At 46.4% G+C, this 70097-nt stretch overlaps 4 protein-coding genes across 13 annotated transcripts in view; 1 reads left to right on the top strand and 3 right to left on the bottom strand.

Annotated features, from left to right (window-relative positions):
- LOC149310210 (uncharacterized) overlaps window positions 1–2144 on the bottom strand; it is a 5047-nt gene extending 2903 nt beyond the window's left edge. The window contains exons 1-2 of the mRNA XM_089533930.1: window positions 1944–2144; window positions 1–343 (exon numbers count right to left, since the gene is read on the bottom strand). The exon at window positions 1–343 is cut by the window's left edge and continues 2903 nt beyond it. Coding sequence (XP_089390056.1) covers window positions 1–343; window positions 1944–1977 — 377 coding nt within the window. The 5' untranslated portion in view covers window positions 1978–2144. The remainder of the gene's footprint in view (window positions 344–1943) is intronic.
- Window positions 2145–12014: 9870 nt separating this feature from the next.
- Window positions 12015–23860, bottom strand: LOC149310209 (uncharacterized). Of its 5 annotated transcripts, none has more exons than XM_089533923.1 (4): window positions 23271–23860; window positions 16922–17034; window positions 14802–14928; window positions 12015–14143 (listed from the first exon to the last, which is right to left on the bottom strand). In XM_089533923.1, the coding sequence occupies exons 2-4, from the start codon at window positions 16997–16999 to the stop codon at window positions 12822–12824; spliced, it is 1527 nt and encodes a 508-aa protein (XP_089390049.1). In that variant the 5' UTR covers window positions 17000–17034; window positions 23271–23860; the 3' UTR covers window positions 12015–12821. The 5 variants fall into 5 exon arrangements, with proteins under 5 accessions (XP_089390049.1, XP_089390048.1, XP_089390047.1 ...); XM_089533922.1 differs by lacking the exon at window positions 23271–23860 and adding an exon at window positions 21624–21719; XM_089533921.1 differs by lacking the exon at window positions 23271–23860 and adding an exon at window positions 19330–19862.
- Window positions 23861–26363: 2503 nt separating this feature from the next.
- On the top strand, window positions 26364–62170 carry LOC149310207 (uncharacterized). 5 transcript variants are annotated; one of them, XM_089533896.1, is made up of 5 exons: window positions 26364–27060; window positions 40234–40596; window positions 41386–41533; window positions 44788–44924; window positions 56940–62170. In XM_089533896.1, exons 4-5 carry the CDS (start codon window positions 44828–44830, stop codon window positions 60653–60655), a joined length of 3813 nt encoding a protein of 1270 aa, XP_089390022.1. In that variant the 5' UTR covers window positions 26364–27060; window positions 40234–40596; window positions 41386–41533; window positions 44788–44827; the 3' UTR covers window positions 60656–62170. The 5 variants fall into 5 exon arrangements, with proteins under 5 accessions (XP_089390022.1, XP_089390023.1, XP_089390024.1 ...); XM_089533897.1 differs by lacking the exon at window positions 26364–27060 and adding an exon at window positions 29510–29714 and having other exon boundaries at window positions 40502–40596; XM_089533898.1 differs by lacking the exon at window positions 26364–27060 and having other exon boundaries at window positions 40356–40596; window positions 44791–44924.
- On the bottom strand, window positions 27076–40275 carry LOC149310208 (uncharacterized). 2 transcript variants are annotated; one of them, XM_089533916.1, is made up of 2 exons: window positions 39972–40275; window positions 27076–29795 (listed from the first exon to the last, which is right to left on the bottom strand). In XM_089533916.1, the coding sequence occupies exon 2, from the start codon at window positions 29763–29765 to the stop codon at window positions 28080–28082; it is 1686 nt and encodes a 561-aa protein (XP_089390042.1). In that variant the 5' UTR covers window positions 29766–29795; window positions 39972–40275; the 3' UTR covers window positions 27076–28079. The 2 variants fall into 2 exon arrangements, with proteins under 2 accessions (XP_089390042.1, XP_089390043.1); XM_089533917.1 differs by lacking the exon at window positions 27076–29795 and adding an exon at window positions 33466–36495 and having other exon boundaries at window positions 39972–40246.
- Window positions 62171–70097: the final 7927 nt, after the last annotated feature.

The following is a 70097-nucleotide window of genomic DNA, read 5'->3' as shown; positions in this document are numbered from 1 at the left end:
TCACTGCAGGTGAAAGGCCGCTCCCCCTTGTGGATCCGCTGATGCGCCAGAAGAGTGGCTTTGCTCTTGAAGCACTTCCCACAGTCCACACATGCAAGGGGGCAGGATTCTGCCTCAGGCCCTGGGCCAAATGCTACCTGTGGCTGTGCCATCTTTGCCCAACCCTCTTCTTGCCCTGCCAGGGCTCCGTCGGGCCTTCTTGGCAGCGGACGAAAGCTCTCTTCATCAGCCTTCCAGCCCTGGAAGAGGACCCTCTCCAGGAATAAGCCTCCGGGGCCTTCCTCACCACCATGGCTACCAGTGTCTTCCTCCTCTTCCTCTTTTACACTGATATCACAGCAGGCTAAAGGAAAGAAAACGGAAATGAGAGGGAAGACAAGCCTGCGCGTGTTAAACCAGGGGCAGGGAACTAAAACCTGGGGTAGAGATAGGGACTGATTTGTACCCCTCCACCAATATTTGACATCCTGACAGTGACACAGTGTCACTTCCTGTCTCAGTTTTGACCTGTTTCAATTTTTGGTGAGAAAAGTCAGGTTTGGAAGTATGGTAGTAAGCAATTTAAGCCAAATTACTATTTTTAGGTGTGGCTTTGCACTACGTTTGGTGGTTTTTCAGGTGCAAAATTTCCACAAATTATTTTGAAATAAATATTTGGATCTTGAACATAACAACAAGACACAACATGTATTGTTATGGAATGCTCTGTGGCAAAAGTTTTAGCACAACAACACTGACCACTTGCATGTTTCTGGAAAGCCCATAAGGAGAGCATGGAGGGCCAGTAGCTTTCCTGTCTCTGCTGAACAAAGCCAAATTTGGCCAGCAAAGCCGACGACAGACCTGTCCTCAAAAAATATCTCCAGCCCTTTGCCCAAGCTGTTGGCCATCTTCAACGTACGTATATGAGTAATGTTTCCTCATGCACTCAGTGTCAACAGCTTCAACAGTTTGTTTCTGAAACAAAATCTCAGAGCTGGGATATGTTATTGTTTTGTGGATCACAACTCCCAGAATCCCCCAGCAAGCATGGCTGAGAGTCTTGGCCAGCCTTGGCCAATTTGGTGCCTTCCAGATCGACTGGAGTACAGTGGACCCTTAGTATCTGCTGGGGTTTGATTCCAGGACCACAACCCCCCTGCCATGGATACCAAAATCTGTGGATGCTCAAGTCCTATTAAATGCAATGGCTACAGACTTTATCACAGGGGAGAAAATCGGGGGATTCAAAAGGCATTATGCATGGAAAGTCACACGATCGTGGCAAAGAAAGGACTTATCCTGGGAATAACCAGGGAATAACCAGCAAGAAATCATACATGGGATTTCCCAGTGAATGATTTGTTGCTGGTTATTCCTGGAATAAATCCTCTCTAATCACAACATTGTGTGGTAATCTTAGTTTCGATCGCACAACTTTCCCTGGATAATGCCTTTTGAACCCCTTGATTTCCCCCGTGTGATAAAGTCCGTAGTGAAAGGGTGTCCTTTAAAAATAAATGGCAAAAACAAGGTTTGCTATTTGGAATTTATACTTTTTAAAAATATATATATTTTCAAGCCAGATAATGAATCCCTGCATATGGAGGACCAACTCAAGTCGGCCGTGATGGCAGGTGAGGCTGGGAGTTGGAGTCCAGATGGCCAAATTGTGCTCTGGCCTTATCCAGCTGGAGAAGGTGCCCACGGATGGAGCCCATCAGAATCCAAGGAGCCCTTGGCCAGTAGAGTGAACAGAATACTCTTCATGTTAGCTCTGGGGCATCCTGGAAGGAAAGACTGGGTGCCCTGAGCCCCTCTGGGGTGCACCAACATAGCAGCCATTCCCAGCATGTCATGTGAGAATCTGCGGGTTCAACCTTTGCGGAGGATCAGGTGCCACACCAGTTTGTTCCCATGCTACTGGAAACAGAGGGGCATCAGGCGCAAAGCGTCTCCTGTACCTAAAGAGGCGACCAGCCGGAAGTTCTCCTGCATGACGTCCCGGTGGAGCTCCCGCTGCCATTCCTCCAGTTCCTCCCATTCCTCTGGGGAGAAGTAGACCGTGATGTCCTCCAGTGTCACCAGCAAGGCCTGGAGGGACAAAAAATGTTAGAGGCATTTTGTTTCAATCTGCACTGTTGGCTGCTTTGGATCTCAGATGTGGAGGAAGGCAAGATATAAATTAAACAGAGAATGTCGTTGGTGCTGCTGGGTGCCTCCAAGTCGTTTCTGGCTAATGCTGACCCTAAAGTGAAGCTATCAAGGGGTTTTCCTGGGAATATTTGTGCAGAGGAGGCTTGCATTGCCTTTTCCTGAGGTTGAGAGAGTGTGACTACAGAATCATAAGGGTTGCAAGAGACCCCAAGGGTCATGAAGTCCAACCCCTTCTTCCATGCAGGAACTCACAATCAAAGCATCCCCAACAGACGGACATCCAGCCTCTGATTATAGATCTCCAAAGAAGGAGACTCCACCAAAACATCCAAGGGAGTTTCTTCCACTGTCAAACAGCCCTTACTCTCAGGAAGCGCCTGCTAATGTTAAGGCGAAATCTTTTCTTGTAGCTTGCATCCATTGTTCTGGGTCCTGTTCTCTGGAGCAGCAGAAAAAAAGCTCCCTCTTCAATATGACAACGCTTCAAATATTTAAAGAGGCCTATCATATCACTTGGGAAGCAGCTCCCTCAGTCTCTCCTCATAGGGCATCATGGTCTCCAGACCCTTCACCATTTTGGTCACCCTCCTTTGGACACAGTTCCAGTTTCTCATTGTCTCTTTTGAATTGTGTTGCTGAGAACAGGAGACAAGATTATTCCAGTTGGGGCCTGACCAAAGCAGAATAGAGTGACATTATTACTTCTCTTCATCTAGACACTATATGTCTATTGATGCAGCCTAGAATTGCATTGGCCTTTTTAGCTGCCGCATCATACTGTTGACCCTTGTTCAACTTGTGGTCTACTAGGACTCCTAGATCCCTTTCACATGTAGCTTCATTCAGTCCCCCATAATCCTATATCTATGCATTTCATTGTGCAGTAACTTACATTTCTCCATGTTGAAGTTCATTTTGTTAGTTTTGGCCCAGTTTTCTAATCTATTAAGATCACTTTGAATTTGGCTCCTCTCCTCTGGGAATTAGCAATCCCTCCCTGTTTGGTATCATCTGCACATTTAATCAGGAGGATGCCCTCTATTCCTTGATAGAGAGCAAGCTGAAAATAGAGATCCTGCTGATTCAATGGGCAGATGATCCCAATCTGGGAGGGATTGCTAATTCCCAGAGGAGAGGATTAAGATTGCAAATAAGCTTGGCAGATTAGAGAAAGCAAATGGAAGGTCCTCCATATAGGCCTGAATCCCACTCCTTCCGCAAGTCACACTCTCTCTGGACAGACCTTGTCAAGGAGACCCTTGAAGGGCATTTTGGACTCCAGCTCCCAGAATCCCACTCCATTGGCTAACAGGGCTGAGGCTTCTGGGAGATGAAGTCCAAAAATCAACTCCAAAAAAGGGCAGAGCTTATTATTGCCTGCAGGGAAACCATAGTTGCAGCTAGGGCTTTGGTCCCCAGACTGAGCCCTTTTTGGACTTCATCTCCCAGAATCCTCAGCCCTGTTGGCCAACAGCCTGGGATTCTGGGAGCTGGAGTCCAAAATGTCCTTCAAGGGCGCAGCCTGGGGCCTAGTGCTCCAAATGGAGGACGTTTCGGGGGGTGCTTCCTGCTGGGCTGAAGGCGGGACGGAGGACGTGTCCGGGAAAAGGAGGACGCGTCTATTCCCCCCCAAGAAGCCCCCGTTCCCTGCTGCAAAGGGTCCTCTGCACATGCCCAGAGGCGCCCTGGCCCTCGCACCTACCGGCCCCAGCATCGCCTCTCTCTGCTCTTAGGGTCCCGCCCGGGGAAGAGGCTCCGTCCCTCGGCGTCCAAACGGACAGATGGACCGAAGGGTGGACGGATGGACGGAGGGCCCGGGGCCGGAGGAGGGAAGATGGAGGGAGAGGGGCGGCTCTGCCAGCCCAGGCCTTGACCATCCGCCTCTCAGTCCCAAAGTATTCACCGCCCTCAGAAACGCCTCACACTGGGCCCCTTTAAGACTTTTGGACTACATCTCCCAGAAGCCTCAGCCCTGTTGGCCAATAGCCTGGGATGCTGAGAGCTGAAGTCCAAAGCACAATTTATTGCCCCTAGGCCAGGGAAACCACACTTGCCCCTAAGGCAGTGGGACCCAAGCTGTGCCCTTGAAGGGCATTTTGGACTTCATCTCCCAGAATCCCAAGCTGTTGGCTAATAGGGTGGAGGCTTCTGGGAGATGGAGTCCAAAAAAGGGGGACACAGTTTGGGGACCAAAGCCCTAGGGGCAAGTATGGTTTCCCTGTGGGCAATAAACTCTGCCCTTTTTTGGAACTGGTTTTTTGACTTCATCTCCCAGAAGCCTCAGCCCTGTTAGTCAATAGACTGGGATTCTGGGAGCTGGAGTCCAAAATGCCCTTAAAGAGCACAGTTTATTGCCCATAGGGAAACCATACTTGCCCCTAAGGCAGTGGTCCCCAAACCCAGCTCTTTGAGGGGTTTTGGACTTCAGCTCCCAGAATCCCAGGCTATTGCATAACGTGGCTGAGGCTTCTGGGAGCTGAAGTCCAAAACCTCTTAAAGGGCACAGTTTGGGGACTACTGTCAGGGAGTCATGACTGGAGAATACTTTTGCCTATAGGGAAATACTGAGAGATTACTTGCCCATAGGGAGACATTGGGGAAACGCTTGCTTATAGGTATTCTCCAGTGGTTCTCTTTCTGGGCAAGTATGGCTTCCCTGTGGGCAAGGACTGCCCTTTGTTTTAGTATGTCCTGTTCTTGTCGTTGTTGTTCCTGCCCTGGGCCTTCAAGTCCTTCCCGACTTATGACCACCCTAAGGCAGTTGGGGCTTCTTGGCCAGGTTTCTTCAGGGGAGGTTTGCCATGGCTGTCCTCTGAGGCTGAGAGAGTGTGGCTTCTGGCCCAAGGCCCTGCAAGGCCTAGTTCTGGTTCTCAGAGCCCTTAAAGACCCTCAGTCCCACAGTAATCCTGGTTTATGCTCTGACAGAAATGCCTCAGGATCCACACAGTGCCCTTTAAGGGCCTTTTGGACTTCAACTCCCAGAATCCTCAGCCATGTTGGCCAATAGCCTGGGATTCTGGGAGCTGAAGTCCAAAAGGCCCTTAAAGAGCACAGTTTGGGGACCACGGACAAATGACAGTACTTGCCCATAGGGAAATACTGGGAATGACCTGCCCATAGAGGATACACTGGGGAAACACATACATATCTAATACAAATGACTTCCTCTTCCCCTCCACCTGGTTTACTACTACTCCCCAAATGGCCTTTCTTTGCCATTTGGCAATGTTTACTCTGTTCCCTTCCATTACCTTCAACTATACCAATAAGCTCTTATTTAACCCATCCATTCCTTTTATTTTTCCAGGTTGTCCAATTCCCTAAAAATAACTGTATCCTGTTTTAAACAAATTATCTATTTTAATTTTGCAATGGTTTAATACCCATTTAATCGTCACTTTTGCAGGTTTTTAATGGCACTGTGTTTTTTAGACTGTAAACCGCTTTGAGTCTCAATATAATAATAAGAATAATGACAATGATGATGTTTTTATTTGTGAGCCGCCCTTGGGTCCTTTTCTGGGAGAAAGGCAGCATCCAAAGAAAATGAAATGTGTCAGATTGGCAAAAGTCAAGCTAAAAAGAGCCCCAAATCTTGCAAGGGAGGCTGCCATTCTGCCGCCCAAAGATTAAGAAACAACGGCTTCCCTTCTTTATTTTAAAGATTGCCCATTTAAACAAACAAACAACAATTCCACCTTTCTCCCAATATAGGTGATGGACAGCTAAATTTAAAACAGTAGTTTAAAAACAGTACATGAAAATGTGTGTGTGTGTATAAAGATACATTTTCATGTAGTGTTTTTAAAGTGTCTGTCCTTCGCCTTGAGTCCCTAAATTGGGACAAATGTGGGATGGAGGCATTGTTATTTTTAATTTATTTATTTAAATGGGCATTCTTTAAAATAAACATTGTTTCTTCATCTTTGGGAGTGAGAATGCCTTAAAACCATTTTAAAAGGTAAAACAGTTATGAATTAAAACCTAAGGCGTTAAAAATACAAACCTTAAAATTGAAATCATAGAGGATTTACATCCCAGCCGTTTAGAGATGACAAGGAACGCATCCTGGATGCTGAAAACTGCTGGGGTTTTAAGTGGTTCTCTCCAAAACTGTTCCAATGGGGAACAAAGCTAAAAATGACATTTAACCTAATAGTCAACCTGGAAGAAAAAGTCCTTCATATTGGTTAGGGCTCTGTAGCAAATTAGGGAAAATCCTGAGGGTCGAGGGGTGCAGCTTAAGCGCTTTTTGGGGTTGGGGAAATTGGGGCTGGCACCAAAGCTTCTGGGGGACACAGAAATATTCTTGGTGCCCGGTTATTGCTCAAGGGTACCGTTTTCCCACCTTTGGCTTTGGGGAAAGATCCAATGGCTGTTGGCAATTAAAATATCTTTTCAAATAGAAGAAAAACAAGCAAATTCTACGGCAGAAATCGTTGATACGTTTCATAATAAATGCTGCATTAGAATAAAAGTACTCATATCAAAATGCCTTTGGAGGAATCTGTTTGACCATATTTGGAAGCGTAAGTAAAATTCTGATTTGAGAGGAGAATACAGCCAGCCCTCCATATTTGCAGATTTGATTAATAAACTCTCTCTAGGAATCTCCAAGTCCTCCAACACAACTCTGCTGGAAATCGACCATAGAGTTTTGCCGGAGGATTTAAGAGATTTTTAAAAACCTTCCCACTTTTCTAGCCATTTTAGGTCTTCCAGCGTGATTCTGTGGTCAGGTTCTGGTGGATGCTGACCACAGAGTTGCACCGGAGGACCTAGAGATTCCTAGAGAGGTGTTCTCTCAGGTTAAAAAAAGATATTAGAATCATAGACTCCTAAAGCTGGAAGAGACCGCAAGGGCCCTGATCCAGTCCAACCCCCTTCTTCTGCCATGCAGGAATCAAAGCATCCAGCCTCTGTTTGAAGGCCTCTGTTTCCCACTTTCCCGGGGGTCCTTCACCCCTAACTCCAGCGAATATGGAGGGCCTATTCTATTATGGTGCTACGTTTTGAATAAAAGATGAGTCAAAGGGAAACACTGCTTGCAGATCTTGGGAAAGTTCCTTTTTGGGACCACAGTTCCCAGAGTCTCTCAGCCAGCAACGGTTGGAAGATAATCAGACAAATGGCAGGAACAATCAGACAAATTCACACAGCAAAGTGTAGAGATTTTATTGATGTTTCTGGACACAGAGACTTACTTACACTTTGTTTCCCCCACCAGCTCCAAACCTATATGCTAGCTTTCCAGCCCACCAAAAACTCACAAAGGCCATTTACACTGAGAAGACAACGAAGATACTAAGCCGTCCAGTTACCGGCTCCCATCCACAGCCCCACCACCCAAAACACAGGCACCCCAAAAACAACCAAAGTATAAATACAACTCTTTCTTTAAAAAAAAAAATGGCAGAACACTGTCGTTTAATTATGTTACATAATTAAAACCATGGCCAAGACAAGAGAGGAGCAAAACAATGCCATTGGTATTTGAGAAGGAAATAAACCTCCCATGGGCTCTGGACCCGTCCTGAATGAGGATTTCTTTTCTCCCATTCCCTTCCATCCCTTGTACAAACTCAGCCCACTCCAGCCTTGGGCACTCCTTGATCAGAGGACATGTCTGGGCCAAAGCACACCTGAGGATCCACCAGATCCCATCTTTGCCTGTGGATTCTCTGAAGCTTCCCTTATAACCCTTCCGAAAGTCAATGCAGGGCATGATAATTCTGGTTATCATAAAGGGTAGATCTGAGAGCATGCTTGTGCTGGAAGGACAGATTGAGAACACACCAGAGAACCCACAGGATCCCACCTTTCCATATGGATTCTCTCAAGGAGGCTGAGAATACATCAGAGAACCCAGCGGATCCCACCTTTCTAAACAGATTCTCTCATGGAGGCTGGGAACACACCAGAGAACCCACCGGATCCCACCTTTCCATATGGATTCTCTCAAGGAGGCTGGGAACACACCAGAGAACCCACCGGATCCCACCTTTCTAAACAGCTTCTCTCATGGAAGCTGGGAACACACCAGAGAACCCACCGGATCCCACCTTTCTAAACAGCTTCTCTCATGGAGGCTGGGAACACATCAGAGAACCCACCAGATCCCACCTTTCCATATGGATTCTCTCAAGGAGTCTGAGAATACATCAGAGAACCCAGCAGATCCCACTTTTCTAAACAGCTTCTCTCATGGAGGCTGGGAACACACCAGAGAACCCACCGGATCCCACCTTTCTAAACAGATTCTCTCATGGAGGCTGGGAACACTCCAGAGAACCCACCAGATCCCACCTTTCTAAACAGATTCTCTCATGGAGGCTGGGCACACACCAGAGAACCCACCGGATCCCACCTTTCTAAACAGATTCTCTCATGGAGGCTGGGAACACACCAGAGAACCCACCAGATCCCACCTTTCTAAACAGCTTCTCTCATGGAGGCTGGGAACACACCAGAGAACCCACCGGATCCCACCTTTCTAAACAGATTCTCTCATGGAGGCTGGGAACACTCCAGAGAACCCACCGGATCCCACCTTTCTAAACAGATTCTCTCATGGAGGCTGGGAACACTCCAGAGAACCCACCGGATCCCACCTTTCTAAACAGATTCTCTCATGGAGGCTGGGCACACACCAGAGAACCCACCGGATCCCAACTTTCTAAACAGCTTCTCTCATGGAGGCTGGGAACACACCAGAGAACCCACCAGATCCCACCTTTCTAAACAGCTTCTCTCATGGAGGCTGGGAACACACCAGAGAACCCACCGGATCCCACCTTTCTAAACAGATTCTCTCATGGAGGCTGGGAACACTCCAGAGAACCCACCGGATCCCACCTTTCTAAACAGATTCTCTCATGGAGGCTGGGAACACTCCAGAGAACCCACCGGATCCCACCTTTCTAAACAGATTCTCTCATGGAGGCTGGGAACACACCAGAGAACCCACCAGATCCCACCTTTCTAAACAGCTTCTCTCATGGAGGCTGGGCACACACCAGAGAACCCACCGGATCCCACCTTTCTAAACAGCTTCTCTCATGGAAGCTGGGAACACACCAGAGAACCCACCGGATCCCACCTTTCTAAACAGCTTCTCTCATGGAGGCTGGGAACACATCAGAGAACCCACCAGATCCCACCTTTCCATATGGATTCTCTCAAGGAGTCTGAGAATACATCAGAGAACCCAGCAGATCCCACTTTTCTAAACAGCTTCTCTCATGGAGGCTGGGAACACACCAGAGAACCCACCGGATCCCACCTTTCTAAACAGATTCTCTCATGGAGGCTGGGAACACTCCAGAGAACCCACCAGATCCCACCTTTCTAAACAGATTCTCTCATGGAGGCTGGGCACACACCAGAGAACCCACCGGATCCCACCTTTCTAAACAGATTCTCATGGAGGCTGGGAACACACCAGAGAACCCACCAGATCCCACCTTTCTAAACAGCTTCTCTCATGGAGGCTGGGAACACACCAGAGAACCCACCAGATCCCACCTTTCTAAACAGATTCTCTCATGGAGGCTGGGAACACTCCAGAGAACCCACCGGATCCCACCTTTCTAAACAGATTCTCTCATGGAGGCTGGGAACACTCCAGAGAACCCACCGGATCCCACCTTTCTAAACAGATTCTCTCATGGAGGCTGGGCACACACCAGAGAACCCACCGGATCCCAACTTTCTAAACAGCTTCTCTCATGGAAGCTGGGAACACACCAGAGAACCCACCAGATCCCACCTTTCTAAACAGCTTCTCTCATGGAGGCTGGGAACACACCAGAGAACCCACCGGATCCCACCTTTCTAAACAGATTCTCTCATGGAGGCTGGGAACACTCCAGAGAACCCACCGGATCCCACCTTTCTAAACAGATTCTCTCATGGAGGCTGGGAACACTCCAGAGAACCCACCGGATCCCACCTTTCTAAACAGCTTCTCTCATGGAGGCTGGGAACACATCAGAGAACCCACCGGATCCCACCTTTCTAAACAGATTCTCTCATGGAGGCTGGGCACACACCAGAGAACCCACCGGATCCCACCTTTCTAAACAGCTTCTCTCATGGAGGCTGGGAACACACCAGAGAACCCACCGGATCCCACCTTTCTAAACAGCTTCTCTCATGGAGGCTGGGAACACACCAGAGAACCCACCGGATCCCACCTTTCCATATGGATTCTCTCAAAGAGTCTGAGAATACATCAGAGAACCCACCGGATCCCACCTTTCTAAACATATTCTCTCATGGAGGCTGTGAACCCTCCAGAGAACCCACCGGATCCCACCTTTCTAAACAGCTTCTCTCATGGAGGCTGGGAACACTCCAGAGAACCCACCGGATCCCACCTTTCTAAACAGCTTCTCTCATGGAGGCTGGGAACACACCAGAGAACCCACCGGATCCCACCTTTCTAAACAGCTTCTCTCATGGAGGCTGGGAACACTCCAGAGAACCCACCGGATCCCACCTTTCTAAACAGATTCTCTCATGGAGGCTGGGAACACACCAGAGAACCCACCGGATCCCACCTTTCTAAACAGCTTCTCTCATGGAGGCTGGGAACACTCCAGAGAACCCACCGGATCCCACCTTTCTAAACAGATTCTCTCATGGAGGCTGGGAACACACCAGAGAACCCACCAGATCCCACCTTTCTAAACAGATTCTCTCATGGAGGCTGGGAACACTCCAGAGAACCCACCGGATCCCACCTTTCTAAACAGATTCTCTCATGGAGGCTGGGAACACTCCAGAGAACCCACCGGATCCCACCTTTCTAAACAGATTCTCTCATGGAGGCTGGGCACACACCAGAGAACCCACCGGATCCCAACTTTCTAAACAGCTTCTCTCATGGAGGCTGGGAACACACCAGAGAACCCACCAGATCCCACCTTTCTAAACAGCTTCTCTCATGGAGGCTGGGAACACACCAGAGAACCCACCGGATCCCACCTTTCTAAACAGATTCTCTCATGGAGGCTGGGAACACTCCAGAGAACCCACCGGATCCCACCTTTCTAAACAGATTCTCTCATGGAGGCTGGGAACACTCCAGAGAACCCACCGGATCCCACCTTTCTAAACAGCTTCTCTCATGGAGGCTGGGAACACATCAGAGAACCCACCGGATCCCACCTTTCTAAACAGATTCTCTCATGGAGGCTGGGCACACACCAGAGAACCCACCGGATCCCACCTTTCTAAACAGCTTCTCTCATGGAGGCTGGGAACACACCAGAGAACCCACCGGATCCCACCTTTCTAAACAGCTTCTCTCATGGAGGCTGGGAACACACCAGAGAACCCACCGGATCCCACCTTTCCATATGGATTCTCTCAAAGAGTCTGAGAATACATCAGAGAACCCACCGGATCCCACCTTTCTAAACATATTCTCTCATGGAGGCTGTGAACCCTCCAGAGAACCCACCGGATCCCACCTTTCTAAACAGCTTCTCTCATGGAGGCTGGGAACACTCCAGAGAACCCACCGGATCCCACCTTTCTAAACAGCTTCTCTCATGGAGGCTGGGAACACACCAGAGAACCCACCGGATCCCACCTTTCTAAACAGCTTCTCTCATGGAGGCTGGGAACACTCCAGAGAACCCACCGGATCCCACCTTTCTAAACAGATTCTCTCATGGAGGCTGGGAACACACCAGAGAACCCACCGGATCCCACCTTTCTAAACAGCTTCTCTCATGGAGGCTGGGAACACTCCAGAGAACCCACCGGATCCCACCTTTCTAAACAGATTCTCTCATGGAGGCTGGGAACACACCAGAGAACCCACCGGATCCCACCTTTCTAAACAGATTCTCTCATGGAGGCTGGGAACACTCCAGAGAACCCACCGGATCCCACCTTTCTAAACAGATTCTCTCATGGAGGCTGGGCACACACCAGAGAAGCCATCTGATGACAACTGTCAGTACACCTGACGTAGCAGCCAGCAGGATAAGACTGAATGAAATATTTGATGACTGGATTTTAAGCAACTAATAGGAATGCATAATTCAGTATTAGTATTTTAGCGATGGTTCTTCTGGAATTGTACTGTGTTATTTTAATGATGTAATCCCGCTTTGATCCTTGGGAGAAGTGGGAAATATAAATAAAAATCATCATCATCATCATTATTATTATTATTATTATTATTATTTCCATATGGGTTCTCTGAAGCTCCCTAAACGCCTCCACAGTCATTGCAGTGGCAGAGTGCAAATTCTTTACATACAGAGCCTAGATCTGAGGACACTTCTTGTGCTGGAGCAGCAGACTGAACACACTCCACAGGACCACATTTTTGTGGGTGGATTTTCTGAAGCCGTATAACCCTTCCTGCAGTCATTCATTGCAATGGGGTGCAAATTCTGTTCATTCCACCATAGAGCCTTGATCTGAGGAAACTTCTACTGGAGGGGCAAGCCGAAAACAAATCGGAGAACCCACCTGACCACATACTTGTTAGTAGATTCTGCGAAGCTGTTCCTATAATCGGGGTGCAAATTCTGTTTGCCCCAACATACAACCTAGATCTGAGGAAACCTTTGTGCAGGTTGAAAACAAACCAGAGAATCCATCTGACCACATCTTTGCACATGGACCCTCCCCCCACAAAACTATTCTCACAGCGCTCCCCATAGTCACTGCAGGGGGAAAGGCACATGGAATTTCTGGTGCCGCATCAAATGGTTCTTGTGGACAAAGCTCTTCTCGCAGTCGCCACATGGATAGGGCTTCTCCTCCAGGTGGGTCTTCTGATGCTCTCTGAGGTAGACCTTCTCCCGGAAGCTCCTCCCGCACACCCAGCACATGAAGGGCTTTTCTCCAGTGTGGATCCTCTGGTGAACGGTCAGGCTGCTCTTCCCTCGGAAGGTCTTCCCGCAGTCCAGGCAGGCAAAGGGTTTCTCTCCTGTGTGGATCCTCTCGTGGTACTTCAGCGTCCTCTTGGCCCGGAAGGTCTTCCCGCACTCTTGGCAAGGGAAGGGCTTCTCCCCGGTGTGGATCCTCTGATGGTCTTTCAGGTACATTTTCTCCCGGAAGCTTCTCCCACACTCCCAGCATATGAAGGGCTTCTCTCCGGTGTGGATGTTCTGATGGACGGTCAGGCTGCTCTTGTCCCGAAACGTTTTCCCGCAGTTCTGGCACGGGTAGGGCTTCTCACCCAGGTGGATCCTCCGGTGGTACCGCAGTGTTTTCCTGTCCCTGAACGTTTTCCCACATTCCTCGCAAGGGAAGGGTTTTTCTCCCGTGTGGATCCTCTGGTGACTCATGAGATTGCTTTTCTGCACAAAGGTTTTCCCACAGTCGTTGCAAACGTAGGGCTTCACTCCCGTGTGGATCCTCTGGTGGAGAGTAAAGTGGCTCCTTGTCCGGAAAGTCCTGCCACACTCCTCGCAATGATAGGGCCGCTCTCCCGCATGGATTCTCTGGTGGTCCCTGAGGTAATGCTTGTCCCTGAAACTTTTCCCGCACTCCTGGCATATGCAGCGTTTCTCCCCGGTGTGGATTCTCTGGTGGACGATGAGCTTGCTCTTCTCCCGGAAAGACTTCCCGCACACATCGCAGGCAAAGGGTTTCTCCCCTGTGTGGATTCTCTCGTGGACCCGGAGGTCACTCTTGTCCCGGAATGCCTTCCCACATTCTGCGCAGGCGTGGGGTTTGTCCCCCAAATGGATGCTCCTCTGGTGTCGGTCCAGTTCCTTCTTCCCCCGGAAAAACTGCTCGCAAAGGGGACAGGGATAGGGACCCCCAGCAGGGATGGCCACTTCTAGGATGGGGAGCTGCTGCTGCTTCTCCTGCTGCCGCTGGGGCACAAACTCATCCTCGGGGTCTGTTTGCTGTTCAAGGATTAGATGGGATGAAGTACCATCCGCTGGACTTGCCTGTTGTTCCACAGGGGTACTTTCATCATCCATAGTGTTCCAGAACATTCCGTTAGAGGAAAGGAGGTAGAGATCATTCCCTGGGATGCAAGGAAGCCAGGGTAAGTCAAGTTTTATAGCAATAGCATTTGCATTTCTATATGGTTTCATACTGAACTAAGCAATAGCAATAGCAAATACATTTCTATACTACTTATCAGTGAACTAAGCATTCTCTAAGTGGTTTACAATGTGTATGCTAATTGCCCTCCTCCTCTAATTGCCGACTTCTGAAAGGACGGAGCCAACCCTGGAGCCCTGCCTGGGATCGAACTCAGAACATTGTGGCTGCAGGACCAGCATTTAACCACTACGCCACCAGAGCTCCCTACTTAAGTAGATTCTAAGTGGTTTACGGCAGGTAAGCTAATTGCCCCCAACAAACTGGGAACTCATTTTAGCGACCAACAGAAGGATGCAAGGCTGAGTGAACCCTGTAGCCCTTCGATTGAACTCACAACCTTGTGGCTGCAGTACCGGCTGCAGAACTGGCATTTACCCACTGCACCATCAGGGCTCCTTTAAGTTTTAATCATGTGTTGCCCATCTCCTCCTTCCTCAGTGTGTGATGGGAGACAGCCAGCTCGTTGCCATACAATAGGTGACTTGAAGGCACATATGTATGTGCACACACACACACACACACACACACACACACACACAACTTTCAGCCGAGAAAAGTAAATGGGTCCTACTCACCCAGCGAGATCAGCATCTTGTAATTCTCCATCATCACCTCCCAATGGAGCTCCCGCTGCCAGTCTTTCAGCATCTCCCACTCCTCCGGGGAGAAGGAGACGGCCACGTCCTCAAAGGTCAGCATCTCCTGCAATGGACACAAGCGGCAGAGGCTCAGAACCAGGCACAGCGGAACAAGCTTTCTGGACTTTAAGCTTTAAGATAAAACATTCACTCTAATAGCAATAATGTGTGTCAATCCCAATGCTGAACCCGACCTGCGCTACCTGCTGCCTATGTTCACCTCTGGCCTTGGTTCCTTTCCAATCCAGCTAACAGACAGTCACCTCTTTTCCTCTGAGTCCCACATGGCTGGTGCTGTTCCACAGAGAGATTCAGACTGGAAACATCTCCAAGTGTTTGCTTTGTTCTGCAGCTCTTTCAGAAGGCAACATCCCAATAAGAAGCTGAGGCTCTAAGCCAGGACAGAGCAGCTCAGGCTCAAGAAATAGGAAACGGAGCCTAGACTTCTCAAGATGGAAGATATAGAAAGGCTTTCAACCACCACTTGATGGCCACAGCCCATACTGAGAAGAGCAGACCAAGTCAAAGCAAGAGTCCCACAGGAAACTGGCAATCCAGGCAGACTCCAGCCAGTTACCTGCCAAACAGGTAGCCCTGGATTGCCCAGGTGAGTCAAAGGGGTACACACCCTCCTTGAAGGAGCTGGTTCGCTCAGACGCAGAGCACTTTTGAGGAGCAGCAAACAGCCTCTCTCCTTTTACTTATGACAAACACGATTACACATCCCCAAGGAAAACGATGGCTATTGACTATATTTCCTGGACAGAACAAATAACGTAAAAGGTTTTATTAGATTTCTCCTTGCTGAAGAAGCAGGGTTGGAATTGCTCCATAACAGAACGTTCCAGACTTGCTTAATGCAATCGACTGAACAGAATTTGGACAACTGAGTTTGGAATAGGACATTGGGAGACCAGGGTTTGAATCCCCACTTGGCCATGGAGCCCTCTGGGTGACACTCTCTCAGCCTCAGAGGGTGGCAATGGCAAACCTCCTCAGGATAGGTTCACCTTAGAGTCGCCATAAGTCGGGAACAAAGCACAATGACAACAAAATACGAGACAGGAGAAAGACAGAAAGATAATGTATCATAGAAATGCAGAAATCCTTCTTCCTTTTGGGATGGAAGTGCTATGACTAATTGATGACGTTGATTGTTGTTTGAAATATTTGTTGAATTATTGTCTGTCTTTTTAAATTAATAAACATTTTTTTTTAAAATTCCAGAAATCCTGTATATCATTTTCCAAAACACCAGCTGAAGTTCTGGAAAGAGGTACCACTGCCTTGAATCTCAGCCTGGGAGAAAGGTAGGATATAAATAAAGAGAGGGAAGGATGGATCGGCAGATTGAACACCCAGAAAGAAACAAAGGAAGCAGCAAAAATAATATGTACTTGATATTTCTATCGTGTCGTATGAATGGCAATGATTCCTGATGCTTTCCCCCACTTCATTATTGAAACAGACTTACTACTGTATAAACTCATGTATACGTCTAGACATTTTAGTAAACAAATTGGCCCCAAAAACCAAAATCGATTTATCCACAGGTCAGTTTAAGTACTGTATTTTAATTCTAATTATAAAAAGGGAACCAGTCTCTAGTGAAAGGCCTGAATATAACGTCTCCCTTCGACTCTCTCATCCAGACAGCCTTTCGTGTGAACACAAATAGTTATGCCTCCTGGAATTTTGTAAGTTCTTGGGCATCGTTTTCTTTTGCTTCATCCTTTAGAAATTTTGTTACATGCCCTTAGCTTTTACCCTTGACTCATCCACGGGTTATAGCAAAATCCATAATTTTGGCCCCAAAACCTGCCCTTGACTTATATATGAGGTCGACTTATACTTGATTATATATGGTATTCTAACCCTGTTATGTCTTTGTTGTTGCTGTTGTTTTCATTTGTGGGTTCTTTTATTTTTGTGAGTGTAAATGGAATGAAATTAAAAAATGTAAAAGCTCAGATCCACTTTGCATTTCCTTTTCCCAAGCCTTCCAAAACGGCAGGATTCTCTGCCAACCTCTCCAGGGAAGAACCTCAGTGTCTCACCTGAGTTGGAAGGTCTTCTGCCATTGTGCCAAGCCAGGGCAAAAGGTGAATCTGGGCCAGAGGCTCAACAAGAAGCATTCAGGCTGTTGACTGTTTTGGGGGTCTTAAGGTATCTAGAGGGAATTAGGAAAGAAAACAATCCTTAGCAATTTAAACCATTTGAAAAATGCTTCCCAACTGCCCAGAATGGGCTTCCTGTCTCATCATATCCAAAGTTCTTCTGAGAGGAGAAGACCCACGCTTAGGTACCAATGCTGGAGAGCAGATGGACACAATTAGGAGTATATAGAGATCTCTTGTCGCACCTTTGAGACTAACTGAAAGAAAGATTCTACAGACCAACACGGCTATATCTTTGAATTCTACCACAATTGGGAGTGTCACACAATGGAAAGGAGCCCTATGCTGAATCCACACAGCACAGTTATTGCACTTTGATTCCATTTTGTGTGTAAATTCCAATACTTTTTTAATCCAAGGGAACACCTGAGTGCAACTCTATGGTCAAAATCTGCCAGATGTTGACCACAGAATAAAGCTGGAGGACCCACAAACGCCTAGAGCAGTGTTTTCGCTAGTAATCGCTAGCTCCTCCAGCAAAACTCTATGGTCAACTTCCAGCAAAATTTCCATGGAAGACCTAAAGATTCCTAGAGAGAACATATTCCTGAAATCTACAAACAATCAAATCCTCAAAAGTCAACGCCACAAATGTGGAGGGCCAACTGTACCCCACCAAATTACAAATTGTTAAGATTCCATAGGACAGATACAGGTAAAAGTACTAATTCTATTATTAAAACTGTGTAATAATAATAATAATAATAATAATAATAATAAATACAAAATACTATTATTGTGACATGTGGCTATACACTCGTCCCTCCACATCAGCTGGAGTTAGGAGTGCAAGACCCTTGTGAATGTAGAAAAACCACAAATAACTAAAATACTATGTTTTCACCTGAGAGAACCCCTCTCTAGGAATCTCTAGGTCCTCCAGCGCAACTCTGTGGTCAACATCTGCCAAACATTGGCCATAGAATTGCGCTGGAGGAGCTACAGATGCCTGGTGGAGTGTTCTCTCTGGGAATCTCTAGGTCCTCCAGTGCAAGTCTATGGTCAACCTCTGCCAGGCATTGACCATAGAGTTGCGCTGGAGTTGCGCTACAACTGTCAAGTGGAGTGTTCTCTCTAGGAATCTCTAGGTTCTTTAGGGCGACCTTTGGTTAAAGTTAACCACAGAGCTGCACCGGAGGATCTAGATATTCATAGAGAGAACATATTAATAAAATCCATGAATAATCAAAGCCACAAATGTGGAGGGATGAGTGTAAGCCTAGTCAGATAACCTCTGGGATTTTTAAACACATCAGTTGTCACAGATCCATTCCATCTGTCCACATTTGCTTGTGAGCAAAACAATGGCCCCCAGCTTTGCATTGCCCCCCCCCCCCTGCACCCCACTGCCCTGACAGCCATGCCGCCCCTTTGCCAAACCCCACAATGGGGATGATGGGCATCATGGCGGGAGGAAATGCACGGGGAGACACACCGCCTGAGGCTTCCTGAACATCATGCTGACCCCCTGAGCAAGCCCCCAAATTGGAGGGAAACCTCCACAATTGGGGGGGGGTGTCATTTGCACATATGCATTTCCTATCTTTGGCTGAGGATTTAAAAAATTAATTCTATTTTTAATCTTTTCCACTGTTTCTAATTGTATTTTTAATAACTGTATTTTTTTAAAATGTAAGCTGCTTTGAGTTCCAACTTTGGAAAAGGAAGCAGGAGATCAAGGTTACAGCATTATATTTACATCCTGCTTTTTCCCTAGCTTTCAAGGGGAATGGCTTTTTAATCCACCACAGATGGAGAAACTATTATTATTATTATTATTATTATTATTATTATTTATTAATTTCCTTCTCTATCTGTCCTGCATTAAAAGCCCCTCCCCCCTTGTAAACCACTTTGTTTCAGTTTTGGGGAAAAAACAAGATATGAATATAATAATAATAAAATTATTATTATATTTATATTGATATCCTGCTTTTTTCCAAAATTGAAACAAAGTGGTTTACAAAAGGGGTGGCCTTTGAATCCAAGAGAGATGGAGAAGGAAAACAACAACAACAACAACAACAACAATAATAATGTCCTTCTCCATTTCCCCTGGTGACCCCCCTCTAATTATTGGGGTGTGTGTGTCTCTTTTGCACCCCTGGATTTTTTGGGTAGTCTCTCCTCCCATCTTCTGTCTTTCTCTTCCTCCCCACCAATTGCATGCATTGCCCCCTCCTTTTTCATGCCCCCCATTGCAAAGCACCCCATGACTCCCCCATTCATCCCCCCCCAAAAGGCCCCCATTGCCCCCCCCCCCAGATTCCCCTGCAGCCCCTCCTTGCCTCCAGGGAAGGGGGAGAGGGAGGTGTGTTCCTTCTGATCCAATCTCCCTTTGTCCAGGGACTCTATGGTTGCTCCTCCAGCCGCCCCTCCAGGCACACACTCTCTATGGTTCCTCCCTTACGTCATTTCCTTTGGTCTCTAAGAATGGAGATCCCTGGTTTGGATAACCCTTAGGCTGCAAAAGGATGCCATTTGGGGCTCCAGGACGCCATCTGGCGGCCACTCTATAAACTGCACTTCTCTATTTTCCAAGCAAACATTTGCTTTAAATAAATGTAATTATTAAGTGCTTAATAAATTTCACAGGTGCTTAATAAATAAGTAGCATTTAGTAACTCTTTAGCAAACGCTTTGTAAGTATTTGCAGCTTTTACAAAGTTATCCTGCAGTGGTGTCCCTAGGGTTGGGGTCACCCGGTGCGGTCACTCTTGGGGTCATCCCCAAGCCATTGACCGCTTCCTCACACCATAGAGAATCCTCAGTCATGCTTTTTTGCACTTAGGGAGCTATACAAACCAATCCTTTTAGGGTCAGATCATGGCTGCAGCAACCGCATGCCACAGCTCCAGTCTTGCCTTTTTGCAGCGCAAAAAGGAGCCACAAAACACAGGTCCTTTCTGTGCCATGGAAAGGGCACCATAGCTGCTGGCACAGTGGCTTTTCCACTGCATCATGTAGGCACAGCACCAGAGGAGCGCCGTAATGCCACCCAGCATGTCGTGCGGCCACAGCATCACACCAGGCTGGGGGTGGAGTCAGGGCATGCGCCCCGATTCCGCCCCCAGGCTGGCCTTAATGGCCGGTCTGCACAGACTCTAAATCGTAATTCCCGTATATACCACTGCAGTCCTCAGTCATGCAATGAAGCATGACTGAAGATTCTATAATTCCCGTGTCTACCACTGCAGGTAATGCTAATAGTTCTGACTTAAACAACTAGCAAAATTAAATTGAGACTGTCAAACTACAGTAGCATATCTACAACCTGAACGTATTTACATATATACTGTATAGTGAAGATTTGGTTAAAATGTGATGTTTCTGAAGAAAATTTTATATATATATATATATATATATATATATATATCACTTAATTTTAAATTTTTAAAAGATTGAAATTTGATTTTTGATTTAAATTTCAAAGTTAAAAAAAATGATATTTTAATTTAAAAAAAATTGCTGGGGCGTTTTCTTTCTCCTCCCAGTGAGCTTCATCCCACTCCCACCATCTCTTAAAACACTGGTCCCCAAACTGTGCCCTTTAAGAGATCTTGGACTTCAGCTCCCAGAATCCTCAGCCATGTTGGCCAATAGCTTGGGATTCTGGGAGCTGAAGTCCAAAATCCCTTAAAGGGCACAGTTTGGGGACCACTGCTCTAGAATCATAGAATCATAGAATCATAGAGTTGGAAGAGAGTGGATGGGCCCTGATCCAGTCCAACCCCCTTCTTCTGCCATGCAGGAACTCTCAATCAAAGCATCCCCAACAGATGGCCATCCAGCTTCTGCTTAAAGACCTCCAGGGAAGGAGACTCCACTACACTCCGAGGAAGGAGTGTGTTCTACAGTCAAACAGCCCTTACTGTCAGGAAGTTCCTCCTAATGTTGAGCTGGAATCTCCTTTCCTGGAGCTTGCATCCATTGTTCCAGGTCCTGTTCTCTGGAGCAGCAGAAAACAAGCTTGCTCCCTCCTCAATATGACATCCCTTCAAATATATAAACAGGGCTATCATATCACCTCAGGGGTAGGCAACCTTTTTGAGCTGGGGGCCGGGTTGGTGTCCCCCAGACAACGGGGGGGTGGGGGGAGCCCAAAAAATAAATAATTAAATAATTAAATAATATAGGGCAACATTTTCAAATGTAGGACACACTTTTTTAAAATGGAGGGCATGCGAAAAAAATTGATGATTTTTTAAAAATGTTAATCTAAATGCATGTTTCTTAGGCATGATCAAAATGGAGGACATTTGGGCATTATTCCTAGACAGATGGCAGAAATGGACTTCCCTTTCTGGCCAACCCCCCCTCCCCCCATTCCAAACAGCACATTTGGGCATTGAACATGGCTTTACTTAAGATGGCAATCTCTTGCATATTTCAGAGACTTATCGCATAACCAAACTCTTTGGGTTTCACACTGAACATGGCTTCACATGGCTGTGCATATTGAACATGTCAAGGTGGTTTCACAGTTCTTGCACCAAGTGTACTTCTCAGAAGTGTGTACTTGGCCAAGGGACTTTGGTTTTTTTCCACTGCACATGAGTTTGTAAAAATCAGAGCAACTTACATTGGTTGTGCCTCAGAAGCTGGCTCATTTCATCATCATCATCATCATCATCATTGCTATCCTCTTCCTCTTCCTCCTCTTCTTCCTCCTTCCTTCCTCCCTCCTCCTCCATCCTTCCTCCCTCCCTCCCTCCTTCCTCCAGTGTTGCCAAGAAGCCTCGAAGATAATTCCCCAAACGTTTGGCCAAAACTCACCAAATTCCCCCCCATCTCTCACCAAATACTTATTTCAACTCTCAAAATTACCATTAAAACCAATCACCAAAATCACACCAAAGGCTCAGAAAAGTACCCATTTTGGTGTGAAAGTCACCAGATTGAGTCCTCCCTCCTCCTCCTCTACCTCCCGGGCCCATGCGGAGGAGGAGGTGGGTGGCTGCCTTGGCGCGCTCCCCCCTGCCCGCGCGCCAAGGCAGCAGGCAGGCAGCCACCCACCTCCGCCTCAGCCTCCTCCTCTGCCTCCGCCTCCCGAGCCCAAGGAAGTGCCTAGCGCGGTCGCACGGAGGCGCGCAAGGCAGAGGAGGCGGTGGGTGGCTGCCTGCCTGCTGCCTTGGCGCGCGGGCGGGAGGAAGCGTGCCAAGCCAGGCAGGCACCTCCGCCTCCTCTTCTGCCTCCGCCTCGCGTGATTTTGCGCTACTGCGCTGGGTGCTTGGCTTGGCCCCGGCAGGCGGAGGCAGAGGAGGAGGTGGAGGTGCCTGCCTGGCTTGGCATGCTCCCCCCATCCGCGCACCAAGGCAGCAGGCAGGCAGCCATCCACCTCCTCCTCCGTGTGACCGCGCTAGGCACTTGCCTTGGGCCCGGGAGGCGGAGGCGGAGCCAGAGGAGGAGGAGGAGGAGGAGGCGGTGGCTGAGGGCCTGCCGGCTGCATGAGCACCCGCGCACGGCTAGAAGGAGGAGGCGGAGGAGGAGGAGGTGGGTGGCCGTGGGCGGGGCAGTCCCGCCTTTGGCGCAAAACCGGACCGGGGCCAGGACACCAAAAGTGGGTTTGTCCCACCTACTGGCGGGATATGGCATCCCTAGACCTAGAGATTCCTAGAGAGGATACTCTACTAGGCCTTTGTAGCTCCTCCATTGCAGTCCTATGGCCAGTGTCTATTGGGCATTGACCACAGAGTTGCCCTGGAGGACCCAGAGATTCCTAGAGAGAACACTCTACTAGGCCTTTGTAGGTCCTCCAGCTCAGTTCTATGATCAGTGTTTGTCGGAGGTTGACCACAGAGTTGCCTTGGAGGACCTAGAGATTCCTAGAGAGAATACTCTACTAGTCCTTTGTAGCTCCTCCAGCACAGTTCTATGGCCAGTGTCTGTCGGACGTTGGCCACAGAGTTGCCTTGGAGGACCTAGAGATTCCTAGAGAGAATACTAGTCCTTTGTAGCTCCTCCAGCGCAGTTCTATGGCCAGTGTCTGTCGGACGTTGGCCACAGAGTTGCCCTGGAGGACCTAGAGATTCCTAGAGAGGTGTCCTCTCGAGTAAAAACATGTTGTTTTTGTTATTTGAGATTTTTCCATATTCACAGGGGCCCTGTGCCCCTAAGCCTAGTAAATATGGACAGACAAGTGTAGTTGTAACCCCCTTTGAGTTCCAAACCAGAAAAAGGTGGAGTAGAAATATTAATAACAACAATAACAATACACTCATTCAGTTACCATTTCTGTTGTTGTTGTTGTTGTGTGCCCTCAAGTCGTGTCTCAAGGTTTGCCTTATGGTGACCCTAGGGCAAACCTATTACAAGGTTTTCTTGGCAAGTTTCTCCAGAGGCAGTTTGCCATTGCCCTTCTCTGAGGCTGAGAGTGTGTGACTTGCCCAAGGTGGTCACCTGGTAGGTTTCCATGGTTGAGCCAGGTTTCGAACCCTGATCTCCAGAGTCCTAATCCAACACTCCCATTGGCTCTCAGTTATAATATTATTATTAGGATCTATTATTTATTATATAATGTTTTTTTAAATAGCTCTTATCAGTCTAACTAGCTCATTGCTTTATGCTCTTAAAACAGGGCTCAATGCAGTCCCTGCCTCCTGCTGCATTTTGGGATTTGTAGTTTAGGAAGGGGCATTTAGAATATTAAGCCAGAGAGCTTTTAAGCCTCACTAAACTACAAGTCCAAAGGAGGAAGCAGGGACCTTATTTAAAATGACCTAGCCCCGTTTTAAGAGTGTAAAGTGATAAGCTCCTTAAAGTGTTGCCCCCAAATGTTCTCTCAGGGGCATTTATTACAACCAGAAGACTCCCCTCCCCCCCCCCCCTTTTCAGGGGAAAATATCACGCATCGAGTGGCCTCTGTGGAAACCTGAGAAAAAATGGCAGGAAAATGTCCTTCCCAACATGGAGGGAATCATCCTGGTCCTTGTGCCCACAAAACCCCTTTTTCCTGGTCTTCCTTTCAGGGGGAAGGCTGCCAAAAACCCTCTTCATGGGAAAAAGGCTATTCTCTGTGCTTAGCCGCTTATATTTCCTTCCAGTTCCTCCTGAACCTCAAATGGTTTGAGGGGAAAGAGGCCTCAGAAAGAGGCGGCCATCTTGGTCTCTTCAGGAAGAGGCGGCCATCTTGGTCTCTTCAGGAAGAGGTGGCCATCTTGGTCCCCTCAGGAAGAGGTGACCATCTTGGTCCCCTCAGGAAGAGGTGACCATCTTGGTCCCCTCAGGAAGAGGTGACCATCTTGGTCCCCTCAGGAAGAGGTGGCCATCTTGGTCTCTTCAGGAAGAGGTGGCCATCTTGGTCCCCTCAGGAAGAGGTGACCATCTTGGTCCCCTCAGGAAGAGGTGGCCATCTTGGTCCCCTCAGGAAGAGGTGACCATCTTGGTCCCCTCAGGAAGAGGCGGCCATCTTGGTCTCTTCAGGAAGAGGTGGCCATCTTGGTCCCCTCAGGAAGAGGTGACCATCTTGGTCCCCTCAGGAAGAGGTGGCCATCTTGGTCCCCTCAGGAAGAGGTGGCCATCTTGGTCCCCTCAGGAAGAGGTGGCCATCTTGGTCCCCTCAGGAAGAGGTGGCCATCTTGGTCCCCTCAGGAAGAGGTGGCCATCTTGGTCCCCTCAGGAAGAGGTGGCCATCTTGGTCCCCTCAGGAAGAGGTGGCCATCTTGGTCCCCTCAGGAAGAGGTGGCCATCTTGGTCCCCTCAGGAAGAGGTGGCCATCTTGGTACCCTCAGGAAGAGGCGGCCATCTTGGTCTCTTCAGGAAGAGGCGGTCATCTTGGTCCCCTCAGGAAGAGGCGGCCATCTTGGTCCCCTCAGGAAGAGGTGGCCATCTTGGTCCCCTCAGGAAGAGGTGGCCATCTTGGTCCCCTCAGGAAGAGGTGGCCATCTTGGTCCCCTCAGGAAGAGGTGGCCATCTTGGTACCCTCAGGAAGAGGTGGCCATCTTGGTCTCTTCAGGAAGAGGCGGTCATCTTGGTCTCTTCAGGAAGAGGTGGCCATCTTGGTCCCCTCAGGAAGAGGTGGCCATCTTGGTCCCCTCAGGAAGAGGTGACCATCTTGGTCCCCTCAGGAAGAGGTGGCCATCTTGATCCCCTCAGGAAGAGGTGACCATCTTGGTCCCCTCAGGAAGAGGTGACCATCTTGGTGTCCTCATGAGGTGCAGCCCTCTCATGCTGGACCCAAAATGTTGGACAGTGTGGGAAAGAGAGTGGGCTCCTGTAGGGTCAGGATGAGGAAAAGATGAGGAGAAGATGGCGGAAAAGGGAGAATGAGGCCTGTCCCAAAATGGGAGTTGTCAAACCACACTCTCAAAGGGAAGACACCTTGAAGGCAGAGGGAATTAACTCCAGACCATGAGTGTTTCTTGAAAAGGAGTCACAGTTTATTTGCAGATAAGCAAAATGTAATATGTGGGTCTTAGAGTTTATCACACTGAGGCTGATTTCAGCATTAAAGAGAGATTAAAGTGCATTTAAAGCATCCTGCAAATGAAGTAGAAATGGCGAGTAATTGCACAAATGATTCAAGCAACAGCACAAATAAAGTGATATCGCAAACGCAGTGTTGAAACCCCAAGAGTAAAAATATGTGTGTTAATGCTTCTTTGTGACCACTTTAATGGGGGGTTGAACAATTTTGTGTGAAATCGTTATGCGCAATTACTTGATTTTTCTGGGATATTCATGGGATAAACTCCCGATCTCCTTCGTGTGATAAACTCAAGAAAGAGGGACCCTTTGTTCTTGTGAGGCCGGAATTTTTATACAGTTAGTCTGTGGTTACAATAATGAATGCCTCGTTCAGACTCCATGATGGGTTTACAAGCTAGAATTTCAACTCCTCATATCTTCCTACTTTGAAGCTAGCAAGACCGACAAATTATCTCGTTTTCATATTATGGCAACTATCTAGTTCCAAAAATTCAAGGTTGCCGTGTTAGTAGTTTTGAACCAAGCTGCCTGAGAAAGAGCCCCACAGATCCATCCTGTACTTGGCCATACAAAATGGCTTCTTTGGGCTCCATTTTAAGTATCCCCTTCTCATAGAGTCAGGCAGCCATTTTGTGTAAGCAAGCAAGTCTTGTACGCGTACTAAGATGTCTCACTGGAAAACCCTTATTTGGGTTAAAGTGGCAAATTAAGTGCTGCCACCTGTGTGTGTGTGTGTGTGTGTGTGTGTGTGTATGAATAACATGTTCAACTGGAGCACAAAGGATGGAAGGGAAATGTCTAATTAACAAATTATAAGCTGCTCTGATAGCCTCGGATGAAGAGTGGTGTATAAATAAATAAATTTATTATTATTATTATTATTAAAGGCCTTGTGGTATAAAAAGGCCATGATTTAGTGGGAGGAGGGCAGCCATGGAGTGACCACCATAGTTGGATTCTCATGACCTTTAAGTCATCAAATAGTACACTCATCCCTCCACGTTTGCCAGGGTTAGGGGCGCAGGAGCCCCAGGAATGTGGAAAAACCGCAAATAATAAAAACACTGAGAGGACACCTCTCTAGGAATCGCTAGGTCCTCCAACACAACACTGTGGTCAACCTCTGCCGGGCATTGACCATTGATTTGCACTGGAGGAGCTCCAAATGCCTAGTGGAGTGTTCTCTCTAGGAATCTCTAGGTCCTTCTGCGTGACTTTTGGTGAAAGTTGACCACTGAGTTGCCTTGGAGGACCTAGATATTCCTAGAGAGAACATATTAATAAAATCCATGAATAATCAAACCTGCAAAAGTCATAGCCACAAATGTGGAGGGAGGAGTGTAACAGTAAATAAATAGTAAAGTAATTAAGTAAATAGCTGGCATGTGTAGGAGGAACGTCAGAAAAGCTAAAGCACAGAATGAACTAGGTATTCTCTCTCACCCCAGAATCCTGGGATTGATCCTAAATCCCACTTCTCTGTTTTTCAGCACAGGAGATGGCAGAAACAGCCCAGGTTCTTCGGCACGTTTTCACTTCTCGGACATCCAATGCATAAATTAACCACCAACCAGACAATTTTGAAATTTAAGGTAAGTTTACTGCATGGAAATTGTTGTAATATCAAATATGCTTAATGCACTAGAGCATTGGCTATGTAAATAATAGTTACAAACATAAATGTTGAGTATAGCAAAGAAATATCTTCTTAATGACATTCTAAAATGCAGTTCAAGAAAAATATAATGGAGCTGACACTGAAAAGTAAGCTTAAAACATCTTGGGCAGGCGGCTATAAACACATATTGCATTTCATTAGACAATGGACATAAAATGTCAGAGATGAGATTAGCAGTTATCACTTAGGAGGCTAAAATAGAAGAGAGGTCTCCCATTTGAATATGATAAAATGAAGACCCCTTGTCTCCCTCCACCCACCAAAACCCTAGTATTACTCACATAATAGGAATTAATTTTTATGTCAAAAGCAGACAAAAGCTTTGTAAAAAAAATCATGAAAGCAAACAAGGATCATTTTATAAAGTTGAAGGCTTTCATGGCCAGCATCCATAGTTTTTTGTGGGATTTTCGGGCTCTGTGGCCATGTTCTAGAAGAGTGTATTCCTGACGTTTTGCCATCATCTGTGGCTGGCATCTTCAGAGAAAGGCATCCTCTGAAGATGCCAGGCACAGATGCTGGTGAAACGTCAGGAATACACTCTTCTAGAACATGGCCACAGAGCCCGAAAATCCCACAAAAAACTAAGGGTCGTTTTGCCTGTGGCTAGTTAAACAAATAGGAAATAACATTCCTTCCTTTTCCCTTTTCTGCCTAAAAGCTTGGAAAGTTACTTTTAAAAAGCAATTAGTTGCAATTATAATTCTAAATTATGGTTACACTGCGAAAGTAATGCTTCCCATCTTCTCCAAAGAGCTAGTTACTAAAATGTTTTCCATTAAGGAGCACAAGGCAGCACCTTCCCCACCATTTGATACTTTCCTTCTCCACCCGTGACTCACCTTGTAACTACAAAAATAACTAAACATTTACAGTTACACCAGCAAAGAGCAGCGCTAGCCATCAGGCCCTTTGGATTGTAATTTAATGCCATTAAACCTCACTTATTGTAGGTTGGGATGGATCCCAAGGTTCACTGTGATCAGTCATTCCTGGCCTCTGGATCTGCTCAGATGGATCCTGGCTTCCAGAGGCTCCTTGCAGGTCTTCTCCTGTTTTGTCTCGGCCTCTTAGCTGCTTCAGCAATGAGGCTCCTCCTTGGTACTCAGGGTTCACCTCTTGCTCTGCTGCTTGGAAGATCCGGTCAATGTACTCATCGGAGGTGAGAGGCATGGGATTCATTGCGATCTCCTGCAGGCGCTGGAAGCTGTGAGATGCTTTCTCAATAAGGCCCATTAAGGCTTCCTTCTCCGCATCATATTCCTCTCTGGCGCACTGAAGCACCTGCTCTATGGTCATCGCCTCACCTAAGCCATGCGTGGACTTTTGCTTCAGTTCTTCAAGGGTCCTCTTCTTTTCTACCACTTTGTCAACAAATCTATATCTCTGAAGAGAGTGATCATACCATGAACAGTTGCCAGGACAAACATGGCATCTTCCTGTGAAAAGATTTATAGCTGAACAGAGGGGTGTGATGTAACCCACAAAATACCAGCAAGGAAAGTGACAGGTGAAGTTACATTGGTTGCAGTTAGAGGCATAAGTCTCAGTCTCCTCCTTCACCCTGACGACTTCGGATACTTCACACACAAAGTCCTTACCGGCCGCCATCTCCTCTTTGTGCTGATCCAAGGCTTGCTGCCTCTTCTTCACTTCTTCCATCTTCAGCAGGGCAGCTTTGATTTGGGATTCCAGCCCTGCAAGGACAGTCTCCAGCTTTTTGCGTTCCCGCAAGACTTCATTGGTCAATATCAAACTCTTTGTTTCCAGCTGATTTAATGAATCAAAGAAAGTCTTCAAGTTCACTGAACCCATTTTCCAGAACATTTCATCAAAATTAAAGCTGGTTGAACACTCTCTGGCGTTGTCGGTAAAGAGAGCAGAATTGTTGAATTTGTAGTAAACAGGAGTACCGTTGGCCTCTTTAGCACATGGCAGACTGGCTGCTTGAATGGCCTCCAGAATATTGGGGTTCTTTCCATCTGCAAAGGTCAGCAACATTTGGATGTTGTCTTCGATATCTTTCCCAAAAATGGAGAGCACTGAACGAATGACATATTTCTGGGTAGGTGTCAAACGGGTGGAGGAGGCCTGGATCACAAAGCAGACGGAGTCGATGTGGTCGATGCCTCCCGGGGAGGAGAAGAGCGCCTGGATCTGCTCTGTTATCAGTTTGTCATGCTCCATTCCTCTTGTGTCTCCAAATCCAGGAGTGTCGACGATTGTGAGGGAATACGGAATTTGGAAACCTTGCTGGTGATTCAGCACATAAACCGTGACTTTGGAGGTCTGGCTCTCCGCTTGTCTCTTCTTGATCATTTCATGGACAAGCTTGAACCGGAAAGGGTCTTCCCATTGGACGCCCAGGATGTAGTTGGCCATTGCATTGATGAGGGTGGTCTTCCCTGCCCCTGTTTCTCCCATCATGATGATGACTTTGTTGGGGACCCACAAGTTCTCTTCTCCTAGGAGGTACTTGGAATAAGATCCAGATGTTGCTGATTCCTTTTCCAGCGGGAGAGCAAACACAGGAGGCTGAGCCTCTTCTACCAGGGTGCTTCCTTTCAGGTATTTCTGGGCAAGATGGTTTTCATTTTCCAGTGATTTTGAAGCCTCCATCTCTTCTCCAAGAAAACGTGTTGACACAGTCTTAGAGAGAAAAACAATCATTAGGGGAAAATAGGTTGAATAGAACCTGGGACTTATTTAGGGCTCTAATTTACAATGGCATAGGTAGGAAATCAACCAATAAAGCAGAACTCAATAAATAAAGCTAAATAATAATAAAGCTTTTATTTATATACCGCACCTTCCATAGATCAGGGCGGTTTACATAAAATTACAATACACATACAATGGTTAAAAACAGCACCATACAATATACAAGAAAAAAATTAAAATGAAACCAGCTAAAACCCCAGTAGCCCATCCTCATAGCCACGGAAGAGGAGGGAGGTCCACAGGATTTCTATGCGGGGAATGCTAGCTGGAAGAAAAAGGTTTTCAACTCCCTTTTAAATTGGGCCAGGGAGGTAATCGAGCGGAGCTCGACGGGCAGCGTGTTCCAAAGGGCCGGGGCGGCGATGGAAAATGTCCGCCTAGCGACGGAAGTAAGCCTAGCCCCAGGCACCTTCAGTAATAGCTGCCCGGATGTTCTGAGGGTGCGGGACGGAATATATGGGGAGAGGCGGTCCTTCAAGTATCCTGGACCCAAGCCATTTAGGGCTTTATAGGTAATCACCAACGCCTTATATTGGGCCCGGAAACGAATAGGCAGCCAGTGAAGATCTTTCAGCACCGGTGTTATATGGCTGGTCCTGGAAATACCAGTGACCAGCCTGGCTGCCATATTTTGCACCATCTGTAGTTTCCGGGTTTGGTATAAGGGTTGCCCCATGTAGAGTACATTGCAGAAGTCCAATCTCGAGGTTACCAGAGCATGTACAACAGTTTCTAGGTCCCTCTGGGCCAGGTATGGGCGCAGCTGGCGAATAAGCCGCAGCTGATAACAGGTGTTCTTGACCGTCGCATTCACCTGAGCAGTCAGGTGAAGCGACGAATCAAGAAGCACCCCCAGACTGCGCACGGAGTCCTTCACAGGGAGCGTGACCCCGTTCAGGACAGGTGGAACCACCGCCATTCCTGGACCAGGAGAACCTATCACTAGTACCTCCGTTTTCTCTGGATTCAGCTTGAGTCGGTTTTCCCTCATCCAGCCCATTACTGACTCCAGACAGGCCACGAGAGGAGAGACACCATCCCCAGTCACTGCATCAGTCGGAGACATAGAGAAAATGATTTGGGTGTCATCAGCGTACTGATAACCCCGCGCCCCATGTCTCCGGATGATCTCTCCCAGCGGTTTCATGTAAATGTTAAATAGCATGGGAGACAGAATGGCTCCTTGAGGGACCCCGGTTTTAAGGGTCCGCTCATTGGAGCGCACGTCTCCCAGCTGCACCATCTGGGACCTCCCAGAGAGGTAGGACCGGAACCACTGGAGCGCAGTGCCCCCGATTCCCACCTCTGCCAGGCGCCCCAGAAGGATACCATGGTCTATGGTATCGAAAGCCACTGAGATGTCCAAGAGCACCAACAGGGACACGCTTCCCCCGTCAATGCTCAGACGGAGATCATCGACCAGGGCGACCATGGCCGTCTCAACCCCGTAACCCGTCCGGAAGCCAGTTTGAAATGGGTCCAGATAATCCGTTTCATCCAAGATCGCCTGAAGTTGGACTGCAACCGCCCTCTCGATCACCTTCCCCAAAAATGGCAGCAGCGAAACTGGCCGATAATTATTATGAACCAGGGGGTCAAGGGAGGGCTTTTTTAAAATAGGTTTTATAATGGCCAATTTAAGTTCTGATGGAAATTGGCCCTCCCTCAAAGATGTATTAATAATCCGGCGTAACAACAAGGTTACCGCCGGTCCCCCCTGGGCCGCAAGCCACGAGGGACAGGGATCGAGAGAGCAGGTTGTCTTCCGAACACTTCCGAGGATCTTGTCCACATCATCGGTACTTACCAACTCAAACTGATCCAGTTTAATAAAGTCCACGGAGGCTCTGGATACCTCTACTCTAGGTTCTGCTTGAATGTCGGCATCAAGACCTTCGCTTATCCGAGAGGTTTTATCCGCAAAGAAGTCGTTAAATCGGTCACAGCAGGCCTTAGAGGGTTCAAGGATCTGGTTCAGGGCGGGAGGGAGCTGAGTTAGCTCCCTGACCACCCTGAACAACTCTGCCGGACGCGACTCTGCGGACGCAATACGCGCACCATAGAACGAATTCTTTGCTGCTCGTATTGCCTCTCCGTAGTCCTCTAACAGTTGGTCTAGGAGAGCCTTGTCGTCTAAGCAAAGGTGTTTCCGCCAACGGTACTCTAGCCGTCGCAGTTCCCGCTTCCTTGCCCGGAGATCTTCCGTATACCAGGGCTTACATTTGGAAGCGGGCCTGAGAGGGCGCTTGGGAGCGATGCTGTGTATAGCCCTCGAAAGACCGGTATTCCAAATACCAGTCAGGGCATCAACAGAATCGCCGTCACTTCCAACCAATAAACAATAAACAAGTTATGTAGAACCAGGGACAATGGAAGCATATGATAGCCCCCAAACACCATGCTGCCATTTCCATCTATCCATGGAGTTATCAAAGGAAGAGAACCAGGAATGTGAATAATTTGGATTCTGTTTAGAGAGAATTTGCAGAGAAACAAGTTTGTGTATCCACAGAAAAATGCACCTTCTCACTGCCTGACTTCTTTTAGATGGGCCTTGAAAACATGGATGTCTTAGTTTGGCTTTTCATTGATTCTTGCTCATATATTTTATGTTTTAACAGTGAAGTCATTCACATAGGGTTTATATATCTTTCCCTGAGGGTATATTCCAGTTATCCAATCTCAGCTCACATGATGCAGCCCCTTGGCCACTGGGATTGTTGGGTTCCTTAGGATTCAATCTAGTCCTCGGTGCTATTTAACATATACATGAATCTGCTGGAAGAGACTATCTGGAGTTTTGGGATTCAGTGCCACCTTTATGCGGCTGACACCCATCTCTATCACTCCTTCCCACCTAATGCCAAGGAAGCTGTCCTGTCCTAAACCAGAGCCTAGTAGCTGTGATGGGCTGGATGAAGGCAAACCAATGGAAGCTTAATCCAGACAAGACAGAGGTGCTCCTGGTTAGTCTAAAGACAGATCCAGGAATAGGGATTCTGCCTGTGTTAGATGGGGTTACACTCCCCCAACTTCACAGAATCATAGAATCTTGAGTCCCATTACTGAGTGAAAGGCAGGATTTAATAATAATAATAATAATAATAATAATAATAATAATAATAATAATACCCTCTCCTAGTCATTGGTAACCATTACCACGGACTGGCACAATCACCAGCATTTTCTCCTATGTGTGATGAAAATGAGAACTTCAATTAGTTCTGGCTGCAGTCCTATGCCACTCTGTGGCCCTCTGTGTATGGAAATGAAGTTGCAGGTCCAATTTTAATGATGGTTGTTAGTGCACAAAGACATAGGACACTGGTCTTGGTGCATGGAGATCCAGTTTTGCAATGGGGCTAGCCTGTGGTGAGGGGAATAGATGAATATAGGGCAGCCCCATGAGGATGGGGTCAGATAATGTTGAACTGCATGTAGTGTCACAAACAAGGTCATGTTCAACTTTGTTTCTGTCTTCTGCAGTTAAGCCGACTCCAGTTCCCATCAACCCCAGCTAGTGGTCAGAGATGATGGAAGGGACAGTAATACAATCATATTTGGAGGGCCTCCGTTTCCCCAAATAAAATGAGTGGGATTTGCATTTCTATATCAAGTAAAACCAGTAAGTTTCATCTTTTCCTCCTGGAAATTCATGTAAGTTTATGGCTAATAGGTTCAACGTAGGCCATTAAGGGAACAGTCACTTCTCTTTCAGCCTCAGTATTTTCTGGCTGTGAATGAGAAAAAATGGCTTCTGAAATGGTAGAAATGCCATGGATCTCTATGGATATCTGATAGGACATGTTTTCTCCTGCCAGCCTGCTAAGGCTCTCAGTTCTTTAAGGGAGGCCTATGTCTGGTAAGGACTCCTGCTCCATTGTTGTTGTTGTATGTCTTCAAGTGGGTTCTGACTTATGGCGATGGTAAGGTGAACTTATCATGTTTTTTGGGGGGAAGATTTCCTCAGAGGGTTTTTGCCTTCCTCTGAGGCTGAGATAATGTGGCTTGCTGAAGGTTACCCCTTGGGTTTCCTGTGCTGAGCAAAGAGGATTTGAACCCTTGTCTCCCAGACTCCTAGTCCAATGCTCAAACCACAACACCATGCTGGCTCATTCTTTAAATGCAGTGCATCAAGAAACAAAATTAGATGCTGCTGAAATTTAAATGTAAATTTAACAACTCCAGTCTCAAGAAATGAACCTAAATCCAGAGACTAGGGTTCCGACTAGAGTAGACTCTTTGAATCAAATCGACTCTTTATATAAATCCCATTGATTCAATAGGTCTAGGCGTTAAGCTCATGATTACATATGGGCCATGGCTTCAAAGCCTAAATTATGTGTATGGTTTAATCTAAGCAAAACTTCATTGTTTAGATTAGCAATTAGATGAATAAAGTAACATAGAATCATAGAGTTGGAAAAGACCACAAGGGCCATCCAGACAGTCCAACCCTCTTCTGCCATGCAGGAAATCACAATCGAAGCAACAGGAAAGAGATTTTTAATTTCCAACCTCTTCAGTAAATTTTTGTAAGCCTCTTTGAGTCCTAGACTGGGAAAAGGGCAGGATATAAGTAACTAAAACAGCCACATGGTCATACCCCCTTCCCAAAGTATCCTGAGTTATTATTATTTCCTCTAAAATACAGAGTAAGAATAGCTTAAGTGCCAGAGCCAGTGGGGCATAGTAGTTTGAGTGTTGGGTTACAACTCTGGAGACATTGGTTCAAATTCCCCCTCAGCCGCAGAAAACCCAACACTCTTTCAAGCCTTAGAGGAAGGCTGCCAATCTTGCCAAGAAAACCCTGCAATTGGTTTGCTTAGAGTTGCCAAAGTTCAGAAACAACTTGAAGGAGCACAACAACAACAAGAAGAACAACAATAGATCAAGAGAGCCAAAGCCCCCACAGAAACATGTTGCTTTCATAGCTTTTTAAGGAACTGATCAGTAATTTCCTTCATTTGTTCCTTGTCTTCCGGCAGATGCTCTCCTTTGGCTGGCATAAGATCTGTGCTGGCAAGCCTTTGCACCAGCTCAGCCTCTCCCTTCATATTCTTCAGTTTCAGGACTCTTTCCTCGAATCCTGGTTTTGCTTCCCGCTCTTCTTCTTGGATCAGGAGGTTGATGTAGTCCAAGCTGGAATGATGGGAGGACTTCAGCGCAATTTCCTGAAGGCGCTTGTAGCTTTGGGATGCTTTCTCAATAAGCCCTGCTAAGATTTCCTTTTCCATTTTCTCCTCTGCCTTCAGATGTTCAAGCAGCTTTTCTGAGGTCACTTTGCTTTTCATACTTTCCTCATACTTTTTTTTCAACTCTTCAAAGGTCTTTGTCTTTTTTACAACTTCAGCTAGTAATCTGTATTTCTCTTGGAAATGACTGCTCACTGAACAATGTCTAGGACAGACATGACATGTTCCTGAGAAAAAACTGATAGCTGGACAAAAGCGAATGAGAAAGCCCCATGTTTTCCGGCAAGGAAAGTGGCAGGTGAAGTTACATTTCCTGCAATTGGTTGCATAATCCTCAGTGGCTTCCTTCACATATTCTGTCACTTCTGTTTCGTACTCAAAGTCTTTGTTGGCGTCTATGTCTTTCTTGTGCTGATCCAGAACTTCCTGCGTCTTCTCCAGTTCTCTCACTTTGACCAGGACCATTTTGATTTGGGCCTGCAGCCCCACCAGGGCAGTTTCCAGTTCCTTCCGTTCTCTCAGGACTTCCTTTGTCAGAGTTAGACTTCTAGTTTCCAAATTGTTGACTGAGTCAAAGAAGGTCTTCATGCTCATCTCACCCATTTTCCAAAACATTTCATCAAAATTAAAGCTGCCTGCGCACTCCCCAGCATTGCTGGCAAAGAGCGCTGAATTGTTGAATTTGAAGTAAACGGGGGCACCTCTGGCATCTTTAGCACATGGTACATCAGCCTCCTTAATGGCCTCAAGAACAGGGGGGTTCTGTCCATCTGCAAAAGTGACCAGGATCTGGATGTTGTCCTTTATGTCTTTGCCAAAAATGGAGAGCACAGCATCAAATACATATTTCTGGGTAGGAGTCAAGCGGCCTGAGGGAGCCTTGACCACAAAGCAGACAGAGTCAATATGGTCGATGCCCCCCGGGGTGGTGAATAGCTCCCGGATCTTTGTTGTTATCAGTTTGTCATGCTCCATTCCTCGTGTGTCTCCAAATCCAGGAGTGTCAATGACTGTGAGGGAATATGGAATTTGGAAACCTTGTTGGTGATTCAGGACGTAAGCCGTCACTTCAGAGGTCTGGCTCTGAGCTTGGCTCCTGTTGGTTTCTTCATTAATGAGTTTGAATCGGAAACGGTCTTCCCATTTGATGCCCAAGATGTAGTTGGCCATCCCATCAATGAAGGTGGTCTTGCCTGTTCCCGTGGCTCCCATCACCATGATGGCTTTGTTGGGGACCCTCAGGTTCTCTTCTCCCAGGTGGCACTTGCGCAGAGACGATGGATCTGCTTCCTTTTTCAGCGGAAGAGCAAACACAGAAGGCTCACCATGTACTATGGGGATACTTATATTGAGGAATTTGGATGCTAGTCTCTTTTGTGTTTCCACTGATGTTGACTCTGCCATCTCCTCTCCCAGAAAATCGCTGTCACAATCTTAGAGAGAAAAGCAACCATTAGGGAGAAGAACCTGAGCCAATGCTAGAACTTAAGTTACTTGTGCTAGTAGTAAACCCACGGGACCTTGGGCCAAGGACAGTGGGGGCACATGGGAGCCAGAGGCAGCTAACCACTCCAGGTTTTGTTCAGCTGATATTCCCATCATCCCTCACCATTTCATTGGGCTAATGGGAACTAAAATCCAACATCACCAGGGCCAGATTTAGTCTGAGTCAGATTGGATCCATCCAAATAAGGTCTGGGTGGTCAAAGTTGCTTCACATAGATTCAGGTTTGCTTTTTTTAAGCCAAATAGTGTGTGTCTCAGCAGCCTCCTCCCCACATCATGCCTAGGAAGAAGAGATGGATCCTTTTCCTCACATCCTCCTAGTTCTCCTTAGCAGGAGGAGAGTTATTGAAGCTTTGTGTATTCTCTGTAGCCTGTGCTGTTTATTCCTTCCTCCTAAGAGGAGCCACTTCAAGCCCTTCTTCCGAGCCCCATCCTTCCTTCTTTTGTTACACCGGCTGGTTATTTCTGTGTGCATGTGTGTATTATAGTCTTAGTGTTGTCTCAGTGGCAGAGAGCACTGTCTTTCATTACAGTCACCCATCTGTTTTCATGGGGGATCCATTCCGGACCTCCCTCGAAAATGAAAAACTGCCAGTATTCAAGCCCTATTGGCTTGAATGGCAGTGCATAGCCAGGGGCACTTGCAGGTGCACGCCACAGGTGAGCGCCCCATTTTGCCTAGGAGGCATTGGCAAAGGAAGGCTGGATAAGGAAAAAGAGGAAAGCAGTGTGGCTTTTCAGGAAAGCGTGGCAAGTGAGCAAGCGAGGAGCTTTGCACGCTGGGTTAGGATGATGCTAGAGGAAGCCCATTCCCAGAACTCAGGAGAGCGGGGGGCAGGGGGCACATGGTCGAGTGTGTGTGGAGTCTATCACACCCAAATCCCAGGGATAAACAGGTTTTAAACTTGGGAATATCCCGCAAGAGCAGGATTGTTCTCAGACGACGTCATGCAACTTGGGCATTAATGTGACGTTAACCAGTGCAGAAAGCCACAAAACCCTTTTTAACTCCAGGAAAAACGATTTTGCGACTTTTTGCATGGGTTACTGTTGGGTTAATGTCAAAATCACCTGACATGTCTTCCCATTAGAACAAAGGAGAAAAAAATTGGGGGAAAAGAGTAAATACTCTTTAAATTATGGCTTCAAGGAAAATATGATAAAGATGCAATTTAGGTGGCATTTAACACCCCACATTTGGGCTAAAATGAACAGAAAATGTAAAACCATTGGTTGAAAATGTGAAAAACAAGTAGGAACGCGGTATCATTGCTGGTGGGGTTGCAAAGAGAATATTAGTCTAAAATCCATGAAAAAATCATGGAAATATTAATACTGAATTTTACCAAAGACCTGAAACTATATCTTTTAAACATGACTGAAGATGTACAACTCGAAAGAAAGTTTGGAAAATTGATATATTATATGGTGAGTGCTGCCAGAATTCTTAATGCTTCTAAATGGAAATGTATTGAGATTCCTGCTATTGACATTTGTTTGCACAAAATATATGACTATATGGAGAAAGATAAATTAACCTTTCTTACTAGAAACAAGTCAATGGAAGACTTTTATAAGATATGGGAACCTGTAATAACCTAAATGAAGGAAACAAAAGGATATTATTTGGTTATAATTTTTGACTGAATAGGGAATAGTCTTGTATTAAATTATGTGAGGTGTTTGAAAATGTGGCTTTAAACAATAAATGTTATGATGATGGAAATATTTTAAGGGAGTTTAAAAAGAATGTAATGAAATGATTAATTAGACATAGATTATATACAATGGGAGAAGAGATAATGTACTTAAACGAAAGTTTTAATTTTAAGGATATGTATTATAGAGTTGTAGAACATGTAAAGGAAGGAATATGATTTCAAATGTAAGATAATGACATTGACGATTGGGAGTATGCTATATATTGCTAGGAAAATGCGCATGCATTTAGGATGTATTTGTTTTTTATATATATTTGAAAAATTAATTACAAATATATGGGGGGGATCACCCAACATGTCTGAAAACAATCCCAATCTTGTGGGATATTCCCAGGATTTAAACCCCATTTATCCATGGGATTTGGGCGCTTTGCCTCCCGTGTGACAAGCGCCTGTGTCTGTCTGTGCATGTGTGAGCTCTCTCTGGCAGGAGGAAGATACCAAGGCAATGGGTTTGTGCTGTCAGCTGCCAAGATTTTGGAACCAGAGAAGGGGTTTGGAGGCAGGGAACCTTCTCAGGGGGCTGAGAAGGAAGGTCAGGGCTCTTCCCAGCCCCCATCCAACCCCCATGTGCCATTCCCCTTGTACAGAAGTCACGCTTTTGTCCAAGAACTCTGCACATGCCCTGGGGACATATTGTTTTAAATCCAAAGGTTATTCCCAGCTGGAGCTGTGCAAACTCTGACTCCATGGGACTCACAGTGCTGACATACCCCTACCTAACTCCCACAGATTTAACAAATCTATTCTAGTTGAGACTAACAATAATGGGAATAATAAAGCCATTGGAGCAGCACAGTTGCATGGGAAAGGTATGTGCTTCCATTGCATCCAGTCAATGGCATCTCTGCAGTGCAGTTGTGCCAGACCCATTGGGTTCAGTTACTTCCAGGCAAAGGAGGGAATGGGGCAGAAGAGATGGTAGCTAAGCTGTGCCTTTCTGTGAGTCCTACTACTTCGCTCTGGGCAATGGGGCTCTTTGCTGCAGTGCCTTAGCAAAGAATAACCTCCTAGCTCTGTCCTTATGAACTGACTGAGTAAAGTCCTCCCCACTGTCATTTACCCTCCTCTAGTCAGAAAGCAAATCTCTGGGACATTTTTCTTTCTATTCTGGCATGGGTGATGATACTATAGAATCCGAGAAAAAGTAAGGCCAGAAGCCCCTTGCTGGTTTTGCCCACAGCATAAGGCTCTTTGTGGAGGGCTGTGTGATGGCAACAGGAGCGGATGACAGCGAAAGCCACTTCCATTGCAAGAGGAACCTGTCCTTCTGGCTCCTGAGGAGCTCAAGGTCCTCTCCTGAGAGATGGGACTCTCTAGCCATTGCACAAGTGTGCCTCCACTCCTGCTAGGGTGGCCAGGCCAGGACTGCCCCTGAGACTCAAGAGCCCAAACGGGAGGAGACCTGGGACCTTGGGCGATCCTGGGTGATGTTGCAAGGCTGGGAGAAGAAGGAGAGGCCCCTGGGGATGCTGTGAAGCAGAAGATAGTAAGCATCAGCTGCGGCTGCTCAGAGGATGCTGCCGAAAGATAATGCACCATCTACAACAAATGGGGGAAATGCACATTTCTAGGCAATTGTCTCAGTCTCAGATACCTTAGCAAGGCCAGATGACTGGGTTGCAGCAGAAGAAAGAGAAGGACAAGGAGGGGAAGACAGCAGTGAAGCAAGCTTTAGATACCTTGTTTTTTTCCTCCTCCCAATGGAAGGGTTCTTAGCCAGACTCCTTCTGCACCTTCACACAACCTTCAGTTCACCCACTCCTTCCTTCTCTTCGTCTTCTTCTTCTCTCTGTCTCTCTTACAGTAGACTGATTCTGGAGCTGCTTTTATCCCTCTCTCTTTGGCATCCACAGCAACTTTCACTTTCCTTTGCAGCCAAACCTGACAGCCCCAGGAGTCCTCTGTTCTCTCATAGAATCACAGCCTTTTTTTTTTTTGGAGGCTATACAGTTGGAATCTTAGAGTTGGAAGAGACCCCAAGACGTGCCATCCACTCCAGCCCTCTTCTGCCATGCAGGAACTCTCGATCAAAGCACCCGCAAGGGATGGCCACCCAGCCTCTGTTTAAAGACCTCCAAGGAAGGAGACTCTGCTGCCACAATCTCTGAGGGAGGAGTGTCTTCCACTGAGGAACAAGTCAGGAAGTTCCTTCTGCGATTTAGGTGGAAATTCTTATCCTGTAGTTTGAATGCATTGCTTCTTGTCCTAGACAAGGCCTCCTTGGTGGCTGATCCCAGCCTGTGGAACTCCCTCCCAGGAAGCAAGGCTGGTCCCATCCCTGCTTGCCAAAACTGTTTTATTCAGGTAAGCTTTTAATATCTAATCATGGGATGGCTTTTGTATGAAGTGTTTGTTATATGGGGTAGGTAATGTAGTTTTTAATGCATGTAATTTTATATTGTTTTTATTTATTTGATGTTTTAAATTGTTTTTATTGTGATCTGTTTTAAAATGTTTTTGTTTGTGAGCTGCCTTGGCTCCCTTTCTGGGCGAAAGGAGGCATTGAAATCAGGGCTGGGGAGTAGGAGTAGGAGTGAGGAATAAAGAGTAAAGGAGTAAGAGGTTTTTACAAGAGTGGGAGTAGGAGTAACATTAAGAAAAAAAGATCTCACTCTGGAGTAGGACAAGGAGTAACCCCCAAATCACCACTGCTGATTGAAATGAAATGAATCAATCAATCAATCTATTATCCTTACATTCAATGATATATAGGAATTATGATTTACGAGTAAATTAGTACAAAAACATGACTAAGGATTCTGTATAGGTGTTTTATGGGAGGAAGCCAAATTGGGGGGGGGGGTGACCTCCATGAGTGACCGCTCCGGGTGATGGGCAGCCCTAGTGATGCCAGCGGTTGAAAGGAGAGGGAAGCCAGGAAGGACCAGGAGAAAGTATGGGGCAGATTTAATCTCTCTATCCATTTGGGGTAGGGATATCACAGGGACATTTGCAAAGTGTTTTGGTGTTGCTGAGCTGAGAGGCAAACAGCCCCTTTAGCCTGAATTTGTACTAACCTATGGAAATCCCTAACAATTTTTCCACTTCCCCTCCTATTGTGAGCTCTGCCCATCTGCAAACTTTCACTATTAGATGAAGAAAAGAAAAAGTGATCTCTGTTGCGACTAGAACAGAGCTGTCCTCCAGAGGTTGCAGATGCATCAGAGCTCCCCTTGGAGAACAACAAGCCAGAGGGAAGCTGGCAGGGGGGAAAAGAGATTCTATAGAGTTCTGCAATCAGGTATTATTATTATTATTATTAAACTTTATTTATAAAGCACTGTAGCAAAGTACCTTGAAGGCCACAGGTGGGGATGGAGTGGGGAAGGTGGGTAGAAATCGTAACGTCTATGACCCATCTTTTCTGGCAAGCCTTGTCCCTTCCTTTTGGAATATTTCAGCAGGGCTGAAGGGCAGCATGCTTCTCTTGCCATTGTTAAAGGTCCATCTGCTCACGGGGCACCAAAGGGCAAGGCTGTGCCAGGGACGTGGAGGTAGACCAATGCCCTCAAAGGGTGCAAGACAGCCTCCCAAGGGGCATCATTTCCCCCAGGAGTTCTTCTGTTCCAGCATCTACCCAAATGAGAGAAACTGGGCAGAACAGGCTGCATGAACCAGTTGGGTTAGGAAATTCATTGAGCTCATTTTAAAAAATAGATTGCTTCTGCCTGTACCTTCCAGATCTGGAAAAGGAATCTGATGTAGTTTGTGATGAGCAATCCATACATGAGTAAAGTGTGTGGGGGATCATTACCACACACACAGGCTTAGAAAATATTTAAGAAGAATTCTAAAATGTCTGTAAGCACATATGCTTGAGCATGTAGAGAGATCTTGTGGCACCTTTGAGACTATCTGAAATAAAGAAGGTGGCAGCATGAGCTTTCCTAGACTTCCGTCTACTTCCTCAGATGCTTTTGGATCTTTTTGGATGCATCAAAAGCATCTGAGTAAGTAGATGGAAGTCTAGGAAAGCTCATGCTGCCACCTTCATTATTTCAGATAGTCTCAAAGGTGCTACAAGATCTTGACGTATTGATTCTATAGACTAACACAGCTATAGCTTTAAATTCTACCCCCCATGCTTGAGTTAAAGCATGCATACATCCAGAACTGTGTAGATTTCAAAAATGCGTGCAAAATCCTTGTGCTTTTTTAGTTTGCTATAGCTGCATGCATGCATGCCACTGAGGACAATGGGTTGGGGCCATGTGCAGATGCTCAAATCCATGGACGGCAAGCCTGCAGTTGGGATGGATGGACTGTATGTAAAAGGGGAGTAGCAGTGCTATTAATTCTACTTTCATAAGAACAACAAGATCGGATCAACACGTTACCCTTTGCCTTTATCCCTTTGGAGTGCATGCAGAAGAAATGAAATCTTATCCAGAGTTGGCAGGGGGGAAATCAGTTCTATTGTGCTAAATGTATAATGCAGTTCCTCCCCTCTCCCTTTTAGTTCCCTTAGAGCTGTTCTAACTGGAAGGATGTTTAAGTAATAGTCTCATTTACTCCAAAGTAAACCAAACGCTTGTGAGTAAACATTGCAAAGACCAGACTCTCTCTCATTACAAAGACAAAGACTCTTCCTGTTGCTTTCTTATGGATATTCTCATCCCTCTTCTCCAGCACCACATTTCAAAGGAGTTGATGTTCCTCCTGTCCCCTTTCTTCACTGTCCAGCTCTTACAGTCATACACAGAAATGGGAAATACAATGACATTGACAATCCTATATTTAGTATTCAGTTATGTATTTTTACACTTTGGGATCTTGCTTCCGAGTCTTCCTCTTCTTCTGATTTCTTGACTGCAGTCTCTGTTCTGGTTGATAATTGAGCCCAAGTATGTAAAATCCTGAACTAATTCAATGTTTTTCTTGTCTGCTTTAAAATTATGTTGATCTTGTGTGGTCATTATTTTTGTTTTCTTAACGTTCAGCTGCAGACCCTCCTTTTTGCTTTCCGTCTTGACTTTCTTCAATTATTTTTCCAAATCTCATATTCTGCTAATACTATGGTTTCATCTGTATATTTTAGATTGTTGACGTTCCTTCTTCCAGTCTTCATGCCTCCTTCCTCCGTGGCTAGTTCTGCTTTTTGTATGCTGTTTCTGGCAGATAGTTCAAACTAGTAGTCCCCAACTGTGCTGTTTAAGGGATTTTGGACTTCAGCTCCCAGAATCCCAGATTAACGGCCAACATGGCTGAGGCTTCTGGGAACTGGAGTCCAAAAGCTGTTCAAGGGCACCGTTTGGGGACCACTGGTTTAAACAGATAGAGTGATAAAATGCAGTCTTGCCTGTCCCCTTTGCTAATTGGCAACCATTTTGTTTCTCCATATTCTGTTCTAACAGTAGCCTTTTGTCCTTAGTAAAGATTATGCATCAGGACTACCAAATGTTGTGGCACACCCATTTCTTTAAGAGTAGTTCATAGTTTCTGGTGATCTATGAAAACAATGTCTGGAGTTCTTCTGGCTATTGGTCAATTAGGTTTAATATTGCAATTATTATGGTAGCATGACTGTGAAAGTAAACACACTCACACATTCTGGTTGTGTTGTTCACACTATTTTTGTTGTTGCGCATCTCTCCACGTTCTGTTCCATGTCAGAACTGTGAGTAAAGGTGGAGTTGATGATGGGGATGTATTTGAAACACGTTCAAGGCATGCAGAGTTTTATCCTGGTTTATCCCAGGTTTATCTGCATTGGTTATTCACACAGCTGACAATGCAAATCTTTTAGGAAAACTGTTTATCCTGGGTTAAGTGGGGTTTTGGGCAGTCCCCCCTCCCAAACTTAGGTACAGTCGAAATGCAGGTGAACAACAAAGATTCAACTCACATTCTACTGGGATTATTTTCACCATCTGAATCACTGAGAAGTTGTCTTCTGTCACTATCTGTGAATGTGCTCTTTGGGGTCAGTGCTTCTCAGGCTATCTGATGCAGGGGCCAGGCAATTTTATTTTCCCAGTGTGCCAGGGGCCAGCACCATCTTTATGCCCACTGATGACAGCTGCTTCTTTCTTACAGTTGGCCCTCCTTATCCACGGATTTCTTATCCCTGGATTCATGCGTCCATGGCTTGAAACTATTAAAAAAAAATACAAATTCCAAATAGCAAACCTTGATTTTCCATTTTATATTAGAGATACCATTTTGCTATGCCATTATATTTAATAGGACTTGAGCATCCATGGATTTTGTTATCCACAGGGGATCCTGGAACCAAACCCCAGCGGATAACAAGGGCCCACTGTATTTGGAAACTTAGTAGGGACTTGCAGCCAAAGCCACCACTTTGAGTAGCATCTTTCTATGTCATAAGCCAAGCAAAGAATCCTGGTATTGTTTCATCATGCAAAATTTAACCTCCCTCTTGCATTTTTGGGAATTACATTGGTGATGCTGTCTCTTGGCTTTCCTCTCCCCCCCTCCACCACCACATCCTTCAAAATCTTTCCTGCTTCCATTGCATGTCTTGTTTTTTAGCAGAGAGGCACAGAGGAGAGTGACCTGAAGGCCCTGAGCCATGTCCCGATCAGAAGACACCATTGAGATGCCCGCCTTGGGCCGCCCCTTCCAGCTGGGGATGCTCTACGACTGCCGGAAAGACACCCTCATTCCAGGTAGGGATGTGACCAAGTCTCGTCACTGTTTGTTAAACATATGGGAAAGTGGTTTCTCAGTGCTTCAGTAAAGTATTTAACAAGCTGTTAAATCTGGGAGCTTCTTGACCAAGGTGTGAGAATTTAAATTTCACATTATTTGCAAATGAAATGAAGGGACAGGAACTTTCAGATGGAAATCCGACGTGTAGGGTTATGTAAGGTATAATTGGCCCTTCATATCCGTGGTGTTCCATTTCAGACCCCCCACCTACCCACAGATGCCAAAAAGTTCAGGACTTCAAGTCCTGTGATTTATAATGGTGGCACATCATGTGCACATATGCACTGCTGTGGCCACATTTATACACTGCTATTAAGGACAATGGGTTGGGGACATATGCAGATGCTCAAATCTGCGGATGGCAGGCCTGCGATTGGGGCTGGCAAACTTTCTGTAAAAGGGGAGGTGTTCTGCTATTAATTCTACTTCCATAAAAACAACAAGATCTGTTTGGTTTAAAGCTTATCACTGATCAACATGTTACTCTTTGCCTTTGTCCTCTGGAGTGCATACAGAGGAAATGAAATCTTATCCACACTTGGCAAGGGAGAGATCAGTCCTGTTATGCTTATTTTATAATGGAGTTCTTCCCCTCTTCCTTTTAATTTCCTTAGAGCTGTTCAAACTGGAAGAATGTGTAGTTAATAGTCCCATTTATACAAAAGTGGTTTTGGACTACAGCTCCCATAATCCTCCTTCCGGCTGTAGGACCTGAAGTCAAAACTGATCCCAGCTTGCCTTCTTCACTCTATCGTCCTCATAAACTATACCAAGCTATTTCCCATCTCCCTCCCTTCTGTGACATTTTCTGTTTTAGCTTTGGCAAATTTGAATCCATTCATTACAAAAACAACAACACCACACAGTTTCAATACCTCATTGGCAAGACAGCTTTCTATGTCACTTGCTAGATTTTTCCAGTGTGAAAATGCTCACACTCTTGCATCCCTGGTGTTTTATTGCACTGATGTAGTAAAACTAAAACTTTTAGAACAACAAATTTCAAAAGGAATTTCCTGCCCCTGACTGGACCAAGGAGACATTGCAGTTATCTCACATTTCTCATGCGGGGAGAACAGTAATTTTATTGCCCACCATTCCTCAGGCCCAAGAAGAATTAAAGTCAGTCGTCCGTTTTCGTGTGGGATCTGTTCCGACCCCCCCCCCCACTGCAAAAATGGAGACTTGCCAATATTCAAGCCCATAGGCTTGAATGGAGTGCATGCCCAGGAGCATGCACGGGGTGCGCGCCACCAGGGCATGCTCCACTGAAAATAACAGGGGTTGCCCCTCCGTGAATATTCAAGACTGTGGACCTCAAGTCCGCAAGAACAGAGGGGCAACTCTATTTGGTCTTTTCACATTCCTACCACAATATGCCATTCTATCCCCAGGGCTATTCAACATCTGCATGAAACCGCTGGGAGAGATCTTCTGCACGCATGGGGTGGGACATTTTCAGTATGCTGGTGACAGCCAAATACATTTCTCTATGCCAGGGGTAGGCAACCTTTTTAAGCCGGGGGCCGGGTTGGTGTCCCCCAGACAACCGGGGGGGAGGGGGGGGCAAAGCCCAAAAATAAATAATTAAATAATATAGGACAACATTTTCAAATGTAGGACACATTTTTCTAAAAATGGAGGACACGTGAAAAAATTAGAGGGTTTTTAAAAATGTTAATCTAAATGCATGTTTCTTAGGCATGATCAAAATGGAGGACATTTGGGCATTATTCCTAGACAGATGGCAGAAATGGACTTCCCTTTCTGGCCAACCCCCCCTCCCCCCATTCCAAACAGCACATTTGGGCATTGAACATGGCTTTACTTAAGATGGCCTCTTGCATATTTCAGAGACTTATTGCATAACCAAACTCTTTGGGTTTCACACTGAACATGGCTTCACATGGCTATGCATATTGAACATGACAAGGTGGTTTCACAGTTCTTGCACCAAGTGTACTTCTCAGAAGTGTGCACTTGGTCAAGGGACTTTGGTTTTTCTTCACTGCGCATGAGTTTGTAAAAAATCACAGCAATTTACATTGGCCTTAACTCAAAGGCTTGCTGATATCAATATCACCATTAAAGAACCAAAAACACACAGAAAAGGCACTTTGGAAAGTCACACTCTCTCGGCTTCTGAAACAGTGCCTGCATGCCTCTCAAGCTGACTCATCATCATCATCATCATCATCATCACACTATCACTGTCAAAACAAGTGAGACTTGTTAGCATTAAAAGCACCCAAAATAAAAATGTAAAAAACCTTGAGGCCTCTGGCCACTCACCACCTCCTCCTTCCTCCTCTTCCTCCTCCTCCTTCTGCTCCCCCCTCCTCCTCTTCCTCCTCTTCTTTCTTCTCCTCCTCCTCCTCCTGCTCCCCCTCCTCCTCCTCTTCCTCCTCCTCCTTCTGCTCCCCCTCCTCCCTCTCCTCCTCTTTCTCCTCCTCCTCCTCCTTCTGCTCCCCCCTCCTCCTCTCTTCCTCCTGCTCCCTCCTCCTCCTCCTGCTCCCTCCTCCTCCTCTTCCTCCTCCTCCTCCCCCTCCTCCTCCCTCCTCTTCCTCTTCTTTGTTCTCCTCCTCCCCCTCCTCCTCTTCCTCCTCCTCCCTCCTCCATGTGCCACGGGGCGGAGGAGGCAGAGGAGAAGGAGGTGGGCAGCGCGGGCCCATGCAGGCAGGCAGGGAGGGCAGCGCGGGCCTGTGCGGGGAGGCAGGGAGGGCAGCACAGGCCCACGCGGGGAGGACGGTGCAGGGCTTCCCCCTTTGCCTCCTCTGTCCCAGGCCGCGCGGCCCTCCTCTTCCTCCTCCGTGCGGTGGAGGAGGAGGAAGGCAGTGCGGTCACGCGGCCCAGGAGGAGGAGGAGGCGGTGGCAGGACTGGCCTGGGGCTGGTCCTGCCGCCTCCGCGGGCCACATCCGGCCCACGGGCCGGGGGTTGCCGACCCCTGGTCTATGCCTTCAGAAACAGCCCCAGCTGAGGATAGTGTGTCCCCTCTGAATGAATGCCTGGAGGAGGTAATGAGTCTGGATGAGGAAAAACAAAGTGAAACTAGAGTTTATCAGACAAGGGAAATTGGAAGTATAATCCAATTGCAATCTGAACATAATCATGGGGTTTAATGTTATTGCGTGATAACCCACTACACACAAATTTGAGCAATGGGATGTCAATCCGAACACAATCATGGGATTTCACGTTATTGCGTGATATACTGTCACACGGAAATTCAGGCAATGACATGCTATTTTTGGGCAATGGGGAGCCAGTTGGAATGCAATGAGCATCTACGTAATTTCACTAAACTAGCGACTTTACGTGAACGCGTTCTGGCCCCGCTTTCTTTTCATTCGAAATTAAGAGAAATTCCTCATCTGTGATAAACTCCACTGAATCCAGACAAGACACAGGTGTTTACTACCAAAAGTTCTAATCTGGGGCTGGAGTTGTGCCAGCCAGTTCTGGATGGGGATACACTCCCCCTGAAAGACTGTGTTTGCAATTTGTGATTGCTTCTGGATCTGTCCCTCCAAATGTCAGCTAAGATAGATGTGACAGTCAGTAGAGCCTGTTATCAGTTTCGGCTGATACGCCAACTTCACCCCTTCCTAGAATTGAAGGACATAAAGATGGTAGTGCATGCACTAGTAACCTGAAGGCAGGACTTCTGCAATGCCAACAACAACAACAACAACAATAATTTTTCTTCTTCATGGTCTCTGCGAATCATGCAAATGGGTTGTACTGAGCCTGCGCAGTGCTGCTTGGAAAACCTCTAGAATCACTGGGCAAAGTTAACTTTGCAACTTTTTGGCGGCAGCTCTGCCCATCCCTTATAAGCCCCCTGCGTTCCCGCTCTTTCCCCAGTTCCTTTTTTCTGCCACGTTTAGCTGCTACTGGAATTTCGCTTCTGCTCTTTCTGGTGTTGCTGGACTTGACATTTGGACTGTTTGACCTCTCTTGATCTGGAGCCCCCCCCCCCCCTGGTATTGTTGACCTTTTTGGCTTTCTTGACCTGTCTTCACCTTCTGTTTCGGCACCATGTCCCCAGCTCCGTTTAAAAAATGTGATGTTTGCGGTGGCAAGATCCCTGCTCAGGATCCCCATTCCTCCTGTCTGTTGTGTCTCAGGGACACCCATAATTCCAAGGCCTGTGCCTTGTGTAAATCTCTGACTCCGCAGGCCAGGAAAACCCATGACTCCCGCTTGATGGCTGCGATCTACCAAGGGGTCCTTAAGCCTCAGCCGGATGATCGAGCTGCTTTGGCGCCTGCAACCTCGGGGTCAACACCAGCCGCTGGTGGTTCCATGGCCCAGAGCTCTACTATTGAGCCAGTTGCCACCACTGTGGACACGGCTAGGAGTCCCATCGCCGGGCGCTCTGGAGGACCCTTTTCTACTGAGGTGAACCCAAAGAGGCCCGATGAACCCGCACTGTTCCACTTTGAGGTCAAAATCCTCCAAGGGGACCAAGGCTAAGTCCAAGGCCTCTGCCTCCACCAAGGCCCCGGTCCAGGCCAAGGACGACAACTCCCACGCGGAACCAGTTCCTCAGGCATCCTCTAAGAAGAGGTCTAAGTCTTCAGAGTCAAGAGAGTCCTCTCCCCAGGCCGCTAAGAAGAAGAAGACCCTCGAGCCCGTAGAGGCCTCTGGGAGAGGTTCCTCACATAAGAAGTCACACTCTAAGGCTTCAAGCAGCTCCTCTCACAAGAAGTCTCATCCCAAGATCCCAGAAGCTCCTAGCTCCTCTTCAAAGCATTGTTCTGTACCATCCATACCCATGCCTGATGACTCTGTGGTTCTGGAACCCGGCTCTCCTCGGGCCGGGCCCGACCCCTATCGGCTGTGGCATCAGCATCTTCTCTACCTGCTATGGTGCCCTTTCATTAGCTCTCGGACAATGATGGCACTCTAACCCCTCGGTCACCTCGTCACTGGTCGCCGACTCCGGTTCCTCAGCTTCAACTCTGTGATGTTGAGGGCCATCGCGGTGATGACTCAGATTATTTTTACGACAGTGAGACCAACAGGTACTATATGTCAGTCAGTTGGGACGTCGTCCGGGATCGCTTTGGGCCGGGATTCATCGTGGCTTCAAAGCTCGAGCCAGCCCCGTCGTCATGTGTTCAGTCGGCTCTGCTCACCACTGTCTCACCGACGCACAAGACCACTCTTCCTCCAACGAAACCATCCCTCGCTTAGCTGTGGCAACTGCTTCCCACCCCCAGCACTCCTCACAAATCGTCCTGGATTCCGACTCTGAATCCGACATCATTGCCTCCCACCATAGTGAGCCCCAGTTGTCACAAGGTGACTTGAGTTCTTCAGATGAAGTTGCTCCACAATCACCACAGGAGCTGTTCCAGCAGGGTTCGTCTTCACCAATGGATGACGTCCAGACTTTTGGTGAACATGTCATCAAAATGGCCAATACCCTTGATCTGCAAATCTCTCATACCGAGGATGACGCGGCCGATCCCGTACAGAGGAGGGTTCATGGCTAAGTTCCCTCACCACCAATGATTCCTTTGTTGCCATCTTTGGAGAGGATTGCCCGGCGCTCCTGGGACTCCCCTGCTTCCCTGGACCCAACGTCCCGGAAGATAGAATCCCTCTACAGGGTTTCGCCCTCCAATGCCTCCTGGTTCTTAGCACACTCAAAACAAAATTCTGCGATTGTTGAGGGTTCTCAGCAATTGTTTACCCCCAAGATGTCTACTTCACCAGCCAACCGCAAGGCCAAGAAGATTGATGGCCTGGCCAGAAAGGCTTATTTCTCATCGGTCCTGGGCCTGCACGTGGCAAACTACAATGCCTGCATGGGGGCATATGTGCAGTGCTTAATGGAGAAAATTTCCCCAATAGTTCCAGACATGCCGGACGACTGCCAGCGCATCCTGACTGTGATTCATAACGAAGCCCATACCATTGGTAGTTGTATAATCACTTCCGCTCGCCACGCTACTGACTCAGGAGATACGCCTGGCTTCGATCCTCAGACCTCAACCAGGGAGCTAAGACAGCCATTGAAGACATGCCATTTGATGAAGCTGGCCTCTTCAATAAAGAAACCGATGAACGGCTGAACTTCAAATACAGGATGAAGGTGGCAGCCAAAAAACACGGTATGTCTGCCCCTTCCCAGACTCCATTTAGAAAGCACCAATGGCAGTTGTACGGTCATGGTCAAGGCCAGTGGTCTTTCCAGCAGGACCATCCCTACCATCAGGAGCACTCACGCCAACACTACCCCTCTCAGTCTTCTTTTTTTTCTGGCCACCGCCAGGCCCCTGCTCAGTACCGCAAGAACCTCTGACAGGTTACTGACCAGGGAAAGAAGAGGTCCTGAAGGGTTCCAGCGTGCTCTGTTGGGCCAGCCTCCTCCTCTTCCTCCTTCCTTGACATCCTGAAGTCCTTCCTTAACACCTGAGCCTCGGTGACTTCCGACTCGTGGGTCCTTGACATTGTCTGTAGGGGCTATGCCCTCGAGTTCAAAAAGCTCCCTCCAACTGGAGCTGTTGTTTTCACCCCCCAGACCCCGTTCTCGACGAAGGACACGCTTCTATGGAAAGATGGGGTACTCACATGTCAGGGCTAATTGTCAAGGACAAGTGGTCCCCAATCGAGCGGGGCCTCCATATCAACGCTCTAAAGATGCTCGCTGTGGAAAAGGCCTTGAGAGCGTTCGAAACGAGCCTCTCCGACAAGGTAGTGCTGCTGTTGATGGACAACACCAGTGTCATGTACTACCTCAACAAACAAGGTGGCACCAGATCACAGAACCTCCTGGACATCACTCTCCGGATCTGGAACTGATCACCAGAGTAGTGTCCAAGATGACAGCGGACCTCTCCAATGCCGTCCTCATCACGGCTTGGAGGCTCCGTCCTTAGCCTCTCTACCACCCTCGGTACGGACGGTGATTTTGGCTGCCCAGAAGCCGGCTACCCCAGAAGTCCTACGCTTCCAAATGGAAAAGGCTTCTTCTGTACTCTCTGAGAGAGGCCTCTCTCCAGCTCAGGTGACGACTCCAGTGGTGCTGGAGTTCCTGATGGCACTTTTGGATTCGGGGCTGTGCCTCATGTCCATTAAGTGCTACCTTTCTGCCATCTTTTCCCATTTCCAGTTCAATGGCAAGCCTTCTTTTTTCAGGGACCCTCTTGTGAAGAGTTTCCTGAGGGGTTGTTCTAACCTTCACCCTCCAGTATTGGTACCGGCACCAGCTTGGAGCCTGGACGCTGTGCTGTCTGCTCTTCAATCCAAGCCCTTTGAACCCAAGGTCACAACAGACTTGAGACTTCTGACTTGGAAGACTGTCTTCCTTGTATCTATCACCTCTGCCTGCTGTGCAGGCGAACTGTGTGCCTTGCAGAAGGACCAGCCCTTCCTTAGGTTTCACAAGGACAAAGTTGTCCTCCGCACTGACATTATCTTTCTGCCTAAGGTGGTGTCTGCCTTTCATATGTGTCAAGACATTGTTCTACCGACCCTGGCTTCAAACCCAACCAATGATGTTGAACACAGTCTCCACGCCTTGGACGTTTGGAGGGCTTTGGCCTTCTATTTGGACAGAACTGTGGGTTCGAGCCATTCAGAGAGACTTTTCCAATGCTACTCGGAACCAAAGAAAGGACTGCCTGTGTATGCGCAGAGGCTCTCTAAATGGGTGGCTGGTACCATCCACCTCTGCTATGAAATACTAGGCAGACCGCTCCCGGCCAGGGTTCGGTCTCATGCAACTAGGCCGGTAGCGGCATCCGCATTTTTGACTGGGGTCCCCTTGGAGGATGTCTGCAAAGCTGCTGTTTGGTCCCAGCCTTTGACCTTCATCAAACATTGCAGGCTGGATACCAGGGCCAAACGGGACGCAGCCTTTGGGAGGGCAGTGTTGGTTTCAGGCTTACATTGAGTGCACTGCATTTTATGTGTTACATGTTTTAAAGAATGTCATACCAGGTTTGGCTTGTTTACACCATTCTTACAGTTTACATAGGTCTTGCATGACCTAAGGTGTTCTCTTGCGCCTTTACTTGAACAGGATTAAGTACTGAATTTGAGGTACAAAATGCACTTGAAAACAGGTTGGGTTCAAGGTTTTTATTGTGTAATAAACGCAGCTTTATTTGAACCTTACTTTGGTGTCATGATACTCCCTCCACCACTGACCTGAGCTTGTCAGTCTTAACCCATTTGTATGATTTGCAGAGACCATGAAGAAGAAGGACAGGTTGCATACCTGTAATGGTATTTCTTTGAGAGGTCATCTGCGAATACATACAAATCCCGCCTGTCCTCCCCTCAGTGTCCTGCTCTTTATTGGCTCATTTTTATGTCGGTCACGCGGTGTAAATTGCGAACTGGGAAAAGAGCGGGAGCGCAAGGGGCTTATAAGGGATGGGCGGAGCTACTGCCAAAAAGATGCAAAGTTAACTTTGCCCAGTGATTCTAGACGTTTTCTGAGCAGCACTGCGCAGGCGCAGTACAACCCATTTATATGTACAGTGGGCCCTTCTTATACACAGATTTATTATACATGGATTCAAGCATACACGGTTTGAAAATGTTCAGAAAAAGTATAAATTTCAAATATCAAACCTTGATTTTCTATTTTTTATAAGGGGCACCACTTTGCTATGTCATTACATGGATTTGTAACTGGTTGACCCGCCGAACCCAAAGGGTGCTCAACAATGGCTCCTTTTCATCCTGGAGGGAAGTGACCAGTGGGGTCCCACAGGGCTCTGTCCTGGGCCCAGGGCTATTCAACATCTTTATCAATGACCTGGATGACAGAATTGGGAGCATACTTATCAGATTTGCAGATGACACCAAATTAGGAGGAATAGCTAATACTCCAGAGGACAGGATCAAAATTCAAAATGACCTGAATAGACTAGAAAGCTGGGCCAAAGCTAACAAACTGGAATTCAACAGGGAGAAATGTAAGGTACTGCACTTAGGGTGGAAAAATAAAATGCACAAATATAGGATTGGGGACACCTGGCTGAATGAAACTACATGTGAAAGGGATCTAGGAGTCCAAGCAGACCACAAGTTGAACATGAGTGAACAGTGTGATGCGGCGGCTAAAAAGGCCAATGCAATTTTAGGCTGCATGAATAAAAGTATAGTGTCTGGATCAAGAGAAGTAATAGCCCCACTATATCCTGCTCTGGTCAGGCCCCACCTGGAATATTGTGTCCAGTTCTGGGTGCCACAATTCAAAAAGGACATTGAGAAACTGGAGCCATGTGTCCAAAGGAGGGCGACTAAAATGGTGAAGGGTCTGGAATACTTCTATTGATGCAGCCTAAAATCGCATTGGCCTTGTTAGCTGCCACGTTGCACTGTTGGCTCATGTTCAACTTGTGGTCTACTTGGACTCCTAGATCCCTTTCACATGTTGTCTCCTTAAGCCAGGTGTCCCCCATAATCCTATATCTGTGCATTTCATTTTTCCACCTTAAATGCAGTACCTTACATTTCTTCCTGTTGAAGTTCATTTTGTTAGCTGTGGCCCAGCCTTCTAGTCTATTCAGGTCATTTTGAATTTTGATCCTGCCCTCTGGAGTATTAGCTGTTCCCCCTAATTTGGTGTCATCTGCAAATTTGATAAGTATACCCCCCATTTTGTCATCCAAGTCATTGATAAAGATGTTGAACAGCATTGGGCCCAGGGGACAGAGCCCTGTGGGACCCCACTGGTCACTTCTCTCCAGGATGAAAAGGAGCCAATGCTGAGCACCCTCTGGGTTCATCCGGTCAGCCAATTACGAATCCATGTAACAGTGTAACAGAAATTTCAGGAAACTTAAGAATTTAGGATTGACAGAGCAATAGAATTGGCAAGAGGACCTAGTAATTGAAAATGCATACGTTTATTTCCAATTGTCGACAAAGGAAAACAATGAACTCAGTGGAATTCAAGTTCCAAAAAGCTGAGACCCCGAACAAGACAAAATGGCTCTTTTTATATTATTGAAGACAAAGAAGCTTCTTCAATACACCTGATTGGCTAATTACAATTTAAACATACAGAATTCTTACAATCAGAACAGAAATACATGCATACATTAAAACTGCATCATCACTCCTTACCCTCTCCTGTAGCCTTCCTTCTAACCTTGCTTCTGAATGTCAACTATGTATCCTTATCTCAGTAGCTTATGTTATGTCTTTTTTTACTGGTGCCAGCTTCCATCCAGGTCAAGATGCACTCATTATTCCTTTGCTCTAGTTTTTCTAAACTCCAAGCCTTTATTTCAAAAACCATCTCTCTGGCTGACAAAGGTGACTCCATCTTTCTATAGCTTTTTTATTTCAACAAGGAATTTCCACCACAACAGTTGCCTTGTCTAGCTCACATTTTACAAGCTTATTTGCAAGAATATCATGGGGAACCTTGTCAAAGGCCATACTGAAATCAAGATATACTATATCCATAGCATTTCCTTCATCTACCAAGATGGTCATTTTATCAAAGAAAGAGATCAGATTTGTCTGGCATGACTTCTTTCTCTGAAACCCATGTTGACTTTTTGTGATTATGTCATTGCTTTCTAGATGTTCGGAGACTCTCTTCATGGCATGGCACTAAGTAGTGCCAAAATGTCTGCATTTACCCAAAATAAGGAATGCCAGAATGCCATCCCTGGGACAGTGATTGAAAAGAGACCTGATAAGAGATATTGATGATGCTACTGCAAGGGTCTTAAAAATGTATATGTTTCATATCCAATGACTGAAAAAGGGTGTATGTCTTTATCCTATGTGTATCCAATCAATGTATGATTTGGAAGTTCTTTGTTTGAATTCCTATAAAAAGGTATGTCACCTATGCACAGGGGCTTCAGACTTTGGGTAATATTCCTATGAAGCCAGCCGGCTAATAAACCGCTGGACTTTCCTTCACTTCCTTGTGGGTGAAATGGGGTTGTGTCCAAGTTTGTTTTTTTTTTTGGGGGGGGGGGATTTTCCTAACATGTTTCCCAGTCCCTGGCAGTTGCAAACTTCTGACTTCCAAGGATTAGAGAAAGTCATTAATTATATTGCTTCTGTGATCCATCAGACATTAGCAGTGAACCAAAACTGAGGGAGCTTCAGAGACTGAAATTGGTAGTTAAATGGGGTAATTTGGAGGAGAAATGGGGCTATGGCCTCATAATGTTTAGGGCTAAAGGGGGACTTATTTTTAAAGACCTTTCATTTGTTTTCTTCCATAAGCGAGAAAGAGCCCCTTCTCTTTCCACCTCATTCTCCTAAGTTCCTCAGAAAATTCAGACCTGGCTTTTCCTGGGCTAACTAAAATCAACCACAAACAAAGGGCCAGAAAAACACTCTCCTTGAAAAGGCTGTTTCTGCTCAGCTTTGGGTGAACTTCCACTTTTACAGTTCTGGTCTGGGACAGAACTGGCTACTTAAGAAAATTCCTGAGGAAGACATTTGACAGATGACGTTTATCAGGAGGATATTTTTCATTATCAGATGTGGACTAGATGTGGGAGAGGAGGGAGGGTGATCTTGGGACTTGGAAGGAGTACAAAAGGGTCACTAAGCTCACACAATGACTACACATTCATCCTTGGTCAAACAAGTTCTCACAGTGCTTTACAAAAATGCAAATATGCGAACGCTGCCTCGGAGGAGTCTCTTTCTTTGGAGGTTTTCAGACAGAGACTGAATGGCCATCTGTCACAGGGAAGGCTTGGATGATGTCTTCTTGCATGGCAGAATGGGATTGGACTGGATGGCTCTTGGAGTCTCTTCCAACTCTATGATTCCATGGTTATATGATTCTAATGTGATTTGGTTAGATATAATGTTGGGACAAAAGAGGAGTATATGAGCAATGGTGGCCCTATTTTCAACTTTGGGCCCTTTGTTGTATTCAGAGCTAGGCATTTCGGATGCTCGCATTCTGTATTTTCCCCTGAGCGTTGTTGAGCTTTTCCCATTTTCCTCTGCTTTGTTTCAGGGATCACTCTTTGGGACCTGGACTCGCTTCAGAAGGACGTGAGCATCAGACCCCAGCCGAAAACTGAATTTGAGATCATCGCATCTGACTCCATTGACGACAAGGCCTCTGCCCTCAATGTCTCAGCCTCCCTCAAGGCCAGTTTCCTGGGAGGACTGGTTGAAGTGGGAGGGTCTGCCAAATACTTCCAAGATACCAAGAAGTCCAAGCATCAGGCCAGAGTCACCTTACAGTACAAGACGACCACCAGGTATGAACAGCTGACCATGAGTCATTTGGGATCCCAAAACATCTCCCATCCGACTGTCTTTGAACATGGGACTGCCACACATGTGGTCACCGCCATCTTGTATGGGGCCCAGGCTTTCTTTGTCTTTGACCGAGAAGTTTCTTCTTCTGAGTCTGTACGAGAGATACAAGGAAACCTCAAGGTTATTATTGAGAAGTTAGTATCTGTCGGTGGGGAAGCAGAGCTCCGTCTAGATGAGAAAGAGAAATCCCAGGTTCAGACCTTTAGCTGCAAATTCCACGGAGACTTTTCTCTGGAGAGCAATCCGGTGAGTTTCCAGGATGCCATGCAAGTGTACACTACTCTTCCCAAAATGGTGGGAGAGGACGGCAAGAAGGCCGTGCCCATAATGGTCTGGCTGTACCCACTGACCAAGATGGATTCTAGGGCAGCCAAGATGGTGCGCGAAATCAGCTTAGCACTGATCTTTGATGCCCAAAAGATTCTGGAGGAACTCAGTGAAATTGACATGAGATGCAGTGACTTGGCAAAGAATCCCATTGCCGACACCTTCCCAGAAATCAAGAAGAAAATCCAACACTTCAAGGATCTCTGCAAGCAACACAGGCAGACTTTCCAGAAGGAGCTGGCAGGAATCCTGCCTTCCATCCGCGGAGGAGGAAGAGAGGAAGGAGCGCTTACGGACATCTTGAGGTCTGTAAACCAGTCCCCCTTCAACAGCCGAAAGCTCAATGAGTTTCTGAACGCCAAGGAACAAGAAAACCATTTTGTGAAATCGTACCTTACTATCCTAAGTGGGTTAGAAACCATCTCCTCCCAGAGCAAACTGGAAGAAATCGTGCTTGACCCCCAGAATGACTTTGTCCTCTGCTTTGCCTTCACTTCTTTACATGACGAGGAACCATTTTTATCCACTTTACAGCTTTGTCTTCAGAAAGAAGGTTTGGACGAAAAAGCTAATTCCAAATGCAAGGCCTGGCATGAGCACAAAGAGACAAAACAAAAGGCTCGGAAAGCTGCCAGATCCATTTCGGACTTTGCTCGTGTGAATAAACCCAGAGGAAAGACCCGGTTTGTGATGGCCTCTGTGCCAGACCAGGAGAACCCAGGAGCGTCCATTTACCTCTATGAAGACGGGGAGCTGGTCAGCAGCAGCTTCGATCTGCCCCCAAAACCTCTCCCTCTTCTTGTTAGCAGAATTCAACATGACCGGGTGCAGCTGACCTTTCAACCGGCTGAATATGGAAGGGCCAATGTCACCGGCTATCGAGTAGAGTCCAGGATCGCAGGGGAAGAGGCCTGGAAGGCAGTGGATATGGAGGACAGCCAGGAGACGTTCATACTGAAAGGCCTTATCCCAAACAGGGAGTACCAGTTCCAGTACGCAGCTAGGTGCAAGCCAGGCCACAGTGAGACCAGTGAGACCAGTAAACCAGTGAAGACCCTTCCCATTGGACCTCCTGGGAAACCTAGAAAAGTAGCAGTAGGATCTTCCATGGTTTCTATTTCCTGGGGGAGTCCCTGTGTTGTTGGAGTGGGAATCCGTATAAAGGAGTACAAAGTGGAGTACAGAGAAGAGTCTGGGCATGAAGCCAATGAGAGCAAAGACAAGTGGAATGAAAGAAGAACAGGGAGAAGAGCCGAATTCTGCCAGATTGGTGGACTGAGGCCTCAGACGCTCTACAGACTCCGAGTGACAGCTATCTGTGTTGATGGGACTCAAAGCGCTCCCAGTGAAGAGACAGAGGTTTCTACATCCCTGAAAGAAGAAGAAGAGGACAGATTAGCTCTTCATTACTTCCAAAAGAGCACACTGGCTGTAGAAGGGCAACCTTCACTCTATGTTCTTCCATGGGAAATCACATCAGATGCCACAACATCCTGCCTGACCTACCACTTGGGAGAGGAGAACCTGAGGATCCCCAACAAAGTCATCATGGTGATGGGAGAAACAGGGGCAGGGAAGACCACCCTCATCAACGGGATGGTCAACTACACCCTGGGCATCCAATGGGAAGACCGTTTCCGATTCAAACTCATTCACGAAGAGACCAACAGGAGCCAAGCAGAGAGCCAGACCTCCGAAGTGACGGCTTATGTTGTGAATCATCAGAAGGGATTCAGAGTTCCTTATTCCCTCACCATTATTGATACGCCTGGCTTTGGGGATACCAGGGGCATAGAGCATGATAAGTCGATAACACAGAAGATCCGGAACTTTTTCTCCACTCCAGGAGGCACTGGCCACATAGACGCCATCTGCATTGTAGTCCAGGCCTCCTTGGCTCGCTTAACTCATGCCCAGAAATATGTGTTTGACTCAGTCCTCTCCATTTTTGGGAAAGATATAAAGGACAACATCCAAGTCTTAGTTACCTTTGCAGATGGACAGACCCCTCCTGTCCTGGAGGCCATTAAAACAGCCAGTGTGCCATGTGCTAAAGATGCCAGCGGGACCCCTGTCCACTTCAAGTTCAATAATTCTGTGCTTTTTGCCAACAATCCTGTACACAGTAAAGGTGACTTTAATATTGACAAAATGTTCTGGGAAATGGGTTGTATGAGCATGAAGACATTCTTTGACTCAACAAACACATTAGAACCTAAAAGTTTGACTTTGACGAAGGAAGTCCTCCAGGAACGGAAACATCTGGAAGCTGCTGTGGAAGGCCTGCAGCCCCAAATCCAAGCAGGTCTGGTCAAACTGGAAGAGCTGAGGAAGACCCAACTAGCTCTGGATCAACACAAGGATGAGATGGCGGCCAACAGGGATTTTGAGTATGAGGTGGAAAAAGTTATCCCGGTGCAGGAGGAGATCTCTGGAAGTGGGAATTTCATAATGAACTGTATGGGCTGCCATTTCACCTGTCATTATCCTTGTGGGACTCCTCAGGATCACTTAAAGTACAAGTGTGCTGCTATGAATTTCAGTACAGGGACATGCGAAGTATGTCCTGGCCGGTGTGCATGGAATATCCACTTCAAACAAAAGTACAAATTTTCCTATAAAGTTGTAAAAGAGAAGCATACCTATGAAGAGCTGAAGCAAAAGTATGAGTGTGTTTCTGGTGAGTTGAAACCAGAGGAAGTGATTGAAAACCTCAGCCAGGACTATGAAGCGGTCAAGTATATCTTGAAAGAGCTGATCCAGCGGTCCTCTCAAAGCCTGCGGCGCCTTCAGGAGATCGCCCTGAAGCCCAACCCGCTCTCCACCCCGGAGTACATCGACCTGCTCATCATGGCCGAAAAGGAGGAGCTGAAGCCGGGATACAAGGAGAGGATCCAGCTGTTGAGGAAACTGAGGAGGGAAGCTGAGATCATACAGAAGATTGCTAACAACAAGCCCCCTCTGCCCGAGGAAAAGGTTATGTATGAGAAGACTGAGCAAAGGAAGAATTTCTGCCTTGGTAAATTAAAGGAAGGGGCAGCGAAAGGCGTGATGGATGTCAAAAATTGGTTCTCCTGAGGCAGGAATGCAGGTCTTTCCACTTGCTTTTTTTGCTGTCAGCAGCACCTCCATATTAGATGGGTGCCATTCAAGGAGACTGGGGTTGTGCCGGCACCGTCTTCAGCAAGACCTTCCTCTGTTTGCCATTGCCATGAAAGGGCAATGACCAGGAGATTTTGTACTCTGACTTGGTCATTGTCCATCCTTTGGATTGTGCCTGTGTTATTCTCCACCTGTGGTCTGAGTGGTCTCTTTGAAATTACAGCGGAATTGATATTTGTCATGGTTTTTGTAAACTGCCCTTAAGTTGATCTCGATCCATGGTGAACCCCATGGATGACACATCTCCAAGACCCCCAGCCCTGCACTCAGGTCCTTTAGATTTGTTTTCAATCCCTGAAGAAGGCCGAAACACTTCGGGCTTGTTAAACACTGAATAAACAGTTGACCATCTTAGAGCATCTGGGGCTTGTCCCCTCTGCGTTTGCTTCCTGCAAATCACCAAGAAGGCTAGTCAGCCTCAAACTCAGTTTTATGTTTTTCAAGAAGAGGTTTTCAGAATTTGTTTTAAAAACAGTATGGCCTTGTGCCTGTGATTAGATTAAGGATGAAAGAATTAGTTCCAATGGGGGGAAATTGTAGGCTGACTGTTTTGTCCCAAGAGCGATGCTATGGACTTTGGGTGTAGTAAGGCCTCTGGCTCCCAGGAACACAGTCTGAACAAAAGACTTGTCCACACATTTCTTAAGTTTTCAAAAGCTTTACTGGTTATAAACACAAAACATGAAACCAATCTCCTTTTTCTCAATAGTCCTTCTTAAATACCTTGCTCTTTCTTCTTGGTGGGTTTTATCTTTCGTCTTCTGTGGACTTATCTTTGTCAAAGGAAAATACTCTTGGCTGAAATCTTACTACACAACTGAAACTAGCTGGAGAGAGACAGTAAGAGAGCCTGGGATTTCCCACAATCCTTGTCTTTCTTAAAGTTGTAGATCTCTATTTCCCCTCCTAAACTGATACATAGAAAGCCTAATATAATCTCAACTAAATATATGTCTCCAGAGCATCAAAGATGCTCTGGACTCCTGAGAACATATGAGTTATTATCTAAAAGATTTATCTAAAAGTTCAAACAAGTTCCTTTTGGGGTCAGACTAGATGCTTTCAAGGTATGATTTTCTATGATGAAGACATTTCCACGTCAGTGATGATTAGCAAACTAGGGTGCAGCCATATTGACGGTTGGGGTGAGGATAGCCTGGCAAGTTACAGATACTGATGCTGCTGCTGGGAACTATGGCTCCCTCCACTCATCCTATCATTTACTGTTATATTTGTGCAACATGGACTGACCGGTGAAATGAATACCCTATTCTTGAATATTGAAAACTAATTCTGAACTGAAACTTTTCACCTAATGAAGTCATGAGAACCCCTGTGCTGTACATATGGATTTGCAGCTTTCTGTATCGTCACAATGCGAGCTTACAAACTTCTGGTTTGTGCCAATAAAGTTATTCTTCTTTGCTCCTGGTACAGACTGCTGGGCTGTTCTCTTCAAGAGAAGAAGGAATCTCTTTGGCCAAGAATACCAATCCCTCCACACAGATTCAGGGTCTAAAACCACAGTCCACATACGCTTGGGGTGGCCTTGGTGGGGACTGGTATCTCAGTTCTCCCTGCTGCTTATAAAGTCATTTCAGACTTATGGAAATGGTCATGCAGGGAATGGAACCCTGGTCTCCAGCTCTCTAGTCCACCGTTCCAACCACTGCACCACGTGGGGTCATTTTTTAAATGCAAAATGTAACAAAACTAGAATTGGGAGCATTCTTATCAAATTTGCAGATGACACCAAATGAGGAGGAGTAGCTAACACTCCAGAGGACAGGATCAACATTCAAGATGACCTGAATAAACTAGAAAGTTGGGCCACAGCTAACAAAATGAACTTCAACAGGGAGAAATGCAAGGTACTGCACTTAGGGCAGAAAAAATAAAATGCACAGATATAGGATGGGGGAGACCTGGCTGAAGGAGAGACTTATCCGTGTGAAAGGGATCTGGGAATCCAAGTAGACCACAAGCTGAACATGAGTGAACAGTGTGATGCGGCAGCTAAAAAGGCCAATGCGATTTTAGGCTGCATCAGTAAAAGTATCGTATCTAGATCAAGGGAAGTAATAGTCCCACTCTATTCTGCTTTGGTCAGGCCCCACCTGGAATATTCTGTCCAGTTCTGGGCACCACAATTCAAAAAGGACATTGAGAAACTGGAGCCATGTGTCCAAAGGAGGATGACTAAAATGGTGAAGGGCCTGGAAACCATGTCCTATGAGGAATGACTTAGGGAGCTGGGGATGTTTAGCCTGGAGAGGAGAAGGTTAAGAGGTGATATGATGATAGCCCTGTTTAAGTATTTGAAAGGATGTCATATTTGTCAGGGATGATGGGAGTTGTTGCTCTTCACCTCTGGCTCGAACTCACCACCTTGTTACGCACCGGCGCTGACCAGTTTTGGTCAGTGGTTAAAGCTTTGCTCTAAAGCAGCAGAGTTACAGAGAATAGGCTGAAGACCCTGACAAACTCTCCAAGCCTTCTCACTCTTGCTTCCACAGAAGTCTTCCCACTTCTTCAGGATCCAGCTGGCTCTTGTATCTTCACTCAAGACACCAGACAACTCAGTAGTCTTATATAAAAGATCTACTTTATTCTACTATATACAGCTCCAAAACTATCCAATACAACAATACTCCTCACTACTACTACCCACACAATACATTGAGATTCATAGCCATTATTATAGTCCTTGGATCATACCACCCACTCTTGTCAGTTTCCACCCAGTGGGCGTGTACATCCACTCTCATTGGTTCTCTTGTTTCAACCCAGAATTAATGATTTCATCATCTCAGCCTTGACCACTTAACAATTCTCAGGTGTGTTCAATTATCCACTTTACATTTCTGTCCTTGCTAATTCCATTACCTTATACACCTGTGTGGCTTCTATTTGCTTCTGCTGAGTCACCCTGACTCTCACATACATGTTTTATTTCATTCACTGTATATCCCATGTTGCTTTTTCCTTAACAATATTGAGGAGGGATCAAGCTTGTTTTCTGCTGCTCCAGAGAACAGGACCTGGAACAATGGATGCAAGCTGCAGGAAAAGAGATTCCACCTCAACATTAGGAAGAACTTCCTGAGAGTAAGGGCTGTCCGACAGTGGAACACACTCCTTCCTCGGAGTGTGGTGGAGTCTCCCTCCTTGGAGGTCTTCAAACGGAGGCTGGCTGGCCATCTGTCAATGGGGATGCTTTGATTGAGATTTCCTGCATGGCAGGGGTTGGACTGGATGGCCCTTGTGGTCTCTTCCAACTCTATGATTCTATGATTCTAGATGTTATTCAATTTCAATTTCAATTTCAATTGAATGTCAGCCAAATGGGCCTAAATCCAGAGGCTAAAGTTCCAGCTAGAGTACGCTCATTGAATCAAGTTAACTCTTATATAAACCCCATTGATTCAAGGGGTCTACTCATCAAGAGTAGATTTAGGCAGTGGCTCCAAGACCTAAATTAGGCTTAATCTAAGCAAAATGCCAGTAATTAGACTAGCAATTAGATTACTAGAAAGCTAAAGGAACAGGTATTCCCCCTTGACAAGGCTGTCAAGTCATGTCTGACCATAGGATACCATATTCCATGGGATAAGAATGAGATTTCCCATTTCCAACATCTGTAATAAGTTCTTACAAGCTTCCTCTCAGTCTCAGACCATAGTCGCCCTCCTTTGGACACATGGCTCCAGTTTCTCAACCTCCTTTTTGAATTGTGGGCTGAGAACTGGACACAATATTCCAGGTGGGGCCTGACCAGAGCAGAATAGAGTGGCATTACTACAGCTGCCGCATCGCACTGTTCACTCATGTTCAACTTGTGGTCTACTTGGACTCCTAGATCCCTTTCTCACGTATAAGTCTCTCGTTCAGCCAGGTGTCCCCCATAATCCTATATCTGTGCATTTCATTTTTCCACCTTAAGTGCAGTACCTTACATTTCTCTGTGTTGAATTTCATTTTGTTAGCTTAGGCCCAGCTTTCTAGTCTATTCAGGTCATTTTGAATGTTGATCCTGTCCTCTGGAGTATTAGCTACTCCTCCTACTTTAGTGCTATCTGCAAATTTGATAAGTATGCTCCCAATTCTGTCATCCAGGTCATTGATAAAGATGTTGAATAGCCCTGGGCCCAGGACAGAGCCCCACTGGACACCCCACTGGTCACCTCTCTCCAGGATGAAAAGGAGCCATTGTTGAGCACCCTTTGGGTTCGGCCAGTCAACCAATTACAGATCCATGTCACAGTTAACCTTGTCTAGCCCACATTTTACAAGCTTGTTTGCAAGAATGTCATGGGAAACCTTGTCAAAGGCCTTACTGAAATCAAGATATACTATATCCACAGCATTCCCTTCATCTACCAAGATGGTCATTTTATCATTTTCTAATTTTAAAAAATAGCTTTGTTTGTTTGTTTGTTTGTTTGTTTGTTTGTTTAAAGAGGACCAACATCTCAACATCACCTGCTTTGGACATGGGTTTCATCCTGTGCTGCTTGCAAGCGTAGGCAAAATAATTGACTCCCATGACTGTCTTACTTGAACAAAGCTTTGGCTTCTGTTTTGGAATGGAGAAAGTATTCCTTCCTTCATTAGTCACGTCATAACTAAGGTTTTTTATGGTGGTGACATACACTGCACACCATCTGTGCAACCTCAAGTGTCACATCTATGTAGCCGCATCAAACAAACAAACAAAGAAACAATCTCTTCTAACGGGTAGGCAACCTTTTTGAGCCGGGGGCTGGGTTGCTGTCCCTCAGACGACTGGGGGGCCGAAGCCAATAAATAAATAATTTTTTAAAAAAATTAAATATATAAATAAACCAGGACAAATGTAGGACAAAATTTTCAAATGGTGGACACTTTTTTTTAAAAAAGTGGAGGACGCGTGAAAAAATTTGCTGACTTTTTAAAAAATGTTAATATAAATGCATGTTTCTGAGGCTTCTATAGACAATTGCCCCCCTTGCCCCTGTGCGCAAGAGGCCAAAGGCCCTGGTGGCAATCAGTGGCAGGACCGGGCTGGGGCCGGTCCCAAGGCCTCGCTGGGCCGCATCCAGTCCACAGGCCACAGGTTGCCTACCCCTGTTCTAAGGGCTACAGCCTTGTAGAAACAATTAATATAAACACCTGTATAACAACTGCATAAGAGGATTTTCCCAATGACAAAAAGCAGAAGCTCATGGCTTGGCAGAGAGGCAGTATGGCGTAGTGGTCTGAGTGTTGGTCCAGACTCCAGGGTTGGGCAAGTCATACTCTCTCAGCCTCAGAAAGACAAAGGCAACTCCCTCTGAAATAATCTTGCAAAAGGAGCCCTGGTGGCGCAGTGGTTCAATGCCTGTACTGCAGCCATTCACTCAAAACCACAAGGTTGCGAGTTCAAGACCAGCAAAAGGGACTCAGGCTTGCATCCTTCCGAGGAGGGAGCTAAAATGAGTACCCAGATTGTTGGGGCAAATTAGCTTACTTGCTGTTCACCGCTATGATCTTTGGAATAGCGGTATATAAATAAAACAAATTATTCTTACAACTTGCATGGATCTCCTTCTTTCTTTTTTGGATGGACTACATCTCCCAGAATCCCCATCCAGCACAGCCACTGAGCCATGCCTATAGTATGCTGGTGCCAGGCAGCTGGGGTGGCCTTGCAAAATTAAAGTTATAGAATGTACTGTTAGAACCAGAAAAGGTTTAGCGAACCAATGCACTACCATCTTTGATGCAGATCTCTCAGCCTTTTCCTCTGCTTCTCCTTAGCCTTTCCCTGGGAAATAAAAGTGTGTTAAGCAAAAAGCCACAGCGAGAAGGAACCCAGGGTCCCCTAACATTGCAAATGCCTCTTCCCATGGGCTAGTTTTACAGACCCTTATTGTTTTGAAATGCATCATTCCTAACTCGCTCTTCTGCTTCCCTCCGCTTCTTAGTTAGAATACTGTCTTCTTCCATGTTACAGTTGGCCCACTGTGTTGAAAGATTCTTTATCCAAGGAACCAACCAGCCATGGCTTGAAAATATTCATGCACGAAAATATAAATTCTCAAAAGCAAACCTTGATTTTGCCATTTTGCCTTAGGGGACACCATTTTACTAGGCCACTGCATTTAATGGGACTTGAGCATCCACAGATTTTGGTATACATGGCGGGTCCTGGAACCAAACTCCAGCAGACACTAAGGGCGCACTGCAAATAATAATAATAAGAAGAATAAGAATAAGAAGAAGAAGAAGAAGAATCCATTGTGTATGATGGGTCTTGGGATCCTGGAACCAAACCCCAACAGACACTAAGGGACCACTGCAATGGTCAGCCAAACTCTGGTTATGCTCATGTGCGGCTGATTCCCATGAGTGAAATCTTTACTATAATCAGTGGTCCCTCTTGGGCATGGCAACCTTTGGTATGACTGTGTGCTTCTCTCTCATCAAAACTAACTTATTCTTTGTGGGTTGACCCCTTCCTTGGCTGATTCAGTGCCCACCCCAAATACTGCATCGTCCAGAGGGGACCAGGTGCCAGAACTCGCCCCATCCCTGCCACCTCCCATGTGCAGCCACCTGCATTATGCTCCCACTCTGTGGGATGCGTATGAAGACGTTGTGATTGCAAACTGCACTCTTGTGTATCCTACGCACCATTTCCACGCAGAGAGCCAGCCTGGTGTAGTGGTCTGAGTGCTGGACTCTGGAGACCAGGGTTCGAATCCTCCGCTGCTCAGCCATGGAAACCCATTGAGTGACTTTCAACAAGTCACACTCTCTCAGCCTCAGAGGAAGGCAAAGGCAAAGCCCCTCTTGCCAAGAAAACCCCATAAGCCTGAATGATGCAAAACACACACACACAGAGACCCCATTCTTGCAAAGGGGGTGTTTGCTTGATGGCTGTCCATTTGGGATTTTGAGGAGCGACTGCCCTGTTTGTTCTCTATACGAAAGGATATTAATGCTGGCAGATGTTTCTCGGGTTTAGATGGGGAAAAGTTTAAGAGAAAGGAAGGGAATTCATCCTTATTTTTCTGGGAAATATGGGCCCCATACAGACAGGCCAGAATAAAGCTGCTTTGCGTCACTTTGGAGGGATGCTGTTTAAATGATGCATGCGTCCTAAGAGTCAGGAAACTGCCCCAAAGCTGTGCTCCAGTCCTTAGGACTGGATGGTGGCTTTGGCGTGGCTTCTGGACTCTTAGGACACATGCATCACTTTGGAGACGGACGGGCTGATCTCCAAAGTGGCCCGAAGCAGCTTTATTTTGGCCTGTCTGTATGGGGCCATGGTGACTGTAGGGAAAGCGAAAGCACCGCCGCTTTGTTTTTAAGGGAAGCTTCTCAGGAAATGGGATGCTTGGGGTCTCAGTACATTCCCTTCCTGTTTCCAGATTCTTTTGTGTGGCTTTGTGTTTGCAATGGCTTTGTGGCAGTTGAGGGGACTGTTTTGAATCAGAAGAAGCTTTCGCTTTTGACACAATCACCATTTCCCAGAAAGTGGGATAATTCCTTTCACAGGAACAACGACATCTCAAAACCCAGCAACATTTCTGAAAGGCCCCATTTTACTACAATCTGAGTTGGCATTATTTACCCCAGGCTCAGGAAAGGTTATGTCTATATGAACATGTCTCTATTCTGTGCGTATGATGTCGTAATTTAATGGGTGAGCTGTTTTTATTTTGGCTATTGCAAGACTTTTGCTGGTGACAAATTCATTTTCACACACACACAACCACTGTCCTTGTTTCTGCACAAAAAGTAAACAACAGCAGCAGTCAAAACTGACAGCAAGAAGCACTAAAAGGGAGACTACTGCAACGGGTCAAGAAATGCAAACAAAATGCAGACAGAAATTAGTAGCCGTCAAATGGGATTTTAAACCACATTATGAGAAGCAATGATTTGAATGACGAAATGAAACGAGAGCGACGTTGGATATGCATGATCAGGAACAAATGTCAAATGTAGTAAATACAAAATAAGGAAATGAAATTTACAAGGGATTCGTAGTGGAACAATAGAGAAGACTGCAAAACATGATAGAGGAGCAATGTGAAACAGCACCTCAAGAGTAAACAGAGAAAGCTGGCAGTTTAGAGGATTTGGAGATAATTTCTTGGCCTGAAGAACTTCAGTAAAGCCAAAGATGATGATGATGATGATGATGATTAAATACCAACAACAAACATAAAAAGAAAAATCTACAAAGACATATAAGTTTAACATACATAAATGTAAAACGACAAAAGGCAAACTGAATACTTCCTCTCCTGGCTTGGTTAATCTATTATTTTTACCATTAAACCCCTCCTTTTACAGGCCTCCATGCATTACATATTATGCAAACCATTGTCTTAAAGTACTCTAATTTTTTCAAATTGCATTCAAGTAACTCTGTTATATGACTCTTTCCTTTTCTATATAGCAGTGATTATGGTGAACCTTTTACAGACCGAGTGCCCAAACTGCAACCCAGCCCTCACTTATTTATTGCAAAGTGCCATGTCCCTCTGGCTTTCTAGTAAGAGACTCTGGCTGGAGCGACAGCACATGTGCCCACAGAGAGGGCTCTGAGTGCCACCTCTGGCACGCGTGCCATAGGTTTGCCATCACTGCTATATAGGCTGCCAGAGCACTGTCTGTATCTTAAATATGGATTACGTTCTTAGTCTGACTTTCAAATAAAGGCTCTTGCCAACAATTGCTTTTAATTCACAAATCACACTCTATCTATCATTCATGTTTTAAAGTGGGCTTTAGTAAAGCCAATGCTTTGTAATGGCCAGTATACACACAGAGACCAATAAAACCAGTGGAGAACTGGGACACTGGAATAAGCAGCTACAGTTTAATCCCTTGTAAATTCCATTGGCCTGTTTTGAATTTCTGCAAGAAAGGGCCTTGTTGGCAGATGCTTCTCAGGTTTAGCAAAGCTGAACAGAAATGAAGGGAATCCTTTTCAGGGAAATGCAGTGACTGCAGGGGAAATGAAAGCACCACCATTTTAGGATGAGTATCCCAGGAAACTCTCGGCGTTGCGATATATATCCCTTACTATTTCTGGATTCATTTTGTGTAGGCCATTGGTGGACTTGTTTGGCTTGGGTGAAAAATGGCTTTCATGCAAACTCCACAAGAAGTGAGGGCATGCAAAACACACACACAGTCCTGCAAAGTGGTCTTTATTTAATTGCTGTCATTTGTGCTTTGGGAATGCCTGTTTGTTCTGTATGAAAGGGCATTATTGGCAGGTGTTTCTCAGGTTTAGATAAGGAATGTTTTATCACAAATGAACGGAATTGCTGTGACTATAGGGAAAGCGAAAGCACCAACGCTTTAAGGCAAGCCTCTG

The sequence above is a fragment of the Sceloporus occidentalis genome, unplaced genomic scaffold, assembly GCF_023333645.1.
Source record: "Sceloporus occidentalis isolate IW3139 unplaced genomic scaffold, rSceOcc1.0.p SCAF_7, whole genome shotgun sequence".
NCBI lineage: Eukaryota > Metazoa > Chordata > Lepidosauria > Squamata > Phrynosomatidae > Sceloporus > Sceloporus occidentalis.
The sequence above is the reverse complement of the archived record's forward strand: the minus strand, read 5'-3'. Positions and strand labels throughout refer to the sequence as shown.

What these genes read in the sequence shown, in the direction of transcription:
- LOC149310209 (XM_089533923.1), bottom strand. Translation starts at nt 16,999, where the DNA reads ATGCTTCTTGTTGAGCCTCTGGCCCAGATTCACCTTTTGCCCTGGCTT. An exon ending in CAGAAGACCTTCCAACTCAG is followed by an intron (nt 14,929 to 16,921) that starts GTGAGACACTGA and finishes TGTCCATTGCAG; the next exon opens with GAGATGCTGACCTTTGAGGA. An exon ending in CAAGATGCTGATCTCGCTGG is followed by an intron (nt 14,144 to 14,801) that starts GTGAGTAGGACC and finishes CTTGCATCCCAG; the next exon opens with GGAATGATCTCTACCTCCTT.
- LOC149310208 (XM_089533916.1), bottom strand. Translation starts at nt 29,765, where the DNA reads ATGGAGGCTTCAAAATCACTGGAAAATGAAAACCATCTTGCCCAGAAA.
- LOC149310207 (XM_089533896.1), top strand. Translation starts at nt 44,828, where the DNA reads ATGTCCCGATCAGAAGACACCATTGAGATGCCCGCCTTGGGCCGCCCC. An exon ending in GAAAGACACCCTCATTCCAG is followed by an intron (nt 44,925 to 56,939) that starts GTAGGGATGTGA and finishes GCTTTGTTTCAG; the next exon opens with GGATCACTCTTTGGGACCTG.